The sequence below is a fragment of the Lethenteron reissneri genome, chromosome 54, assembly GCF_015708825.2.
Source record: "Lethenteron reissneri isolate LAM-NWPU_2019-01 chromosome 54, ASM1570882v1, whole genome shotgun sequence".
NCBI lineage: Eukaryota > Metazoa > Chordata > Hyperoartia > Petromyzontiformes > Petromyzontidae > Lethenteron > Lethenteron reissneri.
This window is the reverse complement of record NC_083832.1, coordinates 5,561,863-5,633,951: the sequence shown is the minus strand read 5'-3', so window position 1 is coordinate 5,633,951 and position 72,089 is coordinate 5,561,863.

Here is a 72,089-nt window from a genome sequence, read left to right as displayed (position 1 = left end):
GGGATTTGTCTTCGAGGTATGAACGGGACCAGATTAACATCCAACCTCATGAAATCCTCGGATGGGTCATTCTGCGCTGTATTGCAATTCTCTGACACTTGCAAAACGTTGTTTTGATCAGACTCACAGAATGTTTGTTTTGACAGGTAAGGCGCACTGAGCTATTAATTGTGTGTTGACCGACTCTCTGTGTTGCATTACATTACATTTCGATATTTTGCTAGGTTATTTAATTTAAAGTGTCTCTCTCCCGTTCTCCTAATTTTCAAGCTTGCGCACCTTACCACGCGTCGTCTTACTAATTGACATGCTAATTTTCTCTAACCCCTCCCTCTCTCCGCCCCCGCCCCCTCTCTCTATTTAAGGCCTCGTCACAGAGACGTTCTCTCTCTGTGTGCCTATGTGTCTTCTCTCTCTATGTATCTCTGTGATATCTATCTGCTTATATGTCTGTCTATAGTTTTCTGGTTATATTTTTTGTTGCTATTTCATTTATACCTGATGATGATTGCTTGTGTTGCAATCGAAATGTCGTATGCTATTATTTAATTTATTATTTTATCTTTATACGTGACTTTACCGAATGAACCAAAGAGTAATTCCTGCAGTCACGAAAGCTCCAAATTAAGATTTCACAGAATATGTATTGATCAACCAATCACGTATTTACTTCTATAGCACTATTTAGAGCAAAGGATGCCATTCAAAGTGCTGACCACATCATAGGTTATGAAGTCACGTTGAGCAATGTGCTACCGAGCCTTGAGACATTTCAAGTAGGTTCTGCTCAGAGAGAAAGGCGCAGTCCTGCAATTGCTTGCTCGCACACCTGCTTGTGGAAGAGCATCGATTAGTGGATGCTCGAGTGAGTCCAACTAGAATGTATTTAGGCCTCCTTCAACTAAACAATATACTTTTTTTTGACAGGTAAGGCGCACTGAGCTATGTAGCTATCACGAATGATAGCTCAACGAAGTGGCTTATCACGTGGATATTTATAGCAGCCAAATACTCTAAACGCGTGTTAATTCTAAATGTGGAGTTAAAAACCGGAGGATCCCGTAGAAAAAAACATGCGACGACGGGGAGAACATGTACACTCCAAATATACAGGCGTCGGGGTCGGGGTCGAACCCACAACCTACTCCATACCAGGCGAGGTCGTTAACATCTTGCCACCGTGGCGAGATGATCAAAAGGGTGACCTCTGGATTGCAAGTCCAGTATACTAACCATTATACAACTGCAACATCAGTCTGCTCAGATTTTTTTCCGATTTAAAGCTTTCGTGACTGCAGGGATTCATCTTCTTGGTTCTTTCGGTAAAGTCACGTAGAAGGGAAGTAATAAAATAATAAAAATAAATATTTAATTTTATTATGTTTTATTTTTATTATTTTATTACTTCCCTTCTACTTGACTTTACCGAAAGAACCAAGAAGATCTGCTCAGAATGTTTAGCAGAGTATTTTTTGGGCTATCATTTTTGTTATTGGGAGGTACGCAAAGCGTAAGGAGACATTACACACACACAGGGTGGACATTCAAACCATTGCAAACATAAGATGCAATCTCACAAAACAAATCCACAATGCAATATTCGCCGTGTTTTCGTTATATAAATAAATAAAAATTGTCGCAGAGAGACACGCTCTCACTCAAAGTCCTCTCCCCCACTTTTTTAGTTTTCTTTTACCGGCAGCACAAATTCGGCTGCTGAATTGTTTTTATTTTTCGATATAAATTCACGCGACCCTGATTTTAGAAACAACCGCTCTTACGGAAGGTGAATGGAAGATGAAACCTGTCACTTCTTTGCTCTCCCCCCCTCCCGCAACCTAGCCCCCCCCCCCCCCAATCGGTTCACCAAGGTGTCCCTCCCGCTCGCAGCAGTAACAGTGGAGAGAGCATCTCATAAATGCAAGGTGGCAGGAGGAACCGTGTCATGGGAACCACCTGCCCTGCAGCATGCTTCTCAAGGTGCAATTCACTTTTGATTTACATCACCAGCGCCGCTGCGTAGACCTTTGTCAGCATGTGTCAACATCATGCACGTGGGGCAGTGTCTTACAAGCAGCGGTTTGCAGAGCTGGCCGTTCGGACGACTTCGAAAGAAAATTATATACGGGGAGGGGCTGGCGAATAAAAGCCACTGTCGAGCGCACGTACCAATGTGGTTTATGTTGCTACATAATGTCTATGTCGTCGTCATGGTGGATAGCCATGGTCAATCCACTGCTGGGTGAAGGCCTCCCCAATCCTCCGGCACCTCTCGCGATGCCGCCAACGAGCACCTGCACAATGCACCCTGTACGAAATGTACAAAACAAATTTTACCCGTAAAAACAAAGTTTTTCACTATAAATCCTTTATATGCGTGGCATCGGTTTTATTTTATTATTCATTTCTGTTTTTCTTGAGTAAGAATTTCATTTTTATCACATTGGTATTTTACATAAAATATGAAATTTTTTTCTTCCCTAAAAAGTGGAAAATTTAGGAAAAAATGTTTTTCACGAAAATAAAATTGTCACGCACAACGAGTCTGTGTGCAAAATGTCAGCTCGATTGGATCACGGGAAGTGGGTTAAAAAACGACCGAAAGATTTGCAAGGTCGTAAGCGTGCAAGCAAGCAAGCAAGTGAACTTAATATAAAGGATTTAAAAAAATCCATGTCTACGTTTCCACGTACGACGTCGCATATCCGACTCGCCGGGGGACTCAGGTATAGGCTGACATACGGAAAGATCGGACGGTGTGAACGTCTTGCGGAAAATTGCAGTTGCGCCACGCGCACACACCGCACCGTGTGTGGGCGCTGAATTGGTCAGGGCGGATATGTGACGGTCGGATATGCGACGTTGCAGCGTATATTCCCAAGCTTCTTTTTTGCTAATCCACTGCTGGACGACGGCCTTTCCCAGGGAAGTGTGGGTCATGGGGGCTACTGGACCATGCTCCACCATGCAGGTGAGTAGAAGCGGGGAGCGCAGATTATGGGCACACAGAAATAACGTCCAACTATTGATATTGATGCACAGCACTGTGCTGATAACGCAGCATCCCAGCAGCCTATAACAGTCTGCTGTGGATGGTGGTTTCCAATCGAAGCACTGCTCAGCTTCCAGGAGCTGACAGGCTGGGGAAACATCCTTGGCTGATTGCTTGACATCGGCACGAGAACTCACCCAAATCCGGCTCCATCCAATTACTGCAGTCCCGCTGGTGATACTCGGCCTGAACGTTTACAAGTGCGCTTACATTTGGAGCATCGCATGAGAAAGTACAATAAAAAACGGTGTCTCTCATATTGCGCATACTGCACACGTGCGCACGCTGGAAACAATTCTAGCCCACAATACAGCTGCCGCTTCTTCTTGGTTCTTTCGGTAAAGTCACGTAGAAGGGAAATAATAAAATAATAAAAATAAAACATAATAAAATAATTATCACGACGTTTCGGCCACAACGCAAGCAGCGTCTGAATTCAGACGCTGTCTTCCCGACAGACCTGTTCTTCACCTGAGGACGGCTGCTTGCGTTGCGGCCGAAACGTCGTGAGAATTATTTTATTATGTTTTATTTTTATTATTTTATTATTTCCCTTCTACGTGACTTCACCGAAAAAACCAAGAAGATGAATCCCTGCAGTCACGAAAGCTTTAAATCGACATTCATCTCCCGCTTGTCAATGCACTGCTGGATGACAGCCTCGCTATGCCGTGCCCGTCGTTCGCCGAATAACGGTGGCCGGGACAGATGAAGACGTCGCTCGCCACCAGCGTTTCCGCCGGGGGCGCAGATGATTATTGGCGGTAGCGCGGCGCAGCAACCGACCTCCGTCACCTCCACACCTCGTGCACGTGTTGAGAACAACTGTGGGCACTTCCCCACGTTTTCCCAAGAGGTCTTGGCTGGTATGGAAGAGTAGGCCAACATACCCCTCTGGAGGAGCTGTCTAGAGCTTTGGAGACCCTTCTGCCAACGACGGTGTAAGCAAGAAGTTTCAGGGCTGCACCTTTGCCAATTTTTGCCCCTTTGGTAATTGACCGACGATGCGTTGAAGTGGCGAGATGAGCACAGGATGTTGTTGTTTTTGTTTGTCCCCATGTTGTAAGTGTGACCAAATTGCTGCATTAATTTCAGTGTATTAAGGAAGAAAGAAAAAGCATTAAACTCATCGTTTCAAGTGCTACTCGAGTGACAGTGTAGCAACGATAAAAAAGCGTTTGTTTGGTACTTTCATTATCACTGAATTCGTTTTAAATGAACAATGCATTTTATAACGACGGATGCCGCATGCTCATTGTTAGCTGGGCACAGGCACACACAGGCCAGTCACTGTGACTTATTCAAACTAATTTAGTTTCGGAGCAAACTCCTTACGCACTAAGACTTTGCCTAATTTTCCATTAAATAGGAAACAAAAACTACGTTAGCAAATGGATACAATTTGTTTTAGGACTCTCCTGAAAAACACAGCACTCAATGAAACATATTTTTTTAATTAAAATTGTGCAGAGCTCTTGCCATGTTACGTGAGAGCCTCCTACGCTTAGCCTGTGATTTACAAAGCAACTCAGTCGTCACTTGCGTTCCATTTGTATGTTCGTTATTTTTCATCCCATCGTGGGCTCTTCAATAACATGTTCAATCCCTAGACTCAATAACACCGAGGGGCTTTTGCTAACTAAAAATATGAAAATAATGAACGTAAAAAGTCGAGTGGAGTTTTGGTCAAGTGTGGGATATTCCCACCTCATAAAGAAATATCTGGCGCCAATGTGGAAGAGTAGGCCAAATACTCTACAGAGCTACCTATTGTGGACGTTCTTTCACCAACGGTGGCGTGGGCAAGACATTTCAGGCCTGCACCTTTACCTATATGATAATTAAGCAATATTTCCCATTGATCCAATCGAATGTAGAATTTAACCTTTTCACCCCAATTCTTTGAGTTATCGGTACTGTGTTTAGTTTGACAATTTAGCCGTGTCGTGTCCACGCTAAAAAATAAAACACGCAAACGATTTGGCTGCAATTCATATCAGGGGTAAATTATAAGAATACAAAACAGATGTATTTAATTTTTTATTCCGCAATTGACAATCCATCAATTCGTTAATAAAGTGATATGGTGACAATAATTGACATAAATCTATTTACAATTAATGCACATTGTGTTCCTGTCAACCCATACGGTTTACCCCGTATTCTTGTACAGGGAAATTTAGTTTTCAGGTCCATACGGCGTACAGCAGTTTCAATACGGGCAAACATGTGTTTCGTCTATTTGTTTGTGTTTCTCCCTTGTGATGGGACATTGTAGGATCAACGTTGAGATGTATAATTTGACGGAGTGACCAATAAGGTCTGAATTGGTCTGTAGTAAGATCGGCACTGATAAGAGGTTGACATAAATATAGACCAAGTAATCCTAAGCGTGCAAACACAAACAACACAAACGAGAGGAAAATACGAAATTGAACTTCGGATCAACGACCATGGAAACGTATTGGGGCCAATTTCAATGAATCATTCCACGCCAATAATTTTTTTTTTCCACAAAAACTGCGCGGGTGGATGACTGACTTGAAGAACAAAATAATATAAGCCAGCCCCGCGTAGATTTTGCCTTCAACCCCATAAAGCCGTTCATCATCCAAAGCGGATTCTCAAGCGTTGAGGAATTAATGTCCTTGACCACAGGCTGCATGCTGTTCACGGCTTCTTCCGTGTTAAAATTTGTGAAAAAAATATGAATTCATCGTCTGGTGAACACCGCCGAGGTGGTCGTCGTGAAATAAAGGAGTTCGATAATTCGGTGTTACGCCAAAGGGAAAATATTCCGACGAATGTAACGCTTAGTTGAAAAGGACGACACTGATGATGGAATGGCAGCCGAAGAACGGAACGTGTCCCAGAGGACACCAAACAAAGAAAGACAAAGATCCCCTCTCGTTAAACCTTAAGAGACTATTGGGGCAAGTGCGGTTAGCGAACACCTATTAAGGCCGGCACGGAACACGAGGGGGTGGGTGGCCAACACTACGCCTGGTCGCCTTTTTCTCCCTAGTGGCGATGTTCTCCCTAGTACTCATTTGAGGCTGAGTCGACCTAGGGGAGGCCCAGAAGCGATTCACATAATCGTCACTGGTGTTGGCCGTGTGCGTGAATCGAACTCGGGTCGCAGGGTTCGTAGCGCAGCGTAGCGCTAACCGCTCCTCTAGCGCTCCCCACAGAGGACACCACCACCACCACCGCCGTGGAGAAGGAGTGACTGAGAAGAGATCACGAGACGGACTACGGCACTGCGAGTCCACGGGAGGTGAAGGCGAAGTGGGGAGGCCTTGGTCCACCAGGGTATAGAACATGGCTGATGATGACGGGATCCCATTGAGACATTACATTTCTCTTGCATTGAAGGCCTTTCAAGAATAATAGTGAACGATAATCACGTGGAAATATGTAAATAAGCGAGCAAAACTATGCCTTCTATTTGAAATCGGTTTCCGATTTTTTTTTTTTGCCCTACTTTGAGGTGCCTTGTGTATGTATAAAAATTAACCCGTAAAAACAAAGTTTTTCAGTATAAATCCTTTATATGCGTGGCGGCTAGAGTCCTCTCGTCCTCTGGCTTGAGATGGCTGCCACCTATGGGTCAGATGATTGTCTGCCACCATTAAGCAATTGGTAATTAAATATTTAAAAAAATTTCCCTAAACAGTGTAAAATTTTGGAAAAATTTTTAACGAAAATTAATTGTCACGCACAACGAGTCTGTGTGCAAAATGTCAGCTCGATTGGATCACGGGAAGTGGGTTAAAAAACGACTGAAAGATTTGCACGGTCATAAGCAAGCAAGCAAGCACGCAAGCACGCAAGCAAGCAAGCAAGCGCACTTAATATAAAGGATTTAAAAAGAAGATAACTCTTACAATGTGAACGCACTTCTATAGCCCGGACTTTCCGCACCTTAAATATTTAAACAGCCCCTTTCATTTCTGAAACACATATGCCGACCCGGAAGAAGCGGCTCACGTGGACAACTTTTTACCTTTGTGAAAATTCAGAGCAAAAACGATGTAACGGCCCTACTAAAATTGGGAGTATTTATATGTGCTGCTATAAAGGGTTATCCGGAAGAAAAACAATCAAGCAGTTAAGAGGACAATGTCAGGGCTGCAGTCCCAAAAGTTTACCTTTTCACACACACACTCAATTATTTACTCATTGTCTGACTGAATAATCAAACGTTTGTTCGTGTTTTTTGTGTTCCTCATCAAAACTTCATTCAGAGTCTGCCAACGGAGCCGCCTCGGGAGACGCAGTGGCCATTAGGAATTCCCCTAGAGGAGTGTCACGGCCCGACGTGAGAGAATGGTCCGTGGAAGCAGCATTGACAGAGCTACTTCCGAATTCATTTCACGTGACTTCTGGCCTACAGAGTAGGGGGGCGGGGGGCAGCATTTGCCCACGTGGACTTCCTTCCGTGGATTGTTCATCACGTGCTCGTTCAGTCGACGATCTGAAATGCCCGAGGTGAAAGTTTAACAAAATTAAGTGAAAAAGTAAAAACGTAAGGTTTGCTGTGCAGTCGTTGGTGAAATGAGCTGAAGCCACCAACTCTCTACCCTTGACAACTCGAACCCAAGATCTAAATGGCAAATGGCTCAGTGTCTCCGAGCCATGACGCGAATTGTCGAAATTCCACTGGGTTGGATTACGTAGAAAGACTTTCACTAATCCGTATTGATCAGTGTGGTGAAGTATGGTCAAACAATCCCAATTACTGACATGGGATTTCTTCTAATAGTAGATCAAAATTTAACACGTAACAGGCGTTACTGTATATACACATTGAAATAATAAAAAAATATTAATGATAATAATGACGAATTCGATCTTGGAAGCTTAACTATTTAACTAAACTATTTTTATTTCACCATAGTTATTTTTCATATGGGGCCTGGCCTCAAATGATAGCCCAACGAAGTGGTTTATCAAGTGGAAATGTATCGCAGCTAAATCATGCGGAGTAAAATACACGCAACCACGGGGAGAACCTGCAATTCCAAATATACAGGTGTCAGGGTCGGGATCGAACCCACAAACTCCCCCATTTAAGGCGAGGGAAATAACATTTCAACGAATTTTGATGTAAAGCTTTCGTGACTGCAGGGATTCATCTTCTTGGTTCTTTCGGTAAAGTCACGTAGAAGGGAAATAATAAAATAATACACATAAAACATAATTAAATAATTCTCACGACGTTTCGGCCACAACGCAAGCAGCCGTCCTCAGATGAAGAACAGGTCTGTCGGAAAAACAGCGTCTGAATTTCAGACGCGAGAATTATTTTATTATGTTTAATTTTTATTACTTTATTATTTCCCTTCTACGTGACTTTACCGATAGAACCAAGAAGATCTCACCGAATCCTAAACCTCTTTTTCGGAAGGAGCGTGCCGCTACATTGCGATGTTTGACCACTGATTCCATCAATACGTATTTGGGATTCATGTGGGAGGAAAGTGGAGTGACCGAAGAAAAATCACGGCACTTACGAGGAATTGACTCTCAAAGCTCCGCCCAGATAGACTCAAGAATCCGTTGCTGTGCTTCCATCTCATGCCACCTCACAGCCGAAATCGCAACCCTCCAGCTCCTGCTCATCCCAAGCCGTGTCCCATTCAAGCATTGTCAATTCAACATCTGTTATCTATTATCCACGAGGATGTATTTATCCCCCTCCAGGGATGATAACTGAAAGTATAGTCCTGGGGATTTGAGAAAAAAAAGCAAAGGCAATCCTCCCATGCTTCCCACAAATCACACCCTGCTCTGAACACTGAGCCGCCCAGCCACGTATGAGGCGTCCGTATCCTTAGCCACGGCTCAGCAAACATGCTTTGCTCTGGCTCAAGCAAGCTGGCTCAAAGAGCCGCGCTCTAACTCGGAGCCAGCCATGCTCATGATGTCTGTGAGCTGAGCCTGAGCCCCATCACGCAAACTCTCCACATTCATTTTTCGATTTAAAGCTTTCGTGACTGCAGGGATCCATCTACTTGGTTCTTTCGGTAAAGTCACGTAGAAGGGAAGTAATAAAATAATAATACTAATAAAACATAATAAAATAATTCTCACGACGTTTCGGCCACAACGCAAGCAGACGTCCTCAGGTGAAGGCCAGGTCTGTCGGGGAGACAGCGTGTTTTATTTTTTATTATTTTATTACTTCCCTTCTACGTGTCTCCTAATTCAGAATTGACGTGTGTTTTGAGTATTTGGCTGCTTTAAATTGCCAGGCGATAAGCCACTTCGTTTGGATATCATTTGTGGCCAGGTCGCTTCTAAAAAATAGCTGTATATCTCAGTGGGCCTTAGCTGGTAAAATCTCAATATGATTTAGTAGTTTTTAGAGACCGGTCTCACCAAAATAATGTGGAATTTTCACCGTCAGAAAGATGAGTAACGCTCAACGCACAGTTGAGCACTTGGACACATTTAAGTTAATTTAACTTTTACAAAACGACTTGCACGTTATTGTTCTTTTAATTTGAAGGCCTGCATCATAAGTTTGAGTTTGTGGGATTGATCTTCTTGGTTCTTTCGATAAAGTCACGTAGAAGGGAACATTTTTATTTTGTTCTGTTTTATTTTTATTATTTTATTATTTCCCTTCTACGTGACTTTACCGAAAGAACCAATAAGATGAATCCCTGCAGTCACGAAAGCTTGAACTCGAAATTTGTGGGATTGGTTATTTAGTTTCCCTCCCCGATTCCCATGATAACGATTTTAAGCAAATGCGTCTGCGCACAGGTGAATATTAATCAGTCGATGTGAGTCGCTGCTCCGGGGAGGGATAAATATTTATTTAATGCATCTTCTCCAAACCAAACAAAAGCCGGGTCAATGAAATAAACATTTTGAGATCATGGCTTATACAGCCAGAATATCAATCAAGCCGCATCATGATAATAAACACAACAAAACCGTTAGTTCCATCGTTGCAATACCTGCTTAATGCGATGAAATAAAAATGTGTTAACATACGCCGTTACGGTTTTTTTCCTGCTTAACAACAAATGGAATGTTAATAAAAGCCGTGTCGCTGAGTGATGGTCAGCACACTGGACTTGCACTGCAGAGGTCGCCTGTTCAATCTCACGATGTGGCAGCGCAGAACCAGAGTCTTCATTTAGACTGCAGAAGGAATCCGATGAGCTCTTAAGCTCTTTATTTAATCACGGATGTCCAGCAGGGACGGAGTCAGAACTTTTCAACAACAAACATTAGGAAAACACGATCGGAGTACAAAGTATCGCAAAGGTAAGCAATTTAAATTTCGATTTAAAGCTTTCGTGACTGCAGGGATTCATCTTCTTGGTTCTTTCGGTAAAGTCACGTAGAAGGGAAGTAATAAAATAATAGAAATAAAACATAAAAACACAAAACATAATAAAATAAAATAATAATATAATTATAATAATAATATTATTATTTTTTTATTTTTATTATTTTATTAGAAGGGAAGTAATAAAATTATCAAAATAAAACATAATAAAATTAAATAAAAATATAATTATTTTTTTATGCTTTATTTTTATTATTTTTTACTTCCCTTCTACGTGACTTTACCGAAAAAACCAAGAAGGGTAAGCAATTTACTCATGAAAAATATACAAATAAAACGAAACTATCTTTTTTATTTGACCAGGTAAATACCACTGCGCTCTTAGATACTTTTTGAGAAGTGACCTGGCCACTAATGATAGCTCAACGAAGTGGCTTTTCACGTGGGAATTCATAGCAGCCATATACTGTCAACAATCTAAACGCAGTTGAAGCAATGGAGTAAGTTTAATCAATTACACCCCTCCCACCTAGCCTCCTTGAACCCAGCAGCATGAATAGGCACAGCACAGTTGATCTGCAGGTGGCGTTTGGTAGGGTGAAGCGTGGGTAATCCAGCTTCTTCCAAAATGTGCGTGCCAAGTGTGGAAGAACGAGTCCAAAAATTGTTTTCTCAAGAGCCCCCGTCGAGCGGAGAAGGCCCCATCAGCAAGGCAGTGGCATGAGCGAGCTATTGCAGGGCTAATGCTTTGCCTCAAATTTAAATTGTTATCGACCCCTTTGCTCACAAAAGCAAGGGTTCTCGCGGTTTGCATTGAAGCAAATTCTACCTTGAAATTAAAATACGTATTTGCAATGGTATTAGCATGTCCCCCTCCACGCTGTAATACCTAGTGTTCTAAGAATCGACGAATAATTTGTCGGCAGCAATTCATCATTCACAAATGTGTGTTCATGATTCAAAAACCAAACCATATATACACGGCGTAAATGTCATACATAAATTGCATACATTTTACATAAATAGTAATGTTCACATCATTGCACCGTATATGTGTGTAGTACATTGTATATAAAGTTAAGAGTGGGAGGCATGCGAGATTGCTGATAGACCTGGGTTCTTTATTCGGGAAAATTCTTCACGAACCACAACCTCCGTATGTACTACGCTCATCATTGCCGACATAAGCCACGGCCAATCATCCACTGCTGGATGAAGGGCTAACCATGCCGTCACCATGCATCTCTCTCGTACTCTCTCTCACTCTCCTTCGTGTGCTTCCTCTGGCTACCATCCCATCACCAGTCACGTCCCTTCGAGCCACGGCCAATCATCCACTGCTGGATGAATGCCTACCCATGCCGTCACCATGCATCTCTCTCTCGTACTCTCTCTCTCTCTTTCACTCTCCTTCGTGTGCTTCCTCTGGCTACCATCCCATCACCAGTCACGTCCCTTCGAGAGACGGCCAATCATCCACTGCTGGATGAAGGACTACCCATGCCGTCACCATGCATCTCTCGTACTCTCTCTCTCTCACTCTCCGTCGTGTGCTTCCTCTGGCTACCATCTCATCACCAGTCACGTCCCTTCGAGCGACGTCTCCAGGCGCCAAGCCCAGCAGCCAGTACGGCTGCTTGACTTGGGGCCGGGAGACGCGAGAGCATAAGTGTTAAACTCGCCAATACGGTGTCTGTCACTCATTTGTGTTTCTTTTTGTCATGCGTGTGTTCCTCTCTCTCGCTCTCAGTCACTCGGTCAAAAAAAAGCGGAGCTTCTCGGCGCATTTCTTTGCCTTTTTGTCCATGATTTTGTCCCACTTTGTCAGTGTCAATATTTCTGATCCTTGTCATGTGCACCGATCGACAAAAAAACGGTATTCTTTTGCTGGCACGTTCCGTTTGCCGGATTTCGTAATTAAATGCCGTTTTACAAAAGCACTCTCCATCCTTCTCCCCTTGGCCACTTTATTTCATTATTTTGATTGCAATCCACGCTCAATAACTGCCCGAGGTGTACACACTCCTGCTGCGTTCCAGTTGTGTCCCTCCAACAATTAATTTGACTTATTCAGAACATTTGTTGTCATAAACAATTGCCCAAATTATTCTGGAACCCAACTTTTTTGCCCTGTGTCAACATCTTCAGCACATTTCCATCTTACATTTTCATTGGTCGTTGCAATTTTTGTGTCAGCAGCACATCTGATATGGCTAATCCTGTCTTTTTTTACGCGATGTTTTAATTTATCAAATCAAACATTTCAGAAAACATTTAACGAAATTCCTCTAATAGATTTGGTGTGGACATATCTCATTGTAGAACTGTATGTTGATACTTTCTGCAATCGCAGAAAGTTCGATTTTTCTGAGTAGCAGTGAACATTTCTACGTATTCTAATGTTTTGTTTTACTCAATAATTGGTTCGTGACAGATTTGATACATGTATCAGTTTACATCGAATCAACTAAATTAAATACTTGATCTACAAAAGGCAGGCATAATAGTATCAGAAAATCATTTGTCATTCCTTGAATCTCATTGACAGTAAGTATTAGGTCGATCATCGAAAAACCTTTTCGAAATTGATCTTACTTTTACGGTTGTTTGACCCATAAATTTTCCATTATGCCCAAAGCTCTGTTGTCAACAATTCGCATGTGCGCATATAACCAAAATCTCAGCACATTTCTCAATATCCGTGGCTGAAAAGAGAACAAAATATACAATTGTTTTTGGGCAACGGCGCTTCTTCTTAATAGCTCATCAAGAATGGCATTGTCCACAAGATCGCCTGTTTTATATGTTCCCTTTTAAGGCCAGCCACAGTGTTATTGATGGATGTGACGAGATGTTTTTGTTTTTGTTATCTGTGCATGTGCACCCGGTGTCAACGTAGCATCACCCACATTATTTGTGTGCATATTGCATCGGTGTGATCGGAGCCGAATGGTCACGAAATGTTTCAGATACAAATGACTCCCTTTTTATTAAAACGTAAGAATGCAACGGAGGCATCACTCCACAATTGAGTTTTTTTTTTAATTGCTGTGCTCCTAAAAGGTTTCGCCGATTTCATCTTGGCAGCTCATGTCTACAGTGATTCCATCTGTTCCAGGAGCTTTCCCCTTTTTCAGACTGCATAGGGTTTCCTAATTAAAGGGTGCAATTACTTGTTTTCATCTTCTTGGTTCTTTCGGTAAAGTCACGTAGAAGGGAAGTAATACAATAAATAAAGTCATTCAGACGCTGTCTCCCCGACAGACCTGGTCTTCACCTGAGGACGGCTGCTTGCGTTGTGGCCGAAACGTCGTGAGAATTATTTTATTATGTTTCATTTTTATTATTTTATTACTTCCCTTCTAGGTGGTTTTACCGAAAGAACCAAGAAGATGAATCCCTGCAGTCACGAAAGCTTTAAATCGAAATTTACTTGTTTTTTAAATACGAACCATAATTTGAGATTATTCTTTGGGTCACGTAGATAGGTTCAAATGAGTAAGATGTTTATTTTTTTAAGTCAAGATAATAAGTTGTTAAGAATTTCTACATTTTAGACCGCATGTGTATGTAGAACAACGCTGCTGTGGTTTAACGAGTAGCACCGTGCACTTACAATTCAGCTGTCGTCAGTGTGATGTCCCGGCATGGCATCTTAAATCCTCCTCCCCACCTGTGTATACCCAGTACAAGTAGCCACGCCACAGTCGGCCCATCGATCAATCAGCAAGTGGCGTGCGGTGGGGTGAAGTATGGGGACTCCCACCTCTTCGAAAACGTTTCAGCCAGCAGGCAGAATAAGGCCAATCGCAGTTCGTCGATCGGTCAGTCGACTGACTGTTGCGGGGTAACGCGTGGGCAACCCGACCTCTTTCGAAGCATCTGACGAGCAGAGGGGCGCTCTAGAGCTCCCTCAAGTGGAAGTCCTTCCGCTAGCAGTGGCCTGAGCGAGCAATTGCAGGGCCGCCCCCCTTTGCCACCACCTTCAGAGCCAGTGCCGTGCTGTTTGGTATCGCCATCACGCGTGCAGCGTGTTGCATTCGCGATCTGAAAAATGCAGCTTCAGTCTAAGCGTGGCACTCACCAGGTTTTGATTAAACTTGTTGACTTATCGATTGCTTGCCTGGGACGCAAAGGCAGAGAGCCTGATTTCTCACTCGATATATTCCAGGCCGGCTTGGACCGGGGACCATCTTGCGCAAGGCACTGCCACTGCCGGCTGCAGTTAAGCCCCCGTGCACAACATGTATCTATGTTGAACTTCTTTCGCACCGTACGTAGCCAACTGTGCTAATCGGAGGTGGATGGGGTGAGTTAGTGCAGCAAGAATGCCGGGAGTTTAGTAAGAGAAAGCAATTTCATCTTCTTACACAAACTCTCCCTCGCACAGCCAATCACTCCAGCCGCTGCATCAGCAGCGCTACCCATTTTTTTTTTATTTATTAACGATGTAATGCATTAATTAACACTGAGCATTTATTACTCAAGCTGCTTCTGGTGGGGCTAAAATTACAGTGTGTGCACATTACGGCGCGGCAAACATATGGATTTACCGCTATTTAAGTGGCGGTTGTGAAAGATTAAAAGGTCCATCAGCCCCACAGAACAGATGACGGACGCTGGCAGTCACATGCTGGAAGAATTATAATTTTTTCCCCTACCCCTAGGAGATGATGATTTGGCTTTCATCACCGTGACTTATGTAATTGCAGGTACGAGATTTGTCATTAATTGGGATGGAATTCCCACAGATGTCGAAGTAAATGCATTGTAGCTCTGACAGAATCCAGGCCAGCGAATGAGAGTGGTGATTATCTTGCAGCTGAAAAGGCTCTGCCCAAAAGCACCAATTAGCATAAATCAGGAGCTGTGTGCCACTGTGAAAATGACACATTAGTACACCTTAAAAAAACGCACACACACAAAAGCAAAAGAAACATCACGGCATACCAATTATGCTGCTTTAAATTCGCACGAATTATTGAATGCTCGGTTAATATGGGGCTTTGTTGAGCTGGATTAGATATTTTTCCGCACCGATAAATTGGCCACCTCGACGATGCAACCTCTCGCAAGCAGCCTTAGCTCACACTGCGCTCACCTGTGTTCGGGGCGAACGTGGTAGTTTTTTTTTTGTAGGTTTAGCTTGCATGACGCTGCGTCGGTGGCAGTGGCGCTTGGGTGCAAGTGACAAAATCGGTGATTGCTCAAGGTACCACGACGCTGGGTTGTTACTATTTTATTTTTTTATTTCTATTCATTTTAATTTCATTTTTTTACCTACGTGACTTTACCGAAAGAACTATAAGAGTATGAATCCTTGCAGTCACGAAAGCTTCAAATCTAGAATTGTTACTAATATCATACAAATCTAAGTTTTTTGTTCCCTCTGGGGCAGGTGTTTGTTGAAGAATTTGTTCAAGTTTCTTTACAGGTTGGTTTTGTGGTGGTGGTGGTGGTGGGTGGGTGCTTATGCCTGGTGGATGAGAGGGGTTTAAAGTGGGGCGCTGAGGTTGGTAAGGGATATATATGACCTATTGCTCTTTTGAACCCTGTATATTAAGCCAGCTGGGGCCAAACACTAAAGACCCCCGAACTAATGTTCATGAGATATGAGCCAATTGTGGCGCGGTTTCATGGCTAAATTAAACACGGAGAGTGTGCGATCCATCCTCGACACTGCCTTATTGAGTGCCCTTCAAGTGTTGGGGGGGGGGGGGGGGCTCACCTTCTAAAGATATCGCATCTACGTGGAGAGCGACGTCAATTTCGACGTGGAAAAAAATTAACCCGTAAAAACAAAGTTTTTCACTATAAATCCTTTATATGCGTGGCGTCTAGAGTCCTCTGGCTTGAGATGGCTGCCACCTATGGGTCAGATGATTGCCTGCCACCATTAAGCAATTGGTAATGAAATATTTAAAAAAATTCCTAAAAAGTGTAAAATTTGGGAAAAATGTTTCACGAAAATTAATTGTCACGCACAACGAGTCTGTGTGGAAAATGTCAGCTCGATTGGATCACGGGAAGTGGGTTAAAAAACGACCGAAAGATTTGCACGGTAGCAAGGGCGCAAGCAAGTGAACTTAATATAAAGGATTTTTAAAAATCCAACTCCTCTCGGGGACCGTGAAAAGAATGAAGCTTTGCAATTACGAACTTGTCACGAGTCGAACTTTTTTTTTTAGCAGACGCTTTCACCTTTAACTTTTTTTTCGAATATAAAAACCACGTGACACGCTCGCTTTTTTTGCAGGGAAAATCGCACCTGGCAGTCACCGAGTAGCAACCGCAGACACCCGCCAGAAAGCTGCCAGCCGACTAACCGACGCCAAAAATTGCTCTACAGTTCCCGAGATGTTGTCAGCCAACTGGCGATCGTTAATTGGGAGGGAACCCAGACAAAAACCCACGCGTGCGAGGGGGCAACACTCGATCCCACACAGAGGGTGCAGACAGTGATCAGTGCGCACCTTGCTGTACCGCATTTTGCTGGCAAGCCAGGGTAGCGATCTCGCTGCCACTAGGAAGGGAGTTTCGCAACGCGTTTTGTAATTTGACTGATCCGCCGACCCGCGGCATGTGGGAGCGCGTGGATTCGATCCCGAACCTGACGCCAATGTGCCTTCCTGCTTTCACATGTTGTAATGTGACCATCCCTGTAGTGTCGGTAGAGGGTTGGGGGGCACGAGGGGAGGAGGGCTGCTGAGTCTTTGTCTCCCCCCCCCCCCCCCCCCCCACCTGCTGGAGGCTTCAAGCCAACTAAAAAAATATCGATACGGATATTTAACACCAGCGTGCGTCGCCACCTTTCATGAAAGTTTGGCCACTTTGACGAACGGCCACAAGCACGCACGGCGTCGTGTACAAGGCCGGTGAGAGCAGAATGCACGCTGGACAAAAATTAGATGATGTTGTTCAACTTGTTGCACGTTTTTATTCTGTTCAACATTGACTGTCATGCCCACTACCTCCCACCCCTCTACCTTTGAACGAGGTCACTTTGGTCAGGGCTGAGTTTCCCGTGGTGTTCGCAATGTTTAGCTGCTCAGCGTCCATCTATACGGCAAGGTGACTGTGATTACAGCGGAGCATTTCATATCGGTGTCAAAATTTGCACCGCTCGCAATTATCTTGTTATTATGATGATCAAGCTTGTTTACCCAGGAAAGCATCGCCGAGTCCCAAGACTAATTTTTCAGAAGGGCCTTAGCCATTTTTTCACAGCAGGAAACGGTGTTTTGTTTTTTTACGTGTAAATTCCATACTAGTAATTTGCAGGTAATATTTTTTCAACATTGCCATTTTTGGCCAACACCAGTTACGTTGTGTGTGTGTGTCTTTAAGCGAAGGGAAGAAACCAGAGGACCCACAGGACACAAAAGCAGAACAAGGGAGATAACATACAGACTCCACGCAGGAAGGCGACCGAGTTGTGAGTCGAACCCAGGTTCATCTTGCTGCGAGGCACAAGCGCTACCACCGCACCACCCTGCTGCCCAATCTTCAAATTGTCACAATTTAGGGCTGTGATACGATTCAGGAATAGTTTAATTTTTTAACAGTACAATATTGTTTTTAGAAATGGTTAAATTTCATTCATATACCCTTGATTAGATTGAGAAATATCTAATACTAGCATCGATATGTGTGAATGGAGAAGACATAGATTCTAACGATCGTGAGATACAATGTTCATTGTGTGAGCTACATGGCTAGCTCTCTATATTATATGAATTATCCAATAGGTACAGACACTCATGACTGAGTGGATGACTGCGAGACGTTATGGGTATGTTCTGGGATGTTTACAGAGCTGACGTTTGACTAAACTAGCGACGAGTCCACGCTCACACAGCAACTTGAAAATCGGAAAACTTGAAAATAAAAAATACATTTTTTGGGGATAAACATTTAAAGTTTTGCCTGTCAACCGAGCTCTGTGAAATATTATATCTGGTTGTTTGGAAGGATCTTGAATCCAAATATAAAATCAGTATTCGATAAGCAATTTGGGCGTTTTTTGTGCGGTGATGCTCAAGTCAATAGACAGTGCATGAAGCCTATGAATATTTCATGGGCCCAGACCAGATCTTTTGCTGATCTGTACTAAATTATCTAAAGTAACTTTAGTTGTTCCAATATCTGTAAGTATCCAACAGCGTTGAATTATGTAATGACCAATTTCCATGAGTGGGTTGTCATATAATTCACTCTTATCAGTCATGTGAATAATCATTACGACTAATGTTCTGCTGCCTTAGTTGTCACCAATTTCTTCTATGGCCAATGGACGATAACGCTTCAATGGCAGTGAAGGTGCAGCCCTGTAACTGCTCGCTCAAGCCACTGCTGGTAGAAGGGCCTCCACTATGGGGACCTCTGGACACGGTGGCGAGATGATAACTATCTCGCCTGGTATGTAGGAGGGCGTGGGTGCGATCCCGAACCTGATGCCTGCTGTATATGTGGAGGTTGCGTGTCTTTCTCCCCGTGGTCGCATAGAATTTTCTGCAGGTCCCCTGGTTTTTTTCTTCCACATTTAGAATCAACACCACGCGTTCAGAGTATTTGGCTGCTCTACATTTCCACGTGATAAGCCACTTCGTTGAGCTATCATTTGTGGCCAGGTCGCTTCTGAAAAATGGCTACATAGCTCAGTGGCGCCTTACTCGGTAAAATAAAAATTTAACAAAAATGTTCGTTTGTGTAAAGGGTATTTGGCCTGCTCTTCCCCGTTGATTAGAAGTCTTGGAAGAAGTTGGAGTACCCCCACTTTATCCCACCGCATGCGACGGGCTGCTCGACTAAATGTGCTATCGCTGTGTTGTTCTGCTGGATGTAAACTTGCTCCATCGTGTCGACTGCCGTGCCGGGATTTTGAACCGGCGAACTCTGGATCGCAATTGCAGTTGCGCTCCACCGTTGCGAGAAAAGCGTGCGTTTTTTTTGTTTTGGGGGGATATTTTGCGGGCTGCAAAAATGTCAGCACATTTCTTTCGCGTGTTTATAATATTTTTGACGTTCTTAAAAAGGGAAAGAAAAACTACGCTTGGCATACCATTTATTGACGTTACGAATCACTTGCATATCGTGTGATGCACATTCATGATGAAACCCGGGATGTCGGGCTATGTATAATAAAACGACGATGGTTGTATTCCCGTTTAATTGAAATTTAAGCTAGTTCCAAAATGTGATGGGCTCTTTGCCTAATTGTAACCGTCATTTGTAAAATTGTTTCGACATAATTAAGGCTGCTATTTTCCGAAATTGTAATGAACAGAATAAGCGAGTGAGTATGCAGATGGCCCGATCATTAACCAGATATGTGACTGCGAGTGATAGGCGCGCAACCAATCGCATTCAAACACGAGTGCTTGTGGCCCGCATACAGAACGAAGACAACTGCACTGGAAGAGATGATTATACAAACCCTGTACTTAAACTTGAACTTAAACAACATCTCATCATCAGTCATGGTCAATCTACTGCTGGATGAAGGCTTGCCCAAGATGCTGGAATCTCTCACGATCCTGCGGCGTTATGATCCACCGAGCGAACGACCAGCGCGGAAAAAACAACGTTCAACAAAACACCCATATGCGTGCGAGCGTTAAATATGGTCTTGTACACGCACAAACATATCAATTACATTTTTATAACTCACACGAAACTAAAATAATAACACAAAGAAACTCCCGGCAACGTAAGTCAGAAGATATCGTCGTGACTGCAGACAGATTTAATAACAGCAAAATATATAAATATGGCAGTCTATATCCGGTGAGTTTTTGTCTTACGACTATCATAGTTGTCGCTGCTGTTTTTTTTTTTATTCCCGATTACCACCCGAGCACCGAAATAAAATTGATATTAGTTTAAAAAAAAACCCCGAAAAGCCATTGGCTCACGTTCCTCGCAATGCGAGTTGCCGTGCACGAAAGGTCACGCGCAACCTCCGCTTTGGGAAGTACACACGGACGAGTAAACGTCTAATGAGATGTTTATAAATAGTGCCGTTTGATTAATGACACTCATTATTGGATGAGGCTCCGTATGACTGTGTGTGCTCTTTATTGGCACGATACGGATCCCCTCCGCTGTCGAGATGCATTCGGATACAGATCAGTGAAACGTCAAGTTTCGTTTGTTACGTGGAATGAATCATTCCACTGTGTATATAGTGCATTCAACCCAACTCTTTTTTTTTGCACGAAAGTTGACAACCCAACTGTTTCTTGGGCTGAGCATCTCCACCGTTCTTCAAGTAACAAAGCAATGCAGTTTTAGCCTACCCAAAATAAAGATTAATTGTTAAAATGTAAGATGTGTCTACTTCGGTTAACCTATGTTTGACGCCGAAAATTAGGTCATGTATTTTTTTTATTTGAATTAATAGATCACGAAAAACACCAAAGATAAACAGTAATTTCAGATAACATAAAGCTGCAGCCGTGCAATTGCTTGTTCATGTTACTACCAGTGAACAGGGCGTCCACTTGATCGAGCTCTAGAAAGCCTCTAGGGCATTTTGGTCTACTCTTCCACACTGGCCAGAGGCCTTCAAACAGGTAGGAGTACCCACACTTTACCCATCACACGTGACCATCACACATCACACGTGACCCACCGATCGACTCACTGTACCATCTCCATGTTTACTCGCTGGGTAGATAGAGGCGGGCAGATTTAAGAAATTCTAGATTTGAAGCTTTCGTGACTGCAAGGATTCATATTCTTGGGTTTTTTCGGTAAAGTCACGTAGGTAAAAAATTTAAACAAAAATTAATAAAAGTAAAATAAGTATCTTACTTGATACAGCTATCGTGCTGTGACGGTTCCACCTGAAGACGGAAGCTTGTGTTGCCTCCGAAACGTCGTGATTTTTTATTTTACTTTTATTAATTTTAGTTTAAATTTTTTACCTACGTGACTTTACCGAAAAAACCCAAGAATATAGATTCACGAAACTTTGCCGTCGTATCAGTTGTCGCTCCGGGAGATCGAACCTGGATCGCAAGATGAGCGAGCTCACCAATAAACTTCAGCAACATTCTGCAAGCGAAAACGTACCGTAGAGCAGCTAGAATTAGTGTAAGCCACTCCCAATCATATTTCATACACGTGAAAACAATATTCTCCATGTTGAATGCACCGCACGGTTGCTATAAGCAGCATATATCATCTTAAATTATTTTGAGGATGCATGGGCTTTTCATGGCCAACTTGAGTTCCCAGTAAATATTAAGAATTCACTATTTTTGCTTGCTCCTAATGGAAGTTTTCCCTTCCGCAGATATTGCACAGTGGCCCGATTTATACCAGTGTTGGGTTCTATAGAAATGCTTACTCGCTAGCGATTTAGAATGGCTTCGCTGGACCATGTGGTTAGGTGGCTCAAGGCTCAGAGGAACCGAGCTGGCACCACGGATTTCATGGGTTAAAATCTGGGTTTGAGCCACTCGTGATGAAATCCGTTTCTTCGTGTGTCGTGAGTTGATTTTCTCAGTGTGGTCACCAAATAACTTGAGGAAGAAGACAATATTATTCCCATCACATAAAAACAGTTTTTTCACTCGTTTTTTTTTTGCAACCATTTCAGCTCAAGAAATGTGAATGTGACGCGTATCTCTCGCAGGGCACATAGCAAAGTGCAGCATGCTTAACTGTTGATCAAACAAAACAAATGGAACTCAACGCATTCGTCAATATTAAGACTTCCCCAAAGGAAAACAAATCATGCAATAGGTGAAGTTCTTCCAGCAGCAGGCCATGAGCAAGCAATTGCAGGGTTGCACCTTAACCTATTTGCATCTTCCCAATGGGGAAATAATGTACAGTCAGGGATACATACCAGTGAGTTTGAGGCCTTGGAAGGAGTCTTGGACACTACATTTCCTCGACATCTAAAGAAAACTACCCGTGTTACGCACTGCTGATGGATGATACAGTACATGGTTCCTATTGGGTTAGATCCAATGTCGGAAATTTCACATCACTACTCTGCACAGCCAAATTAAAACCTACGCGATTTCAGCCGCGCTAATTAGTACCACTGGTGGGTAATGGATGAATTTGCATGGGTGCGATGAAGGGATTATTTTTTTTGGTGTGGGACCTTGTTTGCAAGCTATGAATATTTCACAAAGGCATTACAGCAAAGCTTCAAATTACCTTTTAATTAAGATTATTCCTGAATGAAATATGCATTTTAATTAAGTAACTAAAATTAAAGCATTTTACAATGGACGGAAAAAACAGAAGCACCAAGATACATTGGAACTCGTTCATGCCTCACATTTTCAAAGTTTATTACTGGACCTAACACGAGTTTAGTGGCCACGTTCCATGCAACTACAAAAGAGATCTTGAGTTTCACAACTTCCTGCACTGTCAGCCCACGAGCTCAAGAGGGTTGATCTGTTACCACTTGGGATGGTAAATGCCACCAGTGCCAATTCAACTCGACAATTGTTTTTATTTTACCAGGTGAGGCCCCACTGAGCTCTATAGCTATGTTTCAGATGCGACCCTGGCTATCACAAATGATAGCTCAACAAAATGGCCGATCATCACGTGGAAATTAAAAGCAGCCAAATATTCTGGAACGCATGATGTTGAATCTATATGTGGAGGGGAAAATCGCAGGAGCTGGAGAAAAATCCACTCGACCACAAATATGCAGGTGTCAGGGTCGGGATCGGACCCACAACTACCTGCATAGCAGGCGAGGTAGTTAACATCTCGCCACCACGATGGGGAGTATCCACATTGGCCAGTGTCCACCACAGAGAAGATGAGAATCACAGAGAGACCACTTCTAATACTTTAGGAAAATAGTGTAATTTGGCAATAAACGTAGTAAACAGCAGTAATGTTCAATCTCTGGTTAATCAAGTTCTGGATGAAGGCCTTGTTTGACCAAACGTTACCACGCTGGTCAAAGTGAGTTGGTAAAGGAGAGACCAGGACCAGATGAGATATAATTTGCCACGGTTTTCATCCACGGCAGACAGCTGCCTCACAGAGAAACAAATATACAGATATCTTACCATAATTTAACATATACAAATAACTTAACATAACGTAGCATATACAGATCACAACATAACTTAACATATACATTTAACTTAACATAACGTAACATGTACATTTAACTTAACATAACTTAACATATACAAAACACTTAACATAACATGTACAGATAACAATAACATATACAGATAACTTAACTTAATAACTGCCGTTCGACACTAAGTGGCGGTGACGTCACCACGAAGCTTATGCAAAATACACACACAGACACATACCAAAATAGATGCATACAGAGATACATACAGAGATGCACACAGATACACATAGCGATACATACAGAGATGCACATAGATTCATATGTTTATAGATATACAGAGATACAGCATTGAGTATAATGTGTGTACTGTGTCTCGTGAGGTTTTGCTTTGTGCGCTTTTTTTTTATGCATCTACTACTACCACATAGCGCGAGTGAAACGTGTACAGGGTCTCTTCTACTTACGAACGAGTTAGGTTACAGTGGTATATTCGTAAGTCGATTTGTTCGTAAGCACTAATTTACTCCTGTCGACTCCAAACATGTTGTAAGGCATGTACACTAAACACAAGAAATGGATTTAAAAGTTATATCATCTCCCGTAGATGTAGATGCCACTGGTTCTTCATGTGCTGCAGATATAGATGCCACCACCGGCATCTATTGCGTAAGCAGTTGCACTTACGATCCTCGGTCCGAATGGGCAACTGGACGCACGGACAGGTTTGTTCATATCTCTGAAAGTTCATAACCAGATGACGCCAAAAGGCGTACAACTCAAAAACATCGCACTATCAGAGTATTGAGAGCTCAGGGATAAGCATTTACACTATGAGACCTCCTTTACCAGTGGCAAAATATAGTAGTAGGTTTTTACCCTTTAAACTGGTACAAAACTGACACCTTTATACAAGGCATCATGTTTGCAATAACCGCAACACAAGCAGTCGAAATGCAAACAAAAATAAACAACTCTGATAATGGTAATGATATGCGCCTTTTGGCGTCATCTGGTCCAACACCAATGGAGACTAGGCTCTAAGGAAAGCTGTCTAAGGTGAGGACCAATCAACTTCAAGGACAGTGCATATCATTACCATTATCAGAGTTGTTTCTTTTTGTTTGCATTTTGACTGCTTGTGTTGCGGTTATTGCAAACATGATGCCTTGTATAAAAGTGTCAGTTTTGTACCAGTTTAAAGGGTAAAAACCTACCATTATATTTTGCCACTGTTAAAGAAGGTCTCATAGTGAAAATATGGAAGTATTTATCAACTGCATTATCCAAAAAAAGAGAACAATGAGTAATCGTCTGTTTTGTGAAGAAGTATTATCATGGATCGAGTATTGTTTTATTCATATCATATTTCGTGACAAAATATTTATAAGATAAAAAAGCACAGCAATTACATTTCTTATTAAAAAAGCCATTACCCATTAAATCAGTGTTTATTTTGAAACTGCCGGTAATGTACTTTATAAGCATTATAGCTTGTCAAGTTGCATTGATCATGGGACTCGGGGAAAGCTGACGTTGAGTGATTCGCAGTTGGATAACTGAAGTAATTGTGAAATACAATTACAAGAACAGAATTTGATTTCGCAACAATTGTCGTATCGTGAAAATTTACATCACACCGCACGGCGAATCTCTGTTTTAATTACGGCAAACATCGTCGCTTCTCTTTAAGTGGGAACTATAACCACCGAAAAGACGAAATCCTAATAACATCACAATGATAACAATAACCATTTGTTTTTGATCAGCGCCCTCCCGTGCACGGGGCATATCAGAGCGCTTCACATCTCATCTCAACTCATTTGAAAAGGGACCCCCGCAATCAGTGCTGGATTAAGCTAGTGCGGGGCCTGTAGCATATGTTATAATGGGGCCCTAAAAAAAACACGTACTTATTAAATAACACATTTTTTTACTTGCATAGTAAAGTAATTGTATTTTGTCATTCGCTATACAGCCAGATAATACGATACATCGCTAACCTTAAACACCCAGTCGTTCATTAAAGTTGAAGGCAGTATAGTACTATAGTAATAGAGCAAGTGCAGAATCACTGAATCTGAATTGATAGCTTGAAAGCATTTAGCGCGGGGCCCTTGAAAGTGCGAGGCCCGTAGCTACATATGGAGTAGCTACATGTGTAGTAGCTACATATGTAGTGGCTACATATGCAGTAGCTACATATGTAGTAGCTATATATGTAGTAGCTACTACTATTAGGATAATTCGGCACTGTCCCCAGTGGCAGCTGTCCCTGCGTGGCACATGGTGACTCGGCACGTGGCCTGCAAAGGGAGAGTGGGTCTGCCAGTCGGGAGGGGGTGAAGGTGGCCGCCACGTGCAATCCAAATTGTCGCGCATTTTTTACGGCCTGAAAATAGCCATATGAAACATTCACATGTTCGAGTATGCGCGCGGAAATCAAAGTTGGCCAAATGCATTTAGGTAAGTTATGTTCCAAATGAGAATAATACATTTAATTTCCATGTAATTTAAATCCAAACACGGTGTCACCCTGAGCCACGCTCACACCAAGTAAATATTATGCAGCAGTCATTTCTGTAGAGTGTGATTATGTGTTCCGGAGAACAAACAAAAGCAATTACACTTAGTGTCACATGTTTCATAGTGGGGGTATTTAAGATGTAAATTCAACACCTGCCTTGGCAGTTCAATAGAAATCCTGGCGCTACTGTCAATGGTACAATGTTCCCTGGCAGCACAGTCAGAATTGCAGGATTTTAAATGCAGTGGGAAGTGATGAGTCTGAGCAGGCGACAAGCAGGAAAACACTACCTACAAAGGTTTGCAAGTCATTTGCAATGTCTCCCGTGATGTGTGTGTATGCATGTACTGTATGTACACTGTGGGGAGCGATAGTGTAGCAGTTGGGCCTCCCCTAGGTCAACTCAGCCTCATATGAGTACCTGGTGCGGTGTGCCACAAAGGCGGTCGGGCGTAGTGCTGGCCACCCACCCCGTCGTGTACCATTCCGGCCTTCATAGGTACTACTCGCTCGCAGCACTTGCCCCAATATTCTGTTGAAGGCTATTCGGGGGATCTTTGTTTTTGTTGTGTACTCGTAAAAGGTCAAATGTACGGCCCTGCAATTGCTTGCTCACGCTGCTGCTGGCGGAAGGCACTCCACTTAAGGGAGTTCTGAAGAGCCCCTTTATGAAGGGCATTTGGCCTACTCTTCCATGCTGGTCAAATGTCTTCAAAGAGATAGGATTACCCACGCTTTACCCCATAATAGTAAGTCGACCTGCCGATCGACTAAATGTGCTGAACCTATTTAGTTGGTCACCCAATTCCCAAGTTGCTGACTCAAACCCTACATGGAATTCTTAGTCCCCCTCCACATGTAACTGTGTTCAAAGGCTCGGGAGATTCTCCTCTCGTTGCTGTGGTGACGTCCATCCCTCCAAAGTTAGCGAAAACGAGCCTAATTTTGTCAGAAATCAGAAGTGGACGTTCAACGAACAGACTGACTTCCAGCAAATGAAACGCTCATGGTTCTACCCTGCGATTGATGGCTCATGCCAATCTTGGTAGAAAAAGGAATTGAATTTACCCTTCTGCGATGACCAGAAGTGACCTGCAATGTATGCATGTTGAACTTCTTTCGCACCGTACGTACCCAACCGTGCTAACCTGCCGAAAAACTGTGGGTGTACCAATTTATTAAGCTGGGTGGGCATAGGCAGTGACGGGGGCGCAGAGGGGGATTAAAGAAACGTTCCATTGTGATATCTTCCACGCCAGCAGATAGAACCGGCTACCACTGGAGTGCAAGGCGCGGTGGCTAGGAGATGTTAACTACCTCGCCTAATATACAGGAGGTCGTGGGTTCGATCCCGACCCTGATGCCTGTTGTACATTTGGGGTTGGCATTTTCTCGCGGTGTTAGCGTGGATTTGAATCCGGGTCCTCAAAGTGTTTCCCTTCACATTCAGAATCAACATCATGCGTTTACACTTCAGAGTATCTGGCTGATATACATTTCAACGCGATAAGCCAATTCGTTGAGCTATTGTTTGTGGCCAGGTTGCTTCTGAAAAAGAGCTACATAGGTCAGTGGGCCCTTACCTGGTAAAACAAACTACCGGCTTATAGTTGTATTGTTTAGTTTAAGTCGAGTGTGCTGACCGTTACACCACGCCAGCATCACACTTCCCAGCATTTCTCTCGCCACGAGTCTTGGTTTCGCTTTCCAGAGTCACATTGTGCCGAAGGGAAAAAAAAAAACCCGCCCTGAATCTTATTTATTTCACAGCGCCATTAAACGTGCATCGTATCAACGTGCAATCTCCTCATTAGCAAGCGATGCCAGTGGCGGTGAGGTTTCTTTTTTTCCAACACTGTAAACCAAGTTCACAGAGTGACGCGGATTATGGATCAGATGCCAAAATATAACGTCGTTTGTTAAAGTGGTTAAATATTTACAAGTCCGTAATTAAGTATTGATTTATACTGATGTAAATTCTCGGAAGGGCGCTCCTCAAATGTTTAAATTGGTAAAGGCGCCAGATGCGGGTCTCAAATATATTTCGGCTTTGCGAGACTTCTCGCCGTATATCGACGGCAGGCGTTTATTCTGTCTTCACAGCGAAGCATGTCAGCACGATGACATTGCATGCTGCTCTGCTCCGGTATTTGTGTGGAAAATAACTTCACTGGTGCAGCAGGCATAAATCAATGCATTGTCCGCTGGTCGTGCAGCAGATTAAATTTCTTCAAGTTGCAAAGTGAAAAAAAAATAACCAATGTTATTATTATTATTATGATTTCAAATCCCCATCAAGATCGTTGCCAAAATCGATTCATTTTTCACCTTCACTTCTCCCCTCGTTTATTTATTTTGTCTGTTCCAGGCAGCGTTTTGATGTACGCCGTTCGCATCCAATAGGCCTGCGGTTTTTATTATCTTACGAGCAGGCCATGCATATAGCGCACAATATACAATCCGTAATGGCACTGCGTACTTATAATATTGCACTGGCACGTGTGCCATGTCTTGATTTATTGTTATAGTTATTATTTTATTATTGCGAATCAGATATTTTATAGTGTTGCATGGTGTGCCTTTGTTCGTGTGTATATAGGGTACATATAAAGTAGAGAGCGGTAGTGCATCCGTTAGCGTGCTGCGATGCAAAGCCAGTCACCCAAGTTCGACTCCCTGCTCACTGCCAACACCGGTGACGATTATCTGAACCGGTCCTGAGCCTCCCCTAGGTCGACTCAGCCTCAAGTGAGTACATGTGCGGTGTGTAAACAGCACCACTGGGAAGACAGAGGTGGCCGGGTTTTGTGCTGGCCACCCATCCCCTCATGTGCAATTATGGCCTTAATAGGTGCTTGCGAACAACCCTTTTCCCCTACAGTCCATTGAGGCTATTCGGGGAAGCTTTGTCTTTACCAATTTTCCACGTATCTTTCACAAGTGATAAAACCGCATTCATTTTCATCGAGGTGATTATGATAGCCATAAAACAGACTGTTACTTCGTTGCAAGACGTTGCTGCTAAACCACAGAATGATTTACCAACACGACTTGATGCAAATTATACTGCGGCATTGTAACGAAGCAATTAATCCAGCAATCATCACGTTTGTTGCCTCACACGAATCCTGATGAAAATATCGCCCATCAAGAGAAAAGCGTACTGTGGGTACAGAACGGTAATAAGAAAGAAGGGAAATGTTACATTAATGGGGAAAAAAAATATATATTCTTCTATTCTTACATTTCCCCATGAGTATACAGGATTCAGTGAATGTGTAGTGACATATAATGGGTCACTACGGTGCTTAGCGCCATATACGGACACAGAGAGGAATCGTAGGTATGGTAGCCCTCTCTGCCAGCAGAGTATATGATGTCATGGAAGAGGTTTCTGGGGCTGGCAGATTAGGGGGCAATCGAGAACGTAGTAGGCCGATTGGCCGGCAGGGGCATGTGATGAGATGTAGGCCAAAGGTGACAGAGGGGACACGTTATAGGACCCAAAACCTTCTGGTGAGTTCCAGAAGGGGGCGGGGCCATGGGCAGAGCCAGGCAAGCGACACGTGGAAGGTGACCCAGAACCTTCTAGTGGGTTCTGTAAGAGGGCGTGTCTGTGGGCGGAGCGGGGCCGCGCTGAGGGGCATAAAAGGGGTGTCCCGGGGCTGCATCGGGGCTGTCTGAGGGAATAGAACTTGCCGTGCTACGTCTTATCTTCGGTCTCCGGTCTTCGTGCTCGGCATCGTGGGTAAGGCAGTGTGCCGACTCACCAGACCCGTTTATATAGTTACCTTGTGGTGGTTACCGATTATGTAGTTATCCCGTTTTCGTTACTAGTTATGTAGTTACCCCGATGTGGTCGTAGAATAAACTTGTTGCCTCCTGAATTTGTGTGTCTCTCAAGTGAATCCACTACAAATGTCACGAAGTTTATATTTGGAAGGGTTGCTGCTGTGTTTCATGCTGGACATTGATCTACTCCATTCTTCGTCGTCATCATCCTCATTATCATCACTGTTAGCCCGCTGAATTCAAGATCAAGAGGTGATCGTGGGCAACGCTATCGATGCCACAGCACCCTGCTGCCCACACCCAACCGTCAATGTCCTGTTTGACACCATCCCACCAGCTGGTGTATAAATCCGAGTTCACATCTTGCACTTGGGAGCTGCCGCTCCAAAAAGCCTGCTCCACTGACGTGCCACGCCTCCATCTCTCGAATACGTCCCGCTCATTGCGATTCTCTTCATCCTCATTGCGTGTTGACCGTATTTCCCTACCGTTTTATCTTCCGAAAACTTCCAAGTTGCTCGCTCTAACCCTTCATGAGAAAACATTTTGCGAGAGCCCTCCACGTGCGCCTGAATTCAAAGGCTGGGATTTTCTCTTTGCTTTGTCAACGTCCGTCCGTCCAGGCAGAGTGAAAATGAACAAGACTTTGTTGGACGTCGGGAGTGTCTGCTCAATGAGCACACTGGCTTCTGATTAAAAAAAAGAAAACAAGGTACTGGCAGAAAAATATGTTTGGTCTCCTCTTCCACACAGACACCAGAAGTGTTGGACGAGGTGTGAGTACCCACACTGTATCTCGCAAAACTCGACCTGCTGATCGACTGACTGCAGTGCACCCAAATATTGTCGTGGGTGGACAGCAGTGGCGGCGGTGGGATTTCATAAACTTGCAGAGTTGCTTCAACTCCCGCAAAGGGAGATCGGATCGAATTAAGTTGAAAACTAATTTCTTTCGTACCGTTTCTTGTGCTTATTTTGTTGTCGTTCCCCCCGCACCTCTGGTTAGCACGGCTGGTTATGTACGGTGCAAAAGAAGTTCAACATACGTATATGCATACATATGTAAATTTCGACCTGTTCTTCACCTGAGGACGGCTGCTTGCGTTGTCGCCGAAACGTCGTGAGAATTATTTTATTATGTTTTTTTTCCCTTCTACGTGACTTTACCGAAAGAACCAAGAAGAAAAACATAAATTTCGATTTAAAGCTTTCGTGACTGCAGGGATTCATCTTCTTGGTTCTTTCGGTAAAGTCACGTAGAATGGAAATAATAAAATAATGAAATAATAAAAATAACAATTTCTTATTATATTATTTGAATTTTTATTATTTTATTATTTCATTCTACGTGACTTTACCGAAAGAACCAAGAAGAAGAACATACATATGTAGTGTAATAGCGATAGCTGGTGTACAGCAGCGACAACTGCGGTGGACATACAGCACACATGCCGGTGAGGGTGTGCACGGTGTGTGGGTAAAGAGGAGGAACTGCGGCAAGGGTCACGGAGGACCCCGTCTGGAGGCCACTGGAACCTGCTGGCGGGTTCGAGAAGGGAGGCGCGGTCAGGGCGGAGCCAGGCCGCGCCGGGAGCATAAAAGGAGCCGAGAGTGGGAGCTCGAGGCTGCCGGTTCTGGGAGTGGACTCGTCTCGTCGTCGCTGTCGTCTCATCGCCGTCGTCGCTAAACGTCTCCGTTAGATATTGCGCTACGAAGGATGGTAGTTGGCGATCTCAGCCAGCGTCGTCAGTGTTCGACGGCTAGTGTTGTGTACAGGCTAGGCTGAGCTACTGTGGAGAGTGTGTGGACGAGACCGTGGAAGTTGTTAACTAAGAAGGTGCCTTCTATAAACTCTGTCTCCGAATCGTTGACACTAGACATACATAGAAACCGGCGACCTCTGGGTTGCAAGACCAGGACGCTGACCGTTGTGCCACGTCAGCTCCCAGAAGTCACTTGACTCAAGAGTTTGTTCGTGGCGGGCGAGCACCGGCCTTCGATATTTTGAAGCGCGGAGACACGGATAAGCAAAGTTGGGCAACACCAACAAAAAAGATTTTTAAAATTTCAGAAAACCTCCTTTGTCACTTTCATATCGACTCCTCGAATTCAGCTGCCAGGCCAAACGTGGCCAGTAGTTTCGCGTCACCGTGCCGCCCTCGGCTCTCGCCCCTTCTAGAAATTCCGCAAGAACGCACCTCTATATGTTTTGTGCCAAGGCAAGGTAAGATGTGAACTGTAACTCAATACGCCTGCTGCAAACCCATCGCTGGTTTTGCAAGGTCTGCCGAGTGCATGCATTTTTTTCTCTGAGGCAGTGTGGCACGGTTCATTGTACATACGTGATGCACTTTGATTTAATCATCTTATATCATCCCAACGGACAAAAAGCAGCCTGGCGCAAAGAGGGCATTTATTTGCGAGGCAGTCGTGTCAAAATACGCTATTTGTAAGCGATCTGACCGACGCATTTTTCTTTTTTGTGAAGTGCGCACTTTTTTTAGGGCTGTTTACTTAAATTATGCATGCAAACTTAATAAAATATATTGCAAACTACGTTCACAATGCAATATCTGTTTTATATGTTTAATAATGTTCGTAAAAAAAGGAATGGTAAAGATGCGGCTCTGCAATTACTCTCTTCGCTCGAGGGAAACTCTGCAGAGACTCTCTCCAGTGTATTTGGTCTACTCTTCCAATGGTGGCCAGACGTCTTGAAAGTGGTGGGAGCACTACCACACATTACCCCACCACCCGCAACAACAGAGACGGGTGGGGTGGGGGGGTTTAGAAACTTGCACCGCTCTGAATTGAAAGTCCAGTGTGCTGACCATTACAAGGCAGAATCGCAACGTATGTACGTACGTATTGAACTTTTTTCACACCACACGTAACCAACCGTGCTAATCGGAGGTGCGGGGATAACGAGAGAAAGATAATGTGTTCAACATGCGGTCAGGAGGCACGGTGTTGGAGCGTGCAGCTCTCAATCGTGAATGTGCAAATTCTAATCCTGGTCAGTGGGTCGACACGTACCTTTCTTTTTAAAAAGTTGCAAACTGAAAAAAAAATGAAGATCATTTCCAAAATCGATTAAATTTCAACTGCATCGGGAAAGCAACAGCGGTTGTACCATGAAACAACTGCACCCCCCCCCCCCCCTCGTCCATATACGGACACAGAGAGGAATAGTAGGTATGGTAGCCCTCTCTGCCAGCAGAGTATATGATGTCATGGAAGAGGTTTCTGGGGCTGGCAGATTAGGGGGCAATCGAGAACGTAGTAGGCCGATTGGCCGGCAGGGGCATGTGATGAGATGTAGGCCAAAGGTGACAGAGGGGACACGTTATAGGACCCAAAAACCTTCTGGTGAGTTCCAAAAGGGGGCGTGGCCAAGGACAGAGCCAGGCAAGGGACACGTGGAAGGTGACCCAGAACCTTCTAGTGGGTTCTGTAAGGGGGCGTGTCTGAGGGCTACAGCTGGCTCGTGAATGTGCACACAGGACTCACCTGACCGGAACGCAATGTTGACTTTTGAATGCGTTGCAATTATTATGGTTATCTATCCAAGGAAAGCTTTACTGAGCCTCAATGCTCTTTAATTTTTTACAGGATGGCACTGCATTGGGATGGTTGAGGGGAAAAAATTAACCCGTAAAAACAAAGTTTTTCACTATAAATCCTTTATATGCGTGGCATCGGTTTTATTTTATTATTCATTTCTGTTTTTCTTGAGTAAGAGTTTCATTTTTATCACATTGGTATTTTAAATTAAATATGAAAAAACTAAAATCCTAAAAAGTGTAAAATTTTGGAATTTTTTTTCACGAAAATAAATTGTCACGCACAACGAGTCCGTGTGCAAAATGTCATCTCGATTGGATCACGGGAAGTGGGTTAAAAAACGACCGAAAGATTTGCACGGTCGTAAGCGCGCAAGCAAGCAAGAAAGTGAAATTAATATAAAGGATTTAAATAAGTATAACCCGTAAAAACAAAGTTTTTCACTCTAAATCCTTTATATGCGTGGCGGCTAGAGTCCTCTCGTCCTTTGGCTTGAGATGGCTGCCACCTATGGGTCAGATGATTGTCTGCCACCATTAAGCAATTGGTAATTAAATATTAAATTTGTTTTCCCTAAACAGTGTAAAATTTTAGAAAACATTTTTCACGAAAATTAATTGTCACGCACAACGAGTCTGTGTGCAAAATTTCAGCTCGATTGGATCACGGGAAGTGGGTTAAAAAACGAGCGAAAGATTTGCACGGTCGTAAGCGCGCAAGCAAGCAAGTGAAATTAATATAAAGGATTTAAAAAAGGTGCCCGGGAAATCCCCACACATGCGAGGGAATTAAACTCGAAGGTACGAACACGCAGCTCGGTGAACCCACTCACTGTCCTGCCATCTCCTGGCAAGCTCACGGCCCAGCACGATCTGGGGGTCTCGCCAACCCTTGGGTCGCAAGCAATGCGTCACGCGTTTGTTTTGCTCGCCGATTAATTATTCTCGGCTAATAAGGTGGAGGAGTTGACAACTCATCCATCAACCGGTAAAAAAAGGTTGAGGAATCCTCTGTGATAGGGGTCATCATATGCACCCCCCCCCTCCCACCATCGAGAGACAGATATTGTTCTGAAAAATGCATTATACGACAGCTGCATGCGCAGCGATATCTCTTGCGCTCAGTCTGTTTCGCTGAAGGAAGAACAATAGAACATAATGAGGCAGGGACACTTTTGCCCCGTGCCATGCAAATGCCGTGGAAGGTGAGTATTTCTTTTCGTGCAATAATGTGTGGCGTGGTGTTTAAATATAGACGCCCATTCTCTTACGCTGTCAATTGTGAACCGCCGTATTATTATTCGTGTCTTTTTAATTGGATTCAGATTGTGCTGTCGGTGAAATGCCACGAATTTTTTTGGGAAGTTTTCCTTTGGAACTCGCAACAGAAAGCGGTGCATCACCCCTGGGACATGATGTCGCAAAACTTCTTCTGAAGTTACAGAACTTCAAAAAATAAGGGGAGCCGTTGTCTGCAATGGGGCAACACTTTTTGGGTGCCTGCCGGAAGAGGCTATTCTAGATTTGAAGCTTTCGTGACTGCAAGGATTCATATTCTTAGGTTTTTTCGGTAAAGTCACGTAGGTAAAACATCAAAATTAATAAAAAATAAAATAAAACAAAAATCACATTTTTTTTAAATTAATTTTGATGTTTTACCTACGTGACTTTACCGAAAAAACCTAAGAATAGGAAGAGGCTATGTTGCATTCCCACCCAAGAATAAATATATTTGCATGGCGGCGGATTCGGCAGCTTTCATCCAGCAGTGGATTGGCCGTGGCTGAGTATGATTCTCAAGTGGTAACGATTGTGATGGTCAGTACCAAATGTCAGTGAGGCGATGCCCTGGCCTGTGACCTCTCCAGGGTCACCATAATTGCTAGTTGTCATATCTATGAAAACGAAACTGTTTTCTCTTTTTCCAAGTAAAACCCACGTAATTTTACAGCTCTTTTTTCAAAAGAGACCTGGCCACAAATGATAGCTCAAAGAAGTGGCTTATCTCGTGGAAATTTACGGCGGCCAAATAATCAAAACGTTTGTCGATTCATAAATGTGGAGGGAAAAACCGGAGGACCCGGAGAAAAATCCACGCGAACACAAGGAGAGAGACACGTAAACTCCAAATATATTACAGGCATCAGGGTCGGGATAGAACCCTCGATCTCCTGTATAGCAGGCGAGAAAGTTAACATCTCGCCAACGTGGCTAAGAGGCACCCCTGAACTGTTTGGCTATAACCCTCTTTTGTATGGCATGGGGAAGGTGGGGGGAGAAGCAACAAATAGTATAGATGGTGTCATAGTTGAATGTGAAGGTCCTTTAACCAATCCGAGGTGGACAATAAATGCTTTACGCTTAGTTTTTTCGGTAAAGTCACGTGACTTTACCGACAAAACTAAGAGTATGAATCCTTGCAGTCACGAAAGCTTCAAATCTAGAAATAAATGCTTTACTGATTGTAGCAATACCGCCAGCGGTTGCGTGCATGGTGCACTCGTCGGTGATGCGTTTGATGGTTTGGGCAATGACTAAGATACAACGACGAACTCTTGGATAAAAAAAAAACCACACGGTATATCGAGTACATGTGTTTTTTTATTTTCCTTCCTTTCAACGAGGCGACAGAAACGCTGACCGTGCGGTCGCCGGGTCCTTTAATAAGACAGCCGGCGTCGCACGCCAAGCAGGCTCGGCAGCGGCCAAAAGCTGCACAGATTGAGTGGAAGTCTTCTTATCTGTGATAAAGTGGTGGCGGGGATGAGGAGGAGGAGGAGGGGAACTTTGCAGTTCCTATCTGTAATCTAACCAATGGCTGCGGGGAACCATTCCCTATTTATGAATCCCCTCCAACTTCCAGAGTGTGCCTGTGTCCCTATCCAGCAATTTGCTTTAAAACCACCAGTCAATACAGCTCTGTGTACACAACACACACTATTGAAGTTTGCAGTCCAGATAGGAGGCGAGAGTGCACTTGCCTGGATTTATCATCTCCCAGTGAAGAAGCGACTGCATATCGAGGTGCCCGTTGGGCAAAGCGTTTAGTAAGTCTTCTTGGTTCTTTCGGTAAAGTCACGTAGAAGGGAAGTAATAAAATAATAAAAAATAAAACATAATAAAATCATTCTCACGACGTTTCGGCCACAACACAAGCAGCCGTCCTCAGGTGAAGACCAGGTCTGTCGAGGCGACAGCATCTAAAAGAGAACACCACCACGCTTGGAGCGTCTATTTAAGCTGGTTTGGAGGGGGGGGGGAATGCGCATTGACAAAAGAATCTGCATATCAAGAGGAATTTAGCATATTTATGGAAAATGCAGGAATGCGATTAGTGCTATTTGTGAATAGCACTAATCGCATTCTTTTTTTTTTATCCGAAGCAAGTAAAAAGCTCATTGGTTAGCGCAATGCATTGGCAAGCCAGTAAAATCCAAGTTCGATCCCCTGCCATGGCTAACGTCAGTGGTGAGTGACATTGGAATCGGTCTCGGGCCTCCCCTTTGTTAAACCCGTCCTGACCAGCGTGGTGAAGTATGGTCAAATAACCCCCCCCCCCATCCACCCCCCCCCCCCGTGAAAAAATTGACCAAGAGTTGTCCATTATTGTAAGAAATGTGAAAGTTTATTGAGATTAAAGTTGTCCTTTTGAAGGCCAACCAAAAAAGAAACGTGCAATTCAACATGTCAAAAAAACCCCAGCAAAACATAGCAGAGAATGCTGCACAGACCAAACATTATTCATGCTTCATCATAATCCAAAATTAAGTATAAAACCTTTGCCAATTTTTGCACTAAAATATTATAATAATGCCATGTATTAAGCGTCTTTTCATCAAGGATCTCAAATCGATGTGCAGGACACAGAAGCATAGAAGCAGCAGACACTCGGCATAAATCGTTTTAATATTTTTTTATATTTCTAAAGAATTCATTTATTAAATTAACTAAAAGTTTAATAAGTGGAAGCCTATAAATAGGTTTTAAGACACATTTTTAAACACAGGCATTTGTGACTGAATGATTAACTTAACGCATAGATATGGTCCCAGTAAAAACAAAAACAACTCTAAAATCTTGTTTAAAACTCACCAGGATTTAATCAATTTACTTCATGAGAAAGCAGGAACTTGGCATCAGACGTAAGTGCCATAAAACAATGGCAAGTGGTTGCTTGCCCAAATGCTTTCGAAAAAAAAACCGTCTTAAAACACAGATATCGCATGCCTTCGAATTGCGATATTAGCTCTCATTTGTTTGTGCCATGCGCGAGGGTTAGAAGATCACCGTACCGCACCCTCGAACCTCATAGCCGGTGCTTCGCTTCAGCTGGGACAGTCCAGAGCGTAGTTCCATCAATTACTGTGACACAAACACATCCATCTTTGCATGGAAAATAAGAATAGGTTTCACCCTTTCTGACAATTACCTTTTTCATAATAAACGTTTTTGGGTTTAGATCGCGTTATTTATAAATGTGTCGTAACCCTCCACTATCCGACACGGCCAATCAGTAAAAAAAGTGTCACGTTGACAAAAGACAAATAGTTCACTGCTTTAGCCCACCGGTGTATTGAAGCCCGATGATGCTGGATGCAATTACCAGCGAAACGTCGTGCTACTCAAATTGTAAATGTTGTGGTTTCACGCTTCAACACACCGGTGAGCTAAAGCAGTGAACTATTTGTCTTATAATCGCGCACAAAGACAAAGATCCCCAGTATAGCCTGAGCAGATTGTTAGGGCAAGTGCTGTTAGCGAGCACCAATGAAGACCGGCACGGCACACGAGGGGGTGGGTGGCCAGCACCACGCCCTGGCCGCCTTTGTCTCCCCAGTGGCGATGTTTACACAACGCGCCGGGTACTCATTTGAGGCCGAGTCGACCTAGGGGAGGCCCGTGACCGCTTGAAATAATAGTCACCGGTGTTGGCCGTGAGCGGAAATCGAACCCGGGTCGCCAGGTTCGTAGCGCAACGTAGCACTAACAACTACACTAACGCCGCGCGCACACAGACACACACACAGACACACACTCACAGACACACACTCACAGACACACACACACAGAGACAGACACACACACACACAGAGACAGACACACACACTCACAGACACACACTCACAGACACACACACACACAGAGACAGACACACACACAGAGACAGACACACACACTCACAGACACACACACTCACAGACACACACTCACAGACACACACACACACAGAGGCAGACACACACACACACAGAGACAGACACACACACTCACAGACACACACTCACAGACACACACAGAGACAGACACACACACACAGAGACAGACACACACACTCACAGACACACACACACATACAGAGACAGACACACACACACACACAGAGACAGACACACACACACTCACAGACACACACTCACAGACACACACAGACAGACGCGAGAGCGTGCACCGTGCGAGCTTCGTCTGGCATTGATATTCCTTCGCCCTCCATTCATAAACGTGTTACGAGCCACACTGCGCGCGTGGAATTTCAATTAGCAGAGTGTACAAACTTTTTGCGGTACAAGTTGTAATTTTAGTCATAATTATATCATTAAGGCCCTCTCCGCCTGGGGATTACAGGAGCGCGAGGAGTGATAGCCGTAATCGGGCTAATGAAAATACGTACCTCGAACACGACACAGCTTCAAAAAAGCCCCAGCTAATCGTGCAAAGTAACGGCGATTTTTACCGATCGCTATCAATCAGCAAAGACGCGTGCAGAGAGATGCATGCTTGGAATTAGGCTCAGAGATATAGAGAGGAACAGATGGTTTAGAGAAGATATGCGGGTTGATGACATCATACTCTTTGGTTCTTGCTGTGAAGTCACGTAGGTGAAAATAATAAGATAAAATAAAAAAGAGTATGATATACAAGAGAAGTATGAGCAGCTTTGACGTCCACCCTTAGGATTAGCCTCTCCAGCCCACGCCCCACCCCTACACTCCTCAGCTATATAAAACCTTGTCAGAGCCGTCTCTTTGGCATACCTCAGCAACTGTTTTCGCTGTGGTGGTCCCCACCTGATGAAGGACGCTTGTGTTGCGCCCAAAACGTCGTGATTTAATTTAGTTGTTTTCACTTTTTTATTTTATTTTATTCTTATTTTCACCTACGTAACTTTACCGAAAGAACCAAAGAGTATGGATCCTTGCAGTCACGAAAACTTCAAATGTATAATTAATGACATCATTCAAACATTGACGTAAAGCTTTCGTGACTGCAGGAATTCATATTCTTTGGGTATATCGGTAAAGTCACGTAGATAGGTTCAAAGAAAAGAACCAAAAACTACGACGCTATCTTTTTTGAACCTCATAATCAACTTTTTGGGTTTAGATCGCGTTATTTATAAATGTGTCGTAACCGTCCACCAAACGACACGGCCAATCAGCAAAAAAGTGTCACGTTGACAAAATACAAATAGTTCACTGCTTTAGCCCACCAGTGTGTTGAAGCGTGAAACCACAAAAATTGTAAATGTATTGTAGTCAATGCAAAATTGACTCCTTGTAAAAAAGGTGTCAGTTTTGTTGCCAGATAAAAGGGTAAAAACACAATTATCACAATGCACCATATACTACGAGAGCATAATTTTTTTTATGTTCACCCACAATTATACGTGGTTAATGCAGACATGATTCCTTGAAAAGGGTTTCAATTTTGGTTTTTAACACCTTAACACCTGTTTTATTGCCAGAAAGGATAAACCCTATTTCTATATACATGCATACATCAATACGCGACATTGTTTGTATACAGCCACAGCTGCGGTCTGGGTTGTCACGAAGACCCCAACGGTGGAGGTTGGCTGCCCCGAGGCCTTGCCCTGCCCGGCACGTGCTCAGCCAGGCACACTGTCGGCGTGGTGGGCTGACGGCATGTGGACAGACTGACTGTAGGATCCGCGATAAGGAACTGGTTAGGTGCAGAGCTGGCGCGGTTGTTTGGACCGCGGTGGGTGAGCGGTGGTTGTTGGCTTTGGGAGGACTTCATCCAGCAGCGGATCGACCATGGCTGATGATGATGAAGAAGATGGAAAATCGGCATAAATTAAATGACACCAACATATTCGGCTGACGAATGAATGCCGAATGCGCGTGCTTTGAACTCTCCACTTGTCTGCAAGGTTTCTGTTGGGATGGGCTTTCTCATCGTTCATCGATTTGAATAACCAGCTCTCATTACAAGTGCCGTCTAATTACAATTAATTACCAATAGATGATACCTGCACGAACACTGTCGATTTTTCTTGCGATCAGTCACATGCCGCGTAGAATTTTCCATTCGACAGTAATTGACTTCCCAGCGGCTTGCACCCAGAGCCCACGCCGTCAGGCGGAACACATCCACTCGCTTAGACATAACACCTCCGCTGCGAATGAGAGAGAAGACTTCGTGAGGCTCACGTTGGCGCTTCTTAAAGTCTACGTGGGTCCGGCGTCCCGCATCAGGCAATCAATCTGCCGTATTCGCATGTGTGTAAGATAATGAGCATTGCACTTGTAAGCATCTGTTGATATTTAAGGTATGGGCTAGCCGAACTATTGCGCGATGGTGCAAGTGGGAGTTAGTGGGGATGCCCGTGGACTTGATGTTGTGATTCACTGGCACGGAACGATGGCAAGTACGGAGAAAGTGGTTACTTAGAAGGGTTTGGATTAGTACAAAGGATATTGTAATTATCGACACAACCTTAATTAAACCTTCATATACATAAAAAATAATAACATATTAAAACGTATGGGTTGGCACAAAACTTTAGCTATTATGTTTTAATGCTTTATAGGTATGTTATATATATTATTGATGGTGACAAACATTGTCATATTTAATCTCGCTGTTATTTCACAAAAAATCTCAACATCAACAATAATGCTGCGGTCTTAACACAAATATATATGAAATCTAATATATATACGTATATTACGTTATGGGGAAAGGCTCTTCTTCATAGCACACAAATCAAATAATGTATTCATGGAATATTTATTTATGCACTTTGAAGAAGGGCAATCGCCCAAAATGTTGCCCGTTACGCATTTTTGTATTTAATATTATAAATCCACAGACTTATTAACGACTGCGAGTTTTTTATATTTTATTTGTGGCAACCATTGCCATAGCAGTGTCACCAAATAATTTGTTTCGGCGCTGTTTGTGGCATCGCTTTTAGCCATGGTCGAGCCACTGCTGGATGAACGCCTCTGCGACCTGCTGCCATCTCATACCATCCCACAATACGTGGTATAATGTAAAAAAAGATACAATACGTGCAATATATATGATTACATTAGATGGAGTGGGAGTGGAGTGGTGAAAGTGCTGCACATTGAACCTCGGTCACCAGAAAATAACCCTGGAAGATCAACTCAGAGCTACTTTTCAAGTCACCCTCTTTATCCACAATATCAGATATAGGCAAAGGTCCATTCTGTGTCTCCATAAATAAAATAAAAACATTCGTTGGTCCATCAGCCTACTGACCTGCTGGACTAAAATCACGATGCTTCACTCGTCTGAGCAAGCATGCAATGCACTGGCCTTTAACCCCTGGGTCTCATCAGCCTGGGTCAGGCTTTGTTAAACGAATGCCACTGTGTTACCAAGATCTCATGGGCAAGATAATTCTGAACAAAACATGGAAGCCCCCCTCCCATTCAACGCAGCCAGCAACACCGCTCACGAACCCCTGTTTATTTGCACGAGATGCATTCACATTTAAACATGCCCTGCAAAGAGTGCTCGTCGCTTGACAATCAATCCAACCGTGTTAACTCTCAGCGCTGGAATAAGCCCAATTAGAGACCAAATGTTAATTCTTACGGCTGGATCAAGCCCAATTAGTGACCAGGCTGAGACCTGAAAATGCGGTTTTGTAATGGGCGGCTGATTTCTGCATTGGAAGCCATGATGCCAGAGGTGCCAGTTGTGTGACCTCTGGGTCGCCCCGGTCACCTCTACGCACAACACATTTATTATCTAAATGCCGTTATTTTACCACATTCAGAAGTTGATTAAAATATACGGGGCGCCCGTGTCTGCCCTTTCGTAGCGCTACGTGCCGCTGCAATTGTCAACAAAAGGAAAAATATCCCCCTCCACCGTGACACTAACGATACCCACGATGCAAGACACAGCAGAGAGGAGATAAATACAGGGCAATTAGGGTGACATTAGCATAAGGAAAGATTTGCGTCAATTATAATAGGCAAAGGAATAATTTGGCAATTTTTGCACTTCATTTGATTACTTTCTCATGTATTCGTGCATTTAGATTGTTTTATTTTTATTTTACTTGACACACATCACAGTAGAATGATTTCCAAGGATAATTTAGAATTTTTGGGGATATTCAGGTCACTTTGCATTTTGTGATAATTCCACAGTTCTTTGTGATAACAATAGTCACGTGATGTCATATTTTCGGATCAAACCGAAATTATTATTTTCAGGACAACCTTTTTTGGAGTTAGATCGTGTAAATATAAATGTGTTGACACACAGCCAATTACTAAGGATTGTAACGTGAACAGAACGTGCAAATTAGTTACTACTTCAGCACACCGGTTTATTAGAGAGCAAACCCACATCATTTGCAATTGAGTACCATGTTCGCTTATGATTGCAACCAGCTTCATCAGGCATTTACCAGAAATGTTGCGACGATTACTTAGGTCCGATTAAAAAAGATTAATTGAATTTATCCAATAATGTGGAAATAAAATAATGTGGAAATAAAATGTGTCTCTATCTTGATTTGTGTCCTCACGTGCGTAAGCATTTTTTTTTATTATTTAGTCCATCAACCAATTGGCGTTCCAGACCAATATTATTACAAATTATTTAAGCAAGGAAATTCCACATCGGTTTCCACCTTATGGGTGTCATCAGCAGCCACGCTTATTAAACTGAATGCTGCTGGATTACTGTTCGTCATCGGCAACAGAACTCACTTTAACCTATGGGGCTGCCTTTCTTGTGCCAAACGCCTGAGTCGATATACCTCTTTTGTACATGTAGAATTAAACGAGTGGACATCACAAACGTTCGTCCGTACAACATGGTGCATTTCCCATTAAACAATCGGCTCATGCCTCCGTCACACCGAGATAGGCTGACTACACTGAGATGTTACGTTTCTCTTGGGTGATAATTGCTTCGGGAGCGCTGGGACGAGTTACTTTATTACATTTCCAATTAAAAAAAAACCTAGTGAACGTGCCCGTGCATGCCAATCGTAAGGGTGACTAATTTAACGCGTGCGTCCGCCGCCGGGAACACTCAGCAAACACCCAGGTAACTTGTTAGAAATGGAGCGGTAAAACATGTAAGCGCTCATTCGAGGTGTTTAAAATTTCCACTTCAGAACAGAGGGTGCACCTGTTGGCTAGTTTGTGCATGCGGGGTCACGAAAGCCATCCCTCACATCAGCAGCGCCTTTAACCTTCACCGGTTGTGGAAAACTAACTTTTCGCAAGCGTGAGTTGTGTGCGAAGGAGGGACATCTTTCGATCCGGAGAAGAATCCACACGACGACTGGGAGAGACACGCAAACTCCAAATATACAGCAGGCGTCAGGGTCGAGATCGAACCCACGACCTCCTGTATACCGGGAGAGGTAGTTAACATTTCGCAACATCTCCCGTCATCACTCTCTCTTGTCTGCTGTCTCGTCTGCCATCTCACTGGGAGTTCATAATTCGACAAGGTGAGCCCTCACAGAGCAAATCGATTTCTGCTTAGGTCCCCCACTGGACCGGTAGCACGACTGCCGAGACCTGGGTATAACACACCATGGCACTGATGATGATGATGACTTGCAGCCACACACTGCTGGAGGAAGGCTTCTGCACACCACATCGGGATGGGCGCTTGTTCGACCATACTTCACCATGCTGGTCAGTACACGTTGTTGAAGATGAAGTGGGGTCGGAGACGATGAGGATCTGTTCAGAAATCACTCGCAAAGGACAATCAACCATGACTGGACATGTCGAGTGGAGGGAACCTCGCAATAATGACAGGCTCACTTATTTTCATTCTAAGGTTATGTTGGTGTACATTCTCCCCACCCGCCCCCTCCCCCCTACTAAAAGACCTCGTAGCAGACCTTTCCCTTCCGTGAGCGGTAGGACACTGAGCCCAGCCACCTTTCATTTGCCCTGCCCCCGAGGGCATCTGGCCTCGGGCTCGCCCTTCGCAGGAATAACGCCGCGTGCAACAAATATCGTCCGGTCCGGCAAATTGTTTTTCATATCAGGGCTCGGCCACACATTGGACCACCATTGAGTCATAGCCACCGTGTTGACTATTGACACAGTCAAACTCTTGACATAGTCAAAAGTCGATTGAATGTCAATTGACTATTGACATAGTAACCTGATGAGGTGGGGGGGGGGTCAAGGCGTCTGCTTCACGGCGGGACGTCAAAGTTCCCCGCGCGGTTACTCGGCGTCGGACACGGCCACGGACGCTTGCTGACGTCCTACGGTCCGTTTTTAGTTTCCCTTTTTGGGGGGTGAGAAATGACCACCGATTGGGTAAAAACCGCATTGCAGCATTGCCGCACCCCCCCCCCCCCGCCGCCGCTCCTCCACCGGTACCAAACGACACTTCGTGGATTCTGCGTGCAGTCCTTGCGCTGTGAGAACGGCGCGGATACCAAATGTTCCCTGCTTCAGCACCATCGCCGCCACCATCATCAACGTCGTCGTTGTTGTTGTTGTTGCTACCGTCGCGATCGAAGAGCCGGCGGCGTGACTGAGCACGTACGAGAGGAAGACGACAGCAGCCCACTGCCAGTGACTCTGCCAGTGGCTATAATTGAGCTGCAAAGGGGGCAAGAGGGTGTCACACCCCCCCCCCCCCCCTTCCTTATCATTGAAGCAAAAAAATAGAATCGCAGTACGCAGAACAGCGCCTCCATATTCGTAGGTTTTTTCGGCAAAGTCACGTAGGTAAAAAATTAAAATTAAAATTAATAAAAGTAAAATAAAATGAAAAAATAAAAATCATTTTATTTTACTTTTATTAATTTTAATTGTCATTTTTTACCTACGTGACTTTACCGGAAAAACCTACGAATATGAATCCTTGCAGTCACGAAAGCTTCAAATCTAGAACAGCGCCTCCACTTTGCCCTGCAGATGCGCGGTGACGCGTGGCGTTCCGGTCCCGCACCGACGCCGATAGCGCGTGGCCGGGGGGTTACCCCCTGGATGGGATCCCCACGACCCACGCCAGATGCGGTCACCGCCTCCGTAAGTGGGGAAAACAATCATCAAGAAGGGCGAACCCGAGAACGCGACCGTATATATATATATCTTCTTGGTTCTTTCGGTAAAGTCACGTAGAATGGAAACAATAAAAATAATAAAATAAAACATAATGAAATAATTCTCACGACTTTTCGGCCACAACGCAAGCAGACGCTGTCTCCCCGACAGACCTGGTCTTCACCTGATGACGGCTGCTTGCGTTGTGGCCGAAACGTCGTGAGAATTATTTTATTATGTTTTATTTTATTATTTTAATTGTTTCCATTCTACGTTACTTTACCGAAAGAACCAAGAAGATGAATCCCTGCAGTCACGAAAGCTTTAAATCGAAATGTATATATAGAAAGAGCGTGACCGGACCGTCGAGTAACGTCGCCATGCCCTAGACTGCGTTTTCTTTTTCTCGTATGGAGCCGTGAGCGCACGTCCAAAACTGCTGCCAACTTCGCAACTTCAATGGAGGCGCAGCAGCAGCGGTGGCAGTAGCGTCAGTAGCGGTAGCAGTAGTAGCAGTGGTAGCAGCAGTAGCGGTAGTAGTGGCAGCGGTAGCGGTAGCAGCACCAGTAGCAGTAGCAGCGGCAGTAGCAGTGGCAGCAGCAGTGGCAGCAGCAGTAGCGGCAGCAGCAGGAGCAGCAGTGGCAACGGGGGAAGCAGCGGCAATATCAGAAGCATCAGCAATAGCAGCAGCATTGGCAGCAGCAGTATCTGCAGTGTCAGCAGCAGCAATAGCAGCAGCAGCAGTAGCAGCAATGACAACAGCAGCAGTAGTGGTAGTAGCAGTATCTGCAGTGTCAGCAGCAGCAACAGTGGTAGTAGCAGCAAAAACAACACCAGTAGTAGTGGAAGCAGCAGTAGCAGTGGCAGCAGCAGGAGAAGCAGGAGCAGCAGTGGCAACGGGGGAAGGAGCAGCAGTATCAGCAGCAGTAGCAGCAGCAGTGGCAGCAACAGTATCTGCAGTGTCAGCAGCCGCAATAGCAGCAGCAATAACAACAGCAGCGGCAGTGGCAGCTGTTCCAGCAGCAGCAGTAGCGGCTTGCAGCGGCAATTAATTCAGCCCTCGGGTGAAGTTGTCCCGCAGCGATAAAACTTGGTTACAGATGCTGCTCACTGCGCCATACGCAGGAAGAGAAGCGAATGCCGCACAACAACCTCGTTGCGCGCCGTGCCGGCCTTAAGAGGTGCTCGCTAACAACTCTAGCCCCAGCAGTTCCTTTACTTTGGCAATGCCGAGGATTCCGCACTGTTACGCAAAATAGGGCGAGAGGAAAAGCAGCACTTTTTGGCGGAGATGTTTTGCAAAGTTGGATTGAAGTGCAGTGGAGGGAATGGACGTTACTGACTGGTACGGGCGGCAGGCGTACAGAGACGGAGTGAACGACGATTCATTCCGCCCCCGTTGGTGTTGATGGTCATCGCCGCGACGCGCGGGACACGTGTCAGACTTCAAACGCATCAGGGCGGGATTGAGGCTGCTCATTCATTGGGGCAGGCATGCCGAGCGAAATTAATAAAACTTTTATTTCACAGCCATGCGCAATTTGAACCGGGCAACGTTTGTTGTTGTTATCGCTCAACGTTCACGCGTGCGTTCCCCCGAGCATTACCTCGAACGCTCCTGCCTAGACTGCGTTGGGGCAATCGCTCTCCGTGAGCGCGTGTTTTGGCTGAGCCATCGAACAAAAGCGGCGGTCACCGCATCACGGCGGCGCTTTGAGACGCCCTTTCTGCGGCCGTCTGGAACGCTCTTCCTTCCGATATTAGGAAGGCACTGGGAGCTATGCACTTTTAAATCATCCAGATTGCAACGTTATTTCTTTAGACACTGTTTTTTGTACTCTTAGTTTTTTTGGTAAAGTCACGTAGGTAATATAATAATAAAATAAAATAATAATAAATGAAAATAACTAAATTAAATCACGACGTTTCGGAGGCAACACAAGTCTCCGCCTTCAGGTGGGACCGTCACAGCCAAATTTACTGTATCAAGTGAATGGAAATCCAAGAGACAAGATCTTATATACTGGTTAATAATTAGTATAAAAGATCTAGTTAATAACTAGTACTGTATATAAGATCTTGTCTCTTGGATTTCCCTTCACTTGATGCAGTAAATTTGGCTGTGGCAGTCCCACCTGAAGACGGAGACTTGTGTTGCCTCCGAAACGTCGTGATTTAATTTAGTTATTTTCATTTTTTATTATTATTTTATTATTATTATTATTATTTTAACCTACGTGACTTTACCGAAAAAACCTAAGAGTATGAATCCTTGCAGTCACGAAAGCTTCAAATCTAGAATTCACTGCTTTTTATGTTCAGTTTGTTGTCCTTCCCCAGCACCTCCGATTACGACGGTTGGCTACGTACGGTGCGAAAGAAGTGCAACGTGCATACATACATACACATCGAGGCCGGAACGGTGTACGACGCGGTAGTGTGGCCAGAACCATTCCCGCGGCGGTCTCAGTCTCCCCAGTGTTTACACAACACACCAGGCACTGAATGTAGGTTTCTGCCTTCTACTCACGAGACCCATCACGGTTGGCAGTGTCGCACGGGCACAATGAACAAAACACCACGCAACTCAAAGCAGTCGCACCCTTTCGACGAATGCGTTGAGCTCATTTATTATTTACGCCGAACCGTTGGCAAATGATGAGCTTTGGGTGGTTCAAAGATGTTCGTCTCTACATCAAGGGAGGTGGGGGGGGTTCGGGTGAGGGTGTTAATTTGCTACGCTCGCTGCCACTGGAACTCCGTCCCAAGTCACATCGTGAATGCTGCAAGGCAGAATAAGAACAAGAAGAAGTTTCGATTTAAAGCTTTCGTGACTGCAGGGATTCATCTTCTTGGTTCTTTCGATAAAGTCACGAAGAAGGGAAATAAAAAAAAAAACATAATAAAATGCAATTGTATTTTATTGTTTTATTTTTATTCTTTTAATAATACAAATTTATTATTATTTTAATAATTAAAAAATAAAACATAATAACATACAATTGTATTTTATCATGTTTTATTTTTATTATTTTAATAATACAAATTTATTATTATTTTAATAATTAAAAAGGAAAACATAATAACATACAATTGTTTTTTATCATGTTTATTTTTATTATTTTATTATTTCCCTTCTTCGTGACTTTACCGAAAGAACCAAGAAGATGAAGAAGTTCCACACATTTCGTTTGCGCTGCTGTGGCAAACGCAGAGCCACGGAATCCACCACGTAAACACATTCCGGCGACTTAGTTAAATAAAAAAAACATTCGTGTGAAAAATCAAATAAACTTAAACGATGGTTTTTACTTCATTAGCGTCCCGTGATGCTTTGCACGAAGTGCGTGGCATACAAGACACGTGTTGTGTTGTGCTGAGTTGCCAAAGCCAATGACACACACGCACAATCACACGCTCTTTGGATCAATCCCGATGAGCCTCGCCCCAAAGGGCAATGATGCAGCGCACTAATAATATCAATGATACTCAATTCACAATGCGACGTTTTTGTTTTTTAACCACGTAAAGGACCGTTCAGAAGCAGTAAGTATTTTGCAAGGGAGACCTCTGGAAGATTGACCCTCAAATGTCGCGGCATTTTTGTTAAATGCATGAGCAATTGTGCACACCGGTCGACAAAGTGCTCATGTTTGTGGATGTCTTTTCGATTTATATTTTCATATCCCGATGACTGAGCATGGGCACAGATGACCAACACGCCAATGGTCCAGCAACGAACAGCACGGTGAAAGTTAGAAATCGCTAGGTGATATAGATTCATCTTCTTGGTTCTTTCGGTAAAGTCACGTAGAATGAAAATAATAAAATAATATTTTTTTTAATAATGATAATTATTTTATTATGTTTAATTTTTATTATTGTATTATTTCCCTTCTACGTGACTTCACCGAAAGAACCAAGAAGATGAATCCCTGCAGTCACGAAAGCTTTAAATCGAAATTGTGATATAGATCCATTATTATTTATATGAATGCATTAGCCCCCCCCCCCCCCCCGACAATAACTCTGACTTTCGCCTGATGATGCTGGTCGTAATTACCGGCAAACGTCAAGGTACTCGGATTGTGAATGTTGTGGGTTTACTCTCCAACACACACCGGCGTGCTGAACCCGCAACAGATTGGCACGTTTTGTTGACGTTGCAAACCTTGATAATTGGCTGCGTCGGGTGGTGACGGGTTTAACGACACATTTATATTTACGCCACCTAACGCAACAAAAAAAAATCTCTATTCTGAGTAGCTAAGTGGTTGATGCTTTTTGACTCGAGACAGTTCACAACAACTTGGAAGTGAGGGTGTGATCTGAAGGGTGGTGCTGATTGTAGTGTGTGTATAAGACAACACAGTCAGTCTGCTAGACCGAGTCCTCAACATGGACGTATCTATGGTGAACTTCTTTCGCACCGTACAGTAGCCAACTGTGCTAATCGGAATTGCTGGTAAGGATAACCAACTAAGCATAACAAGCAGTTAAAATAAATGAGATTTAAAATTCTAACTTAGCTATCTTTGAAATACGTAATCAACCAGGCTATGCGTTAATTGTGTGTTAACCGACTCTCTGTGTTGTATTACATCACATTTCGATATTTTGCTAGGTTATTTAATTTTCGTGTGCCTTTCTCCTAATTTTCAAGCTTGCGTGCCCGTGCCACGTCGTCATCTTACTTGCAGCAGCAGTACGTTGTCGTACACTCATTGATATGCTAATTCTCTCTGCCCCCTCCCTCTCTCCGTCCCCGCCCCCCCCTCTCTATATTTAAGGGACCGTCACAGAAACGACCCCTCTCTTTGTGCCGATATGTGTCCTCTCTCTGTGTGCCGTTGTGATGTCTGTCTGCTTGTATGTCTGTCTATAGTTTTCTAGTTAGATTTTTGTTGCTATTTCTTTTATGCATGATGATGATTGCTTGTGTTGTAATCGAAACGTCGTAATATGCTATTATTTTAATTTATTATTTTATCTTTAGACGTGACTTAACCGAAAGAAACAAAGAATAAAATAAATGAGTTTTCAATCTAGAATTAAAAGTGCATAGCCCCAGGGGCTTACTAATATCGGAAGGAAGAGCGTTCCAGACGGCCGCAGAAGCACATTATGAAGGCAGGCGATGCAGTGACCGTGTTTGTTTGATGGCCAGCCATGAAGACCCTGCTGCTTCTGCTCGGATGGTGAGCCCATTTTCACAGCTGGGTAGACAGAGGTGGTGGAGGAATCAATGAGTGAAGTTCACAGGGACAGTTGCCATGGTAGCACTGATAGAAGAGTGATAAGGAGGCAACTGACCGCATGTGGCTAGAGCCCCCCCCCCCCCCCCCCCTCAGCAGCGAGAGCAGAAATGACACTGCCAGTTTGGTGCAAGGGTTGCGATGGTGCAGCGGCGAGCGCGCTGTGGTACGAGCCCGGCGACCCGAGTTGGTTTCCCACTCACGGCCAACACCAGTGACGATTATCTAAACCGGTCCTGAGCAATCCCCTAAGTCGACTCAAGCCCTAAATGAGTAGCTGGTGGGGTGTATAAAAAAAAACATCGCCACCGAGGAAGCAAAGGTGGTCGGGCGTGGTGTTGGCCAACTCATCTGCCACTGTGCCGGCCTTCATAGGTGCTCGCTAACAGCACTTGCCCCGACAGTCTTTCAAGGCTATAGCGGTGATCTTTGTCTTGAATGTCCACATCCTTTAATAGGTGAAACATTTCGACAGATTAGCCCAATAGCTCAACACAACTCTCAGCCTTGTGCGCAACCTCGTCCACTAATTTCCACTTTTCCCACCGGCAAATGCGAGGTCTCGCCCGTGCAGAGACTCTCAGCATGGAGCATCTAACAACTATCAAGCATTTTTCGATTTAAAGCTTTCGAGACACCAGGGATTCATCTTCTTGGTTCTTTCGGAAAAGTCACGTAGTGATACCCGCCAGATCCGCACAAGGTGGCAAGTTCGCCAACCACGAGGTCCCTGCATCGGTGACGCATGTTTACATTTGGATCCGCGCGCATTATTGCGACGCGTGCTGGGACAACCGAACGTTCAATCGGCACGTTGGCACTTCATAAATATTAAACGGGGTCCCATTCGGATAAATTATGGAGCGCGTACACCACTAATGAGCTGCTGCGTAACATTTGACCTCCCAAACAAGGAGCCATGTCGTTGGCTTATGACCTAACAAACAAACGAATCTTGAATATTAAGTTTGGTCGGCGTAATCATCAGCTGTGTTTAATCCGCCGCTGGATGAAAGCCTCTCAATGCCACCACCAGCACACGCGATCCTGCGATGCAGCAAATTCACTTAGCACCCGCACATTCACTTATTTCTTTGTGCCATCTCTCAGTTGATGTCCTTTCTGATGCGTTATATTTTCCTGGCTGCCATTATTGTTGACCATTGGCCACCATCCGTTCTGGCGACACGTCCTGTCCAAGCCACTTTTATTCACAGCTTGTTTTTTAATTAAATCCTTTATATTAAGTTCGCTTGCTTGCTTGCGTGCTTGCTTGCTTGCTTACGACCGTGCAAATCTTTCGGTCGTTTTTTAACCCACTTCCCGTGATCCAATCGAGCTGACATCTTGCACACAGACTCGTTGTGCGAGACAATTAATGTTCGTGAAATTTTTTTTACCAAAATTTTACACTGTTTAGGGAAAACAAATTAAATATTTAAATACCAATTGCTTAATACTGGCAGACAATCATCTGACCCATAGGTGGCAGCCATCTCAAGCCAGAGGACGAGAGGACTCTAGCCGCCACGCATATAAAGGATTTATAGTGAAAAACTTTGTTTTTACGGGTTATACTTGTGCATCATGAGGTCGCATTGATCACACACAAAGTGCTTCCCACAAATGAACCACAATTGCCTTGCTGATTTCGTCAAGGAGCATAAACCATCACGTGATCTCCGGTCATCCTCGCAGCAGTAGCTTTTGGCTAGCCGTCCAACAAAGACGGGCACTGCATCTCGTGTCATCAGATGCCTTTCTGCGGCCGTCTGGAATGCTCTTCCTTCCAATATCAGGTGCCACGATGATGAGATGTTAACTCCTTCACCTGGTATACAGGAGGTTGTGGGTTCAATCCCGACCATGACGCCTGTATATTTGTAGTTTGCATGTTCTCCCCGTGGTCACGTGGGGTCTTCTCCTGAGCCTCCAGTTTTGTTCCTTCACATTTAGAAACGTGCGTTTAGAGTATTTGGCCGTGAGACATTTCCACGTGATAAGCCGCTTCGTTGAGCTGTCATTTTTGGCCAGGTCACTTCTGAAAAATAGCTGTATAGCTCAGTGGGCCTGAGCTGGTAAAATAAAAAAAATAGTTTAGTTTTATTCTTTGGGTCTTTCGGTAAAGCCACGTAGATAGAAATAATAATAATACAAATATCACCACGTTTCGATCGCAACATAAGCAATGGTCATCAGGTGTGTTGCGATCGAAACTTCGTGATATGTGTATTTTTTTTCTATCTACGTGGCTTTACCGAAAGACCCAAAGAATATGAATTCCTGCGGTGACGAAAGCTTCAAGTCAAGATTTCGTTTGATCATTTATCATTTACTACAAATTTCGTTTTGTTTAAACTTTTGCAGGTCACATGCATATTAGATCAACAGATGTTCTTTTCATCAGGGGGTGGCTCATATTCCCGACAGGTAAAGACACCTATCACGTTCCAGCTGGCGCTACGGACCACGCCGTTTGCGTGCGAGAGACGACGTCATCGGTGTTGGGTTCCCGTCGATCCGCATCACGAAACGCTGCAAAGCGGCAGAGCGACCAACCAACGCTCGCTCCTCTCGTTAGCCACTCGTCCCGGATGCAGAGCTCGGGAGGATGTCATTCATGCACAGGGGAAGCCCCCCCCCCACCGCCTTCTGACACAATGTCCGTGGCATTTGGGCAATTTCAGATGAGATCACTGTGGCTGTGCACGACGAGACTTTTGACTTTTAAAACCAATTTTATTGCGATAACTCTGGAGCCGCTTTCGATACAGGATCAGCACCATCGAGCAGAGCAACATCACAATTGCAAACCGGGGCACACGTGCGCCATAACGCCTTACGTGCAATGCAAGCGTTGCGTCGTCACGCACGTGGCCCGCGTGAAGTTTAAACCGGTCAACACGGAAAGGTCAGTGCACCGTTTGTGTAGGTGCAGAGGGCTTGACCCCCCCCCCCCCCCCGCACCACCGTTCAAGGAATACGGCGCGCGCGTCCCCGGCATAGGAGTGGCACGCGTGCTCGAGCCGGAGCCGTTCCTTGGGGAGGCCCCCTCAACATCTAGATTTGAAGCTTTCGTAACTGCAAGGATTCATACTCTTAGTTCTTTCTGTAAAGTCACGTAGGTAAAAAATGAAATTAAAATTGATAAAAATAAAACAATAAAGTCACGACGTTTCGGAGGCAACACAAGTCTCCGTCATCAGGTGGGACCGTCACAGCCAGATTTGCTGCATCAAGTGAGGGAGGGATTCAAGATGCGTTCCATTCATTGGCTACCACATTCTGATAAGCTCCTCTCCTCCCCCCTTAACTGGTACTTAACAGCTTGCATCTTGAATCCCTCCCTCACTTGATGCAGCAAATGTGGCTGTGACGGTCCCACCTGATGACGGAGACTTGTGTTGCCTCCGAAACGTCGTGATTTTATTGTTTTATTTTTATTAATTTTAATTTAATTTTTTTACCTACGTGACTTTACGGAAAGAACTAAGAGTATATACCCTTCAACATCGCCACCACCGAGCAAGCCATCGTCCGTGTCGCCTGGCAGCTTTGTCTTCCGGGTCTTGTAAACTGCAGGGCGAGAGAGCCATCGTGAATCTGCGTTGAACAATTGAAACGGGCACTTGGTTGCAGCTTTATGTCTGTTGTTGCGTGGCAGCCAGCCGTCGATGGGAATGACATTTTTATTTTTAGCGGCTCGACCCCTTGACCCACCTCTTTCGCCCTTCCCCAGAGACTAGGCGATGAGAGTTCGGTTTTTAATCTCGATTTCACCGAGGGGGCGGGCTGGGACGGCGAAAAACTTCGGGGCGCAATTTGATTGCACGGCAGCAATGGAGTCACGGACAGGGATTTTATTTTATTTTGGCAAGAGACGTGACACTTTCTTCATAAGCAGCAAAACGCAACGGAGACTCCGGTGCCGCGTGTGTGCGTGGGTGGGGATAGCGAGCGCGAATTTTCCACAGGAGGGTTCATCATTAGAGCCTTGTGCAGCAATAAATCCTGCCCCCTGTCTCTCTCTCTATTTCTCTTTAACTTCTCGACCGCCTGTGGGCATCTACGAGAGTGGAATCCCACCGTGCAGACAGTTAAAGGCACCCGCTCAGACAGAGTAAAAGTGTGCATCGTTCAGGGCATTATTCGTGCGGGAGTTTCAGAATTCTGCGGCTGTAATTGTTGATTCGTGGGGGCATGCGGTCGGTTGCAGCGAGCTGGGCCTGCGACCTGGAGGCTCTCCCGTTCTGTTCGATCGGTTGAAGGGACGGGCGCAAAGTGTCTTGAATTCTTCTTTGGTTCTTTCGGTAAAGTCACGTATAAAGATAAAATAATAAATTAAATAATAGCATACGACGTTTCGATTGCAACACAAGCAATCATCATCAGGTAAAATGAAATAGCGACATAAAATCTAACCAGAAAACGAATTTAGTGTGTTCTTTCTCCCTATAAGCCTGCGTACTTTACTACGCGTCTCTTCGTACTCATTGACATGTACATTTTTTCTCTAACCCCCTCCCTCTCTCTGCCTCCACCCCCCTCTGTCTATTTAAGGCCACCCCACAGAGACGATCCCCCCTCTCTGTACCTGTGTTGCCCGCTCTGTGTATCTTGGTGATATCTGTCTGCTTATATGTCTGTCTATAGTTTTCTGGTTAGATTTTATGTCGCTATTTCATTTATACCTGATGATGATTGCTTGTGTTGCAATCGAAACGTCGTATGCTATTATTTAATTTATTATTTTATCTTTATACGTGACTTTACCGAAAGAACCAGAGAATAATTCCTGCAGTCACGAAAGCTCCAAAATTAAGATTGTCTTGAATTCATCCGCAACTGGCCGCGTAGGAATGGATTCGACCACAGTCAGTCGACGAGCAGGTGACGTGCGGTGGGGTCACGTGTGGATGGGTGCACACTCACGCCTCTTCCATGACTTTTGGCCAGCGTGAAATACGAAAAGAAAAGCCGAAAAACTCTCGAGGGCAACCTCCCTGCCAGCAGTCGCGTGAGCCGGCAATTGCGCGGCTGCGCCTTAGCCTGCGATTGTTTTTGTTTCCCTACACCGTCGTTGTAAAAGCACGTAACATATGGAGATGAAAGAAAAAACATCGAAATAATAATAATGACGTTGGGAAAAGCTCGTTTACCAGATTGTAACGTTGCGCGGCATCTGTGTGTGACATCGCTGCAGGATGGATTCTCTTGGTCGCTTTCCGCCTCATTTCCCACTTTGCAAGGAAAGTGACGAAGCCCGTACGAATGCGTACTCACGCTCAAAGATCCCCCGTATAGCCTTAACAGACTGTAGGTGCAAGTGCTGTTAGCGATCACCTATGAAGGCCGGAACGGTACACGAGGGGGTGGGTGGCCAGCACCACGCCCGACCGCCTTTGTCTCTCCAGTGGCGATGTTTACACACCGCACCAGGTACTCAATTCAGGCTGAGTCGACCTAGGGGAGGCCCAGGAACGGTTCAAATAATCGTCACTGATGTTGGCCGTGAGCGGGAATCGAACCCGGGTCGCCAGGTTCATAGCGCAGCGCGCTAACCGCTACACTACCGCTCCACACACACACTCACACATTCACACTCACACACTCACACACACACTCACACATTCACACTCACACACACACTCACACACACTGTTGGGGTAAATAATGCTGTTAGCGAGCACCAATTTAGGCCGGCACGGTACACGAGGATATGAGTGGCCAGCACCACGCCCGGCCGCCTTTGTCTCTCCAGTGACGATATTTTGACACTGGACCAGGTACAGTACTCTTTTGAGGCTGAGTCAACCTAGGGGAGGCCCATAACCGATTCAGATCATCGTCACCGGTATTGGTGGCCGTGAACGGGAATGGACCTCGAGTCTCTGCCGGGTTTCGCCGTGCAGCGGATTGCAGCTGCGCTAACCGCTGCACCACCGCTCCCCCCCCCCCCTGCAGTGCGATGGATCTCCGTGAGTTTCCTCTGGGGTAATCTTGGAACACCGTTTTGATGCGAGCTGCTGCTGCCGCTGCCGCCCGCTTGCTTACGAATTGCCTCCCGTCCTTTGTCGCGACACAAAAGTGTCTCCTTCTCTTGAAACGCGCGTGCTTCGCGTGGCCTCGGAGCGGGTGAATTGGGCGTAATTGATATCAACTCGCTCAGCACTCGGCGTGTGCCCCCCCCCTCCCACCCCCCTCACGGCAGAGACCTGTCGCTCTCCCTATCTCCCGCCTCCTATGACAAATGCCCATCGGTGACGAAACTAATGCATTTCCTCGTGCGCCTGGGTGAAGGTGCGCGCGCGTGTGTGTGCGTGCGTGTGTGTGCGCGCGCGTGTGTGCGTGTGTGTGGGGGGAGCGGTAGTGTAGCGGTTAGCGCACTGTGCTATGAACCTGGCCACCTGGGTTCGATTCCCGCTCACGGCCAACACCAGTGACGATTATCGGAACTGGTCCTGGGCCTCCCCTAGGTTGACCCAGCCTCAAATGAGTACCTGGTCCGGTGTGTAAACATCGCCACTGGGGAGACAAAGGCGGTCGGGCGTGGTGTTGGCCACCCACCCCATCGTGTGCCGTGCTGGACTTTATAGGTGATCGCTAACAGCACTTGCCCCTACAGTCTGTTACCAACTACACGGGAGATCTTGGTCTTTGTGTGTGTGGAGAGCGGTAGCGGAGTGGTTAGCGAGCAGCACTACAAGCCTCAAGACACGAATTTTATTCTCGCTCATGGCCAGCAACACCAGTGGCAATTATCTGAACCGGTCCTGGGCGTCCCCTAGGTCGACTCAGCCTCAAATGAGTACCTAGTGCAGTGTCTAAATATCGCCACTGAGTACACAAATACGGCTGGGCATGGTGATTGCCACCCATGTCCTCATGTGCTGGCCTTCATAGGTGCTCGCCAGCAGCACTTGCCCCAAAAGTCTGTCCGGGTTATATGGGGAATCTTTGTCTTTGTCTGTTCAAGGTGCACTGTTCGATGGATGTTGAATGATTAGCATGTGGAAAATAAAAAACTCGCCAGCAGTGTGCGACTGCGGTCATCCAGATCAGGCCGCGCAACGTGTGACGACGCGATGCCCCGATCCACAAACACGTAGGAGACATCATCACAGCGACGGTGGCACACTCCGCTACTCCTGACGCCGTTACTTGCCTTGACGGCCTGGATGTGACATTGTAGTCGTTGTTCTGCATCTACATCATCAGCCGTACGGAAGAAGAAGTATACAATGTTGTCTCTCCGTATAAACTTTTTTTTTTTACACAATGCATCAGCCGGTAAGGAGCGTCATATTTATCAGCAGGAGCGGCTCAATGCAAACAAAGTCGGTTTCGCCATTCGGTGTCTCATCAGCAGTCAGGCTCACTTGAACCATTGCCGGCGAACTGCCCGACGACGTTTACAGGCAAGAACTCTGTCCAGGAGATATCGGCCCGAGTTCGACACAAAGTCAAGTCACAAATAACACAAACACGCAATTAGGGTGGTTGGATAAAGTGTCGGAACAGAATCAGAATATTTTACTTATCCTCGACAAATCCGATGAGCTATGAAGCTCTTTTTCACAGATATCCACAAGAGGGCACGGGGTCAGAATGTTACAACAACAAAGAGGACAAATACACCATATGAGTGCAAAGTAAAGGAATATAAAGCAAATCACTAACCTCATAAAGTCGTTGGTTCTTGCGGTAAAGTCTCGTAGTTAGAAATAAAATAAAACAAATCACGACGTTTCGATTGCAACACAAGTAATAAAAAATGCATTTTTTCTTGTTGTGGATGTTCCCACCTGATGAAGGTTGCTCGTGTTGCAATCGAAACGTCGTGATTTATTTTATTTTATTTGTCTACCTACGTGACTTTACCGAAAGAACCAAAGAGTATGGATTCCTGCAGTCACGAAAGCTTCAAATCAACACATACAACCTTCTTCTTCTTGATTCTTTCGGTAAAGTCACGTAGAAGGGAAATAATAAAATAATAAAAATAAAACATCATAAATACAATTCTCACGAAGTTTCGACCACAACGCAAGCAGCCGTCCTCAGTCGGACTGTCGGAAAGGCAGCGTCCGAAAACGGACGCTGTCTTTCCGACAGACCTGTTCTTCACCTGAGGACGTCTGCTTGCGTTGTAGCCGAAACGTCGTGAGAATTGTATTTTATTATGTTTTATTTTTATTATTTTATTATTTCCCTTCTTCGTGACTTTACCAAAAGAACCAAGAAGATGAATCCCTGCAGTCACGAAAGATTTAAATCGAAACATAAAACCTAATTTTAAAAAATTGAAGGTCCCCACACCACCTCCCCGGACGTTTGACCATCATTAAAGAGCAGGCCAACGAAATACCCCAGCAAGACGGGCCTCCCTGAGGCCTCCCTGAGGCTCCGTCTCGCGGAGGCCCTTTCACCAGCCGTGCGTGGCGCGTGATCAATACATTGCAGGCCTGCACCTTTGCCCTGCTGCATCTCCTCGGCTTGCATTCATTCCTTACAACAACAACACGTCACGTAGAGGGATTTCTGCCATGTAGGAGACGTGATTTATTTTTGGTATTGCCCTCATTTGAACTTTAACAGCGTGGTTCTCCCCACCGGCCCCACCCCCCCGTGCATACTATCAGCTCTGGCGTATCCTCAAGGTTAATTTATCACGTTAGCGCACATTACAGTTAAGCCGCTCTTTGCAAAGTCGTCATTTTTTCATCCCCCTATCGTAATAACAACGAGCAAACATCAGCATAAGACCGCCGTGGAACCTCATAAAATTAAGATGAGATACTTTGAGCCAAATATCTCACCGAGGAACCGTGGAACTCAGGGCAGCCGGATTCACAGCGCGATCCATTTATAGATGGGCCACTGAATCGTAACGCTCTTCTTTCTAATAGGCTCAGTGTACGCGTCATTGAATGCTGAAAGAAGAAAGAAAAATTAACCCGTAAAAACAACGTTTTCACTATAAATCCTTTATATGCGTGGCATCGGTTTTATTTTATTATTTATTTCTGTTTTTCTTGAGTAAGAGTTTCATTTTTATCACATTGGTATTTTAAATTAAATATGAAAAAAATTTTTTCCAAAAAAGTGGAAAATATTGGGAAAAAAATTTCACAAAAATAAATTGTCACGCACAACGAGTCTGTGTGCAAAATGTCAGCTCGATTGGATCACGGGAAGTGGGTTAAAAAACGACCGAAAGATTTGCACGGTCGTAAGCGCGCAAGCAAGCAAGCAAGTGGACTTAATATAAAGGATTTAAAAACTACACCGGCTTATAGGAGAAGCGTTAAACATATTCAGCAAGAAGTGTTTTGAGATGGGCGGGAGATGCGTGGAGATTTCGAAATGGAAATGAAGCGTCGAGAATTTCTCCAAATTGTTTTGGAATCATTAATAAATGGATCACCCCGTTTACCCAGGGCCTGGCTCGAGCTCATCATCATTGTGTCGTGCAGGGCTCACACATCGGCACACCCCCCCCCCCTTCCTCTCCGAGTATCTGCCCTGCTATGCTGTATACCCTTACAATAGAGAAAATCAAGTCAGAGGAAAGCGTGCACAGCCTGCGTAAATACGACAAAATGCCACAATCGGTGCCGAGATGCGACGCGGCAGTCAATGAGGAGATGGGCGAGTACTTAACGTGTACGCGATGCTAAATTGCCTTCGTGACTCAACGCGCCTCACGTCACATCTCGACATCTCGACGTGTCCACGTGTCCACGTGAACGTCCCCAGAGCGCCACTGCAGTGGAGGCAAGCCAACCGACCGATCCCCCAGCATGCTGTGTGTTTCCCCTGTGCGGCACATGCTTCACTCTCGCAATTGCCTCGTGGTTGCAATTGTAGACGAAAAGTTACTTCTTTTTTAAATCCTTTATATTAAGTTCACTTGCTTGCTTGCTTGCGCGCTTACGACCGTGCAAATCTTTCGGTCGTTTTTTAACCCACTTCCCGTGATCCAATCGAGCTGACATGTTGCACACAGACTCGTTGTGCGTGACAATTTATTTTCGTGAAATTTTTTTCCAAAAATTTTACACTTTTTAGGTAAAAAAAATATATATTTAATTACCAATTGCTTAATGGTGGCAGGCAATCATCTGACCCATAGGTGGCAGCCATCTCAACCCAGAGGACGAGAGGACTCTAGCCGCCCGTTTCAAAGATCAATGTGGGCTGGGTTGTGGCCCATTGAACACGCACATAAAGGATTAATAGTGAAAAACTTTGTTTTTATGGGTTAATTTTTATATTTGACAAGGTAAGGCCTCGCTGAGAAAAACAGCTGTTTTTTTCAGAGGCTATGACAAACGTCAACTAAATGAAGTGGCTCGTCACGTGGACATTTATAACAGTCACGTACTCGAAATGCGTGATGTTGATTCTAAATGTGGAGGGAAAAACCGAAGAACCCTTAAAAAAAAATCCACGAGACCACGGGAGAGAGAAAGCCATGCAAACTCGACATATACAGCAGCAGGCGTCAGAGTTGGGATCGAAGGGACTACCTCCTGTATACCAGGCGAGGCAGTTAACATCTCGCAGAATTACAATTGTAATTGACAGCAGGTCATGTTTTATATTCAACTGGATTTGCCTTTATAAGATGCTTGCTTAAGTGTCCCAGCAACTCAAAGTAGGTTTCAGCACCACACCTCATCTCGATCATGACAATGTCTTGTTGTAGTCAAGCCATTGGCAGCTGTCTCTGCGCGGGGTCATGGGAACACGGCACCGGCCTGTAGAAGTGGCATTACTCTGCCAGTACGGGGCGATGTTTGCTATCTGGTATTTCCCCGAGATGGGTCATTTTCGAGAGTAAGTTATAATATTATAAGCCGTCCATACAAAATGTCAATTGCCTTAAAAGAGCCAATTAATTGATTAATTGATGCCGATTTTGATTCAAGTATTCGTTGTCACCGGATCTGAGTACGTGTGCAAAATTTGGAATTCATTGGACAACAGGAAGTAGACTTACTTTTGATTGCAAGATTTGACCACGACAAACATAGGAGTCAAGTTAAGTAAAACAGTTGAATAAGTTATAATATTACAAGTTGTAATAGTGTAGTGTCAACGATTCAGAGGAGGCACTTTCTTCATTAACAACTTTCACGGTCTCGTCCGCACACTCTCCACAGTAGCTCAGCCTAGGGCCTGTACACAACACCGGCTGTCTAATACTGACGGCGCTGGCTGAGATAGCCAACTACGATCTTTCATCGCGCAACATCTAGCGGAGACGTTTAGCGACGACGGCGACGAGACGACAGCGACGATGAGACGAGTCCACTCCCAGAACCGGCAGCCTCGAGCTCCCCCACTCGGCTCCTTTTATGCTCCCGGTGCGGCCTGGCTCCGCCCTGACCGCGCCTCCCTTCTAGAACCCGCTAGCAAGTTCCAGGGGCCTCCGTGACCCTTGCCGCAGTTCCTCCCTCTACCCACACACCGTGCTCACACCCTCACCGTCGTTTGTGCTGTCTGTCCACCACAGTTGCCGCTGCTGTACACCAGCTTGCGCTATTACACTGCAATATTCTAAGTTATAATATAAGTTGTAATATTCGGAACGTTTGAACCACGATGCCAGCGCAAATTGCCGACTCATTTTCGATTAGTGTCACGGGGCATTTTCAACATCCACAGTAAATCAGATGGTGTGCGTTATTCTACCGTCAATACAAACTCGCAGTATTCACCAGGCACGGCCGCTAGCCTCAGACCTCTGCAGCGAGCGGCAAATGCACGGCCGCTGAAACATGTAATCTTTGAGAAATTGGCCGGAAAAAAATGTCTTCTGAGTAAACCCTCAGCAGGGCGGTAAGGATAACAATGGTTCCCTTTAAAGAATGTTACATGCCCAATCGCAAATAGTTGGAAAACCCGTGGGTAACTGTATTTGAGAAAAGTGTTTTGTTAAGGAAGTAAGCGTAACCACGGTTCGATAGAGCTTATCCCTTTGGAAGGGGGGATAAGCGAAGGTGAAATTAAACCCCAAAAAACTGTTATAAATTAAACGTCTGTGGATTCTGAACATAAATAGAAAGTGTGCACACGAAAATTACAGTACGTACGAGAATATTATTGCCCATGGTTGTTACTGGTCATGGTGATCAAACAATATTAGCATTTTACTACCCTGTGTGGTCCTGGCAAACTCCATTGGCTCACTCGCGGGCTACTTCTCAACAGAGTGAGCAGTAAAAACCACAGCATCTCGGGCATTAAATCTAACAGGTGGTTGTTCATCCTCGTAAGAACTGCAGACCTCAGCAGACAAAAGCTCATAAGATTATTTATTGCACGTTCATTTTTTTCTTCCAGATAATTTTAAACACTGGCATCAGGTGCCAAGAATAATAAGGACGGAAGAACAACCAAGGAACAGAACACGTCCAAGAGGACGTCTCTCATGGAGATGGAGCGATAAAATTAGTCAGTGTGCAGGTGGCTGCGTGGATTGGTACATCGCATGAACGGCGAGAGGCGCGTTGTGGCAGCAGCGGCTTGGAGAGGCCTTCATCCAGCAGTGGATTGATCATGGCTGATGCTGATTATGATGATGCTTATGATCATCATTACCAGGTGGATTTGTTTGTACTGTTTGTGGGGAAGGATAGAAGTTTTCCGGTAAAGGATGCAAAAGCACTTTCCTTGTTTGTCCAACAATATTCTACAACAAAGAATGATATATGGCATCGTTCTCCGGACCATTAGAGGCTCCGTAGCGTAAGGACGCACACCACAAATAGTGTCCCGTGCCAAATAAACATACACAGATCTCATCACAAACGCTCCCGCCGGATTGTAAGATGCTTTTAAATGAAGGGGGGGAAATGCGCCCGTCTTGTAATCCAGGCATTATGGTTGTGAACTAGGGCAGCAGTGGCCAGCCGGTGGCTCTATAATCCACCCACACGTGGCTCCATGGAAGGGACATCACGTAGAGAGTGCTATGACGGTAGCAAAGAATAACGCATGTCTCCCGTGCTGTGCCAAAAACTGTCAATAAATAAATTATTATATACGTGACTCTACCGAAAGAGCCAAAGAGTAATTCCTGCAGTCACGAAAGCTTCAAATCAAGATATTACTCGTAGGAACCTCCTGGTTACACCAGCCCACAGGGGATTATTGTGTCCGTCCGTCCGTCGTGCAGGGAGGGGCTGGGTGGGGAGGGAGGGGCTGGGTGGGGAGGGGAGTGTGGGGAGGGGAGTGTGGGGAGGGGAGTGTGGGGAGGGGCTGGGTGGGGAGGGTGGGGCTGGGTGGGGAGGGGAGTGTGGGGAGGGGCTGGGTGGGGAGGGTGGGGCTGGGTGGGGAGGGGAGTGTGGGGAGGGGCTGGATGGGAAGGGTGAAGAGGGGCTGGGTGGAGAGGGTGGGGAGGGGCTGGGTGGGGAGGGTGGGGCTGGGTGGGGGTGGGAGGGGAGTTGCTGGGTGGGGAGGGGCTGGTCACCCCGTGGTGCCCTTATAAAACTCAACGTTTAACCTACTCACGCCGGCTTGTGCCCGCCCTCACAGTCGGGCATATTTGCGGAATACACCACGCCGCCGTTGACCCAGGCCATTGACCGAGCAACCCAACGTTCCTACCAGCTCCCTCCGCAGGAATGTGCTATATACTCTTTGGTTCTTTCGGTAAAGTCACGTAGAAAAAAAAATAAAGTAAATAATCGAACACGACGTTTCGATTGCAACACAAGCAACCATCATCAGGTGAGAACTGTATGTAAATACAAGCTCGGAGAGCGACACAAACATAGAGAGAGACACATACAGAGAGAGAGACACATACACAGAGAGAGACACATACACAGAGAGAGACAAACAACCACCCCCTCTCTCTATATATAATACCTCGTCACAGAGGCGTTGTTTCTCTGTGTGTCTCTCTCTCTGCGTGTGTCTCTCCTGTGTGTGTCTCTCTTTCTGTGTGTGTGGGTCTCTCTCTGTGTATGTGTCTCTCTCCGTGTCTGTGTTTGTCTCTCTGTGTAAGTGTCTCTCTCCGAGCTTGTTACCTGATGACGGTTGCTTGTGTTGCAATCGAAACGTCGCGTTCTATTATTTATTGTATTTTTTTCTTTCTATTGCGGAAGTCAACGGGGTACTTGTTGGCACTCGGTCTGTGTTGTGGGCATCGGCCGTGTTCGCCGGAGCAGAGCGAAAGGTGAGAAAAGACCCGCGGACGGAAATGGAAACGGCTACTTTAACATCGTAACGGCGAAGTTTGAAGGAACTTCACGTGCGAATGGTTTCTATCGAAAGACATTGAAGAAGAAGAAGAAGAAGGGAAATTGCCTGAAATGGCTCGCATGTATAAAAAACAACAATTCAGGGACAGAGTTAATAACCAAGATAGCGAGTCTTTAACTTGTACACTACCGACAACATCATTCCTGCATTCGTTCGTGTAATTGAAATGAAATATGAGTTACTACATTAACCGTGCACGAACTGAAGTATTGACGACGGGGTTAAGTAGAGCTACCTGCAGGCGCGGATTTGACTGACAGCCTTGCAGTTGTGACCACAACCCAAGCACAAACCAGGTAAAAAGTGGAGGGACGCAAGCAGCTCAAGGGGCTCAAGCACCCATGAAAAAAATAATGGATGCATCAGATATTATCTCAAATTCAAATCTTAATCAAAATAACAGGCTAGTTAGCACACTAAATTAATGCATTTATCTGATCTTTGCCTCGTCTGCATGTCCTGTATCTCATCTCACTCCGTCTCATTTTTTGACCACATTTCTCTGATCTCACTGCATCTTTCTCTCCCTGTCTTCAGTCATCTCACTACGATTTCATTTATTTGAAAGTTTAATTTCAAATCTTAATCAAAATAACAGGCTAGTTAGCACACTAAATCAATGCATTTATCTGATCTTTGCCTCGTCTGCATGTCCTGTATCTCATCTCACTCCGTCTCATCTTTTGACCACATGTCTCTGATCTCACTGCATCTTTCTCTCCCTGTCTTCAGTCATCTCACTACGATTTCATTTATTTGAAAGTTTAATTTCAAATCTTAATCAAAATATCAGGCTAGTTAGCACACTAAATCAATGCATTTATCTGATCTTTGCCTCGTCTGCATGTCCTGTATCTCATCTCACTCCGTCTCATCTTTTGACCACATGTCTCTGATCTCACTGCATCTTTCTCTCCCTGTCTTCAGTCATCTCACTACGATTTCATTTATTTGAAAGTTTAATTTCAAATCTTAATCAAAATATCAGGCTAGTTAGCACACTAAATCAATGCATTTATCTGATCTTTGCCTCGTCTGCATGTCCTGTATCTCATCTCACTCCGTCTCATCTTTTGACCACATGTCTCTGATCTCACTGCATCTTTCTCTCCCTGTCTTCAGTCATCTCACTACGATTTCATTTATTTGAAAGTTTAATTTCAAATCTTAATCAAAATATCAGGCTAGTTAGCACACTAAATCAATGCATTTATCTGATCTTTGCCTCGTCTGCATGTCCTGTATCTCATCTCACTCCGTCTCATCTTTTGACCACATTTCTCTGATCTCACTGCATCTTTCTCTCCCTGTCTTCAGTCATCTCACTACGATTTCATTTATTTGAAAGTTTCATTTCAAGTATGCTGGGGGTGGGAGTTGTGGGGGGGGAGAGACCTCAAAAAATGATTTCCGTTTCGGGGCTCTCAATGGGCCAGCACCGGCCAAGACACTTACAAAAACCACGACAGGAACTTGATGTGGCAGCGCGGTGGTGATTTCATTGCCAGCGTGAGCCGAATCAAATCCATCATCAAGTGAGGTTGGTCACTCCAGGTCCACGTCTATTTATTTATTTTTCGTGTTTCTATTGCTTGCCTCGGCGTGAGGGTCTGCGGACACACCAGGGCCAAACGAGAACGTTAACATTTGCCGCGGCTTCACTCCGTTTGAAGCATGATGCCGAGCCCACCTTCCTGACCTTTTCCCTATCGAATCGCTTGGTTTCCTTTGCAGAGACTTTCTGGCGAGGTCCCAAAAAAAAAAACATACACGGTGCAAAAAAAAAAATAAGTGCTAAATCACAGGGCGGCTATTTCCGCTCTCCATCTGGCCGGTGACTTTCTGTGCACGGCGCTGAACGGCACGGCAATTGGCACTTTCCACTTCATCACCACGCAGGGCACTTGGGTTACTTGTTAAAGTGTGCGTGTTCGTGTGTTCGTGTTTGTGTGTGGTAGTGTGTGGTAGTGTAGCGGTTAGCGCGCTGCGCTATGAACCTGGCGACCCGGGTTCGATTCCCGCTCACGGCCAACACGAGTGACCGTTATCTGAACCGGTCCTGGGCCTCCCCTAAGTCGACTCAGCCTCAAATGAGTACCTGGTGCGGTGTGTAAACATTGCCACTAGGGAGACAAAGGCGGTCGGGCGTGGTGCTGGCCACCCACCCCCTCGTGTGCCGTGCCGGCCTTCATAGGTGCTCGCTAACAGCACTTGCCCCTACAGTCTGGGGGGGGGTCTTTGTTTTGTGTGTGTTTGCACATGTGCGCGCATTCACGTGAGTATGTATCCGTATGTAGCACCTATAGAGGGCGTCACGGGTCACAAGGTCGTGGCGTGGTCAGCACCGTGAGCAGGCGGCCGCCTTTGGCTCCCCAGGGTTGATGTTTACACGCCACACGAGCGACTCGTTCTAAGGATGAGTTGACCGAGGCCTGAGAGCTCAGGACCAGGTCAGATAATCACAACTGCAGTTGGCCATGGTCAGGAATAAAATCCAATTCGCTGAGTTGGTAGCGCAGTGCACTGACGACTACACTACCGTTCCAACTTTAATAGGTGCTTAGTCACATTGTGTGTGTTTGAGATCAGGCTGTACCAAAATACAATCAAGCAAAACAACATTCAATGATAATAGGTTCACAAAGCAATTTAAGATCTATAAAAGGAACACTACTTGGAAACACACACTGGCCGGTAGAACTAGGGTCTGTGTTGAAGTCCGACCAGGACCAGGCAAATGCGAGCATGTGGGACAAAGTTGGGAAAGTTGTTGAACTTTAGAATGAGGAAGCAACGTAATCCTGTGCCTACGGCATGTTGAGCGAGTGTACAATTAGCTGCTATGATATGGATCATGGGCCAAAAGCCGAAAAGTGCACAGAAAAGCTGGGAGTGGTGGCACGCTTTGGAATTACATTGAGAGACAGGAGGAGGAACGCAGGAATTGGAGCGAGTATGCAGGGCAGAGGCGTCGTGTTGACCCATAAAAAATTAACCCGTAAAAACAAAGTTTTTCACTCTAAATCCTTTATATGCGTGGCGGCTAGAGTCCTCTCGTCCTCTGGCTTGAGATGGCTGCCACCTATGGGTCAGATGATTGTCTGCCAGCATTAAGTAATTGGTAATTAAATATTTAAAAAAATTCCCTAAACAGTGTAAAATTTTGGGAAAAATTTTTCACGAAAATTAATTCTCACGCACAACGAGTCTGTGTGGAAAATGTCAGCTCGACTGGATCACGGGAAGTGGGTTAAAAAACGACCGAAAGATTTGCACGGTCGTAAGCAAGCAAGCAAGCACGCAAGCACGCAAGCAAGCAAGCGAACTTAATATAAAGGATTTAAAAAGTAAGTAGGCCTGGCCAGCATACGTTGCGAGGAAGCGTGAGGGCCGGTAAGATCGACACTCATGACGGAGCGAGGAGACATGCCCAAGGGGACGTGCACCATGCAGTTGTAGCGACGAAATTGACGGTGATGACTCGGAAAGAAACTTGGTCCAATGTGGCTCGTGATTTGTTCGATTGTCGGGAGCGGTGGTGTAGTGGTTGGCACACCATCATGTCCGTCCAGTGTTCGCCGAGATGCATTGGTCACGCTCGTTGTATGAGGTCGCACTCATTGGGCACACAAAGTGCTTGCAACAGATGAACCACAATCCCTTGTTGATCTTGTCAATGAGCTTACACCATCACGCGAATCCAGTGTGCTAACCATTACACCGTGCAGGCAAAATAGAAGTACGTTAAATAGTCTGGCTATTTATGAAAGAAAAAAAACATAATACATCATTTAATTGTAAGCGTCATTGTGTGTTTTGCCAAGTACATCAATTTAAACCTCTCCAACAATACGTGGAATGCGTGTAACGAGGCACATACGTTGCACGAATCAATTATTGTCGGAGAACAGTATATGGTCGTAAATATCTTGTGTGTTGGACCAAATATCAAAACTTTAACTTGGGAAGTCATACTGCATGCAAACGATTTGTTTTAATTTGTAAACGCATTTCCATTGAATACAAATCTCCCACATTGCCGGATCATGCAATGTACAATCCATAGCTAATGAGCTAAATTGCAATTATACTTATTCATGCATAATAAATGCATTAAGGATAGATTAACATCTGTCAAACGGTGTTGATTAAAATTTACGGATTGAACTCTCAATTGAGTCCCTTCCATTCGAATTTAAAATTCAAATCCACATTTAAATTTTACCGACCGCAGGATGCAATTGGTGCTCAGCCAGACCTGGCCTCGATAAATTATGGGCCGGAAGCCCTTCGAGCGCAGTGGATGTTGTTTCTGGAGTTCGAAGCCACGGGAACTAACTATGGCACGGTTGGGTGTACGTCCACATCGTCGGGAGCGGTCAGCGCGCTGCGTTACGAACCCGGCGACCTGAAATCGATTCCTGTTCAAGGCCAATACCGGTGGCAATTATCTGAACCGGTCATGGGCCTCCCCTAGGTCGACTCAGCCTCAAATGAGTACCTGCATCTGCGAATAGCACGATTGGCTATATACATGCATACTTGGTGCGGTGTGTAAAACATCGCCACTGGGGTGACAAAGGCGGTCGGGCGTGATACTAGCCACCCACCCCCTCGTGTGCCGTGCCGGCCTTCATAGGTGCTACTCGCAAACAGCACTTGCCCCAACAGTCTGTTAAGGCTATGTCGGGGGGGGGGATCTTTGTCTTATATGTCCATATCCTCTGCTAGGCGAAACATTTCAACAGATTAGCGCAATAACGCGACGCATCTCTTAGCCTTGCGTGTACCTCGTTCGCCAATTTCGATGTTTTTTTCGTCCCACTGGCGCATCGGGGCCGCACGCGCACAGAGACCTTCAGAACAGACCACAGAGCACATACCGTGACAGCAAAGCAACTCGGCCACGCCTGACACAATCATCGGGCTTGACCACCTCGACTTAAAATGACAGCTGTTGCTCTACACCAAGGGGGGGGGAGGGGCAACCTGCCGCTCTGGAACGGCATGCGGCTCTTTAAGGGAGAGCAGTGCGGCTCTTGAAATAAAAAAGGCGAATTGTGGAAGTCCAGTTGACCATGGGGGAGTCCAGTTCACCATGGGGGGTGGGGGTGTATGTGTGTGTGTGAGTCGATGTGTTTGTGAAAGTCCATATATGTGTGTGTGTGTAAGTCGATGTGTGCGTGTGAGTCGCTGTGGTTGTGTGTGTGTGCAAGTCGATGTGTGTGTGGGTCGATGTATGTGTGTGTGTAAGTCCATGTGTTTGTGTGTGTCAGTCCATATTTGTGTGTGTTAGTCAATGTGTGTGCGTGTTGTGTGTGTGTGTGTACACAACTAATGCTTAACAATTAGGTTACTAAATTTGAAAATAATAATGTGCGTGTCTAAGTCCATGTGTGTGTGTGTGAGTCCATGTGTGTGTGTTAGTCCATATGTGTGTGTAAGTCCATATGTGTGTGTAAGTCGATGTGTGTGTGTGTAAGTCGCTGTATATGTGTACGACGGTATGTGTGTGTAATTCCTTGTGTGTGTATATCTAAAGTTGATGTCTGTGTGTGTAAGTCCATATGTGTGTGTGTGTAGGGCGTTGTGTGTGTGAGTCTATGTATGTGTGTGTGTGAGTCGATGTTTGTGTGTGTAAGTCGATGTGTGTGCGTGGGTCCATGTGTGTGTGCCTTAGTCGATATGTGTGTGTAAGTCCATATTTGTGTGTAGGTCAATGTGTCTGTAAGTCTATGTATGTGTGTGTGTGAGTCGATGTGTGTGTGTGAGTCTCTGTATATGTGTACGCGATATGTGTGTGTATCTAAAGTCGATGTCTGTGTGTGTGTGTGAGTCTATATGTGTGTTTGTGTAGGGCGTTGTGTGTGTGAGTCTATGTCTGTGTGTGTGTGAGTCGATGTTTGTGTGTGTATTTCTATTCCGATTTTTGCGTCCGTCACCTTTAAAGTGGTTTAATGAGCGATTTAGTTCTGTTTTTGGTTATTTATTTATTAGCTAGCGCACGCTAGACACTACCAACTCACACGCGTTCGGTGGGGGGGATGGCCACTACCAAGTCACACGCGTTCGGTGGGGGTGACGCGGGAATTCTGTTTCGTGTGGACACAACGCAAGGTAACACATGCAGATGTACAGCTCCCTTCAAACATTTATTTCCATGACTATTTACTCATTACAAATTGCCTTCATAGGTTCGCTTTAATGACAGGTATGAACCAATGATCATGAAGAATAGCCTTTTTCTGTGCTCTTGTGTGTGTCTTAGTCGATGTGTGTGTGTAAGTCCATACGTGTGTGCGTAGTTCTATGTGCGTGTGAGTCTATGTATGTGTGTGTTTAAGTCGATGTATGTGTTAGACGATGTGTGTGCGTCCATGTGTGTCAGTTGATGTGTGTGTGTGTACGTCGAAATGTGTGTCTGCGCCAGACCATGTGCATTTGTAAGTCGACTTGTGTCAGTCGATATGTGTGTGTTCGTCGATGTGTGTGTGTAAGTCGATGTGTGTGCGTGGGTCCATGTGTGTGTAAGTCCATGCGTGTGTGTGTCTGAGTCGATATGTGCATAAGTCCATATGTGTGTGTATGTCGATGTGTGTGTGAGTCTATGTATGTGTGTGTGAGTCGATGTGTGTGTGTGTAAGTCTATGTGTGTGTGTGTGAGTCCATGTGTGTGTGTAACTCCATGTGTCTGTGTCTAAAGTCGATGTCTGTGTGTGTGAGTCCATATATGTGTGTGTGTAAGTCGATGTGTTTGTATGTGTGTGGGTCGATGTCTGTGTGTGTGTAAGTCGATGTCTGTGGTGTGTGTCTTTTTCACTCGGGCAACGCCGGGTACTTCCCGCTAGTATATAATAATTATTATCAGAGCATGGTTTTGTTTGCATGTTCACCACAAGTACGTGTGGTTAATGCAGACAGG